At 69.8% G+C, this 54,306-nt stretch overlaps 2 protein-coding genes across 2 annotated transcripts; one reads left to right on the top strand and one right to left on the bottom strand.

Moving 5' to 3' along the window:
- Positions 1-19,198: 19,198 nt before the first annotated feature.
- Positions 19,199-50,246, top strand: MYBPC2 (myosin binding protein C2). The gene is given in 31 exon segments (XM_062600936.1): positions 19,199-19,280; positions 21,540-21,630; positions 22,451-22,471; positions 22,569-22,646; positions 24,484-24,632; positions 26,215-26,332; positions 26,473-26,521; positions 26,662-26,721; positions 28,313-28,506; positions 29,128-29,260; positions 29,584-29,708; positions 29,801-29,906; positions 31,265-31,431; positions 32,406-32,571; positions 33,283-33,389; positions 34,446-34,475; positions 34,596-34,735; positions 37,043-37,202; positions 37,871-37,975; positions 38,234-38,422; positions 40,363-40,382; positions 40,384-40,498; positions 41,748-41,915; positions 41,998-42,086; positions 43,878-44,070; positions 47,051-47,193; positions 48,065-48,224; positions 49,416-49,555; positions 49,672-49,887; positions 50,016-50,092; positions 50,171-50,246. Coding segments are annotated over 30 exon segments (3,558 nt in total). The 5' UTR covers positions 19,199-19,280; positions 21,540-21,566.
- Positions 50,247-50,389: 143 nt separating this feature from the next.
- LOC134154218 (Golgi-associated RAB2 interactor protein 5A-like) lies at positions 50,390-51,969 on the bottom strand. Its single transcript, XM_062600934.1, is given in 6 exon segments — positions 50,390-50,491; positions 50,639-50,829; positions 50,945-50,963; positions 51,005-51,116; positions 51,884-51,913; positions 51,916-51,969. Coding segments are annotated over 6 exon segments (489 nt in total). The 3' UTR covers positions 50,390-50,408.
- Positions 51,970-54,306: the final 2,337 nt, after the last annotated feature.

Here is a 54,306-nt window from a genome sequence, read left to right as displayed (position 1 = left end):
GCGAGGCCGAGAGCTGCAGCTGCAGCTCGGAGCTGCGCAGCGACGACGCTCCCTGCGCCCGGCTCAGCTCGTGCAGCAGCCGCAGCGCCACGGGCACCACCTGGGGGGGGGGGGGCACCGGCGGCGTCACCCCCCCCCCCCCGTCCTGATACCCCCCCCCCCCACCTCGGGACCCCCCCCCCCATCCTGCCCCAGGACCCCCCCAATCCATCCCCCCCCCCCCTCCCTGCGCCCGGCTCAGCTCGTGCAGCAGCCGCAGCGCCACGGGCACCACCTGGGGGGGGGGGGGGGCACCGTGGCGTCACCCCCCCCCCCCGTCCTGAGACCCCCCCCCCCCACCACCTCGGGACCCCCCCCCCAATCCGTCCTGCCCCGGGACCCCCCAATCCATCCCCCCCCCTCCCTGCGCCCGGCTCAGCTCGTGCAGCAGCCGCAGCGCCACGGGCACCACCTGGGGGGGGGGGGGCACCGGCGGCGTCACCCCCCACCCACCCTGAGACCCCCCCCCCACCTCGGGACCCCCCCGGCACCCCCCCAATCCACCTGCCCACCCTGGGACCCCCCCCCCCGGTAACCCCCTCCCCCCGAACCCCCTCCCCTGTCTCCCTTTGGGACCCCTTTGGTGTCCGCCCCCCCAACCCCCCCCCCATTCTCTCTGACCTCTGCCCCTTGGGGGGGGGGGGTCCCTGTTTCCCCCCAGTGGGTCCTCATTCTCCCCCCGGGGGGGGGGGGTCCCCATCTCCCCCAGTGGGTCCCCGTTTCCCCCCCCCCGGTGGGTCCCCGTCTCTCCCCCCCCCCCGGGGGGGGTCCCCGTTTTCCCCCCCCTGGTGGGTCCCCGTCTCTCCCCCCCCGGGGGGGGTCCCCGTGTCCCCCCCCCCCCCCCGCACCTGCACCATGACGAGCTTGCGGGTCCAGTGGTGCCCGGGCTCCGGCCAGGACTCGCCCAGGCAGAGCCAGAGCTCGTACTGGGGTGACCCCCCCGGCCCTCCATGAAGGCGATGAGCTCTGGGGGGGGGGGCAGACACGGGGTGGGGGGGGGCACGGGGGGGGGCAGAGCCAGAGCTCGTACTGGGGCGACCCCCCAACCGGCCCTCCATGAAGGCGATGAGCTCTGGGGGGGGGGGGCAGACACGGGGTGGGGGGGGGCACGGGGGGGGGGCAGAGCCAGAGCTCGTACTGGGGCGACCCCCCCCCCCGGCCCTCCATGAAGGCGATGAGCTCTGGGGGGGGGGGGCAGACACGGGGTGGGGGGGGGCACGGGGGGGGGGCAGAGCCAGAGCTCGTACTGGGGCGACCCCCCCCCCCGGCCCTCCATGAAGGCGATGAGCTCTGGGGGGGGGGCAGACACGGCGTGGGGGGGGGCCCACGGACACGGGGGGGGGGCAGACACGGCGTGGGGAGGCCACGGACACGGGGTGGGCACGGGGGCGGGGGCGGGGGGGCAGAGCCAGAGCTCGTACTGGGGCGACCCCCCCCCCGGCCCTCCATGAAGGCGATGAGCTCGGGGGGGGGGGCAGACACGGGGTGGGGGGGGGCACGGGGGGGGGGCAGAGCCAGAGCTCGTACTGGGGCGACCCCCCCCCCCGGCCCTCCATGAAGGCGATGAGCTCTGGGGGGGGGCAGACATGGCGTGGGGGGGGGCACAGGGGGGGCACGGGGGGGGGGGGGGCAGAGCCAGAGCTCGTACTGGGGCGACCCCCCCCGGCCCTCCATGAAGGCGATGAGCTCGGGGGGGGGGGCAGACACGGGGTGGGGGGGGGGCACGGGGGGGGGGCAGAGCCAGAGCTCGTACTGGGGCGACCCCCCCCCCCCGGCCCTCCATGAAGGCGATGAGCTCGGGGGGGGGGGGGCAGACACGGGGTGGGGGGGGGCACGGGGGGGGGGCAGAGCCAGAGCTCGTACTGGGGCGACCCCCCCCCCGGCCCTCCATGAAGGCGATGAGCTCTGGGGGGGGGGGCAGACACGGGGTGGGGGGGGGGCACAGGGGGGGCACGGGGGGGGGGGGCAGAGCCAGAGCTCGTACTGGGGCGACCCCCCCCCCCCCCCGGCCCTCCATGAAGGCGATGAGCTCTGGGGGGGGGGCAGACACGGCGTGGGGGGGGCCCACGGACACGGGGGGGGGGCAGACACGGCGTGGGGAGGCCACGGACACGGGGTGGGCACGGGGGCGGGGGCGGGGGGGGGCAGAGCCAGAGCTCGTACTGGGGCGACCCCCCCCCCCGGCCCTCCATGAAGGCGATGAGCTCGGGGGGGGGGGGGGGCAGACACGGGGTGGGGGGGGGGCACGGGGGGGGGGCAGAGCCAGAGCTCGTACTGGGGCGACCCCCCCCCCGGCCCTCCATGAAGGCGATGAGCTCGGGGGGGGGGGGCAGACACGGCGTGGGGGGGGGGCCACGGACACGGGGGGGGGGGGCACGGACATGGCGGTGGGGGACACAGACACGGGTCCCTTCCCCGGTCCCATAGATCCTCTCCTCGGTCCCATAGGTCCCCTCCTCGGTCCCATACGTCCCTCCAATCCCTTCCATGGTCCCATAGGTCCCCTCCTCGGTCCCATACGTCCCCTCCACAGTCCCACAGGTCCCATAGGTCCCTTCCCCCGTGCCATAGGTCCCCTCTGTGGTCCCATAGGTCCCTTCCCCAGTCCCACAGGTCCCCTTCTCAGTCCCATAGGTCCACCCCAATCCCGTTCCATGGTCCCATAGGTCCTCTCCGCGATCCCATAGGTCCCTTCCCCGGTCCCATAGGTCCCCCCAATCCATTCCATGGTCCCATAGGTCCCTTCCCCGGTCCCATAGGGCCCCTCCATGGTCCCATAGGTCCCTTCCCCAGTCCCCATAGGTCCCCCCAATCCGTTCCATGGTCCCATAGCTCCCCCTCCATGGTCCCATAGGTCCCTTCCCTGGTCCCATAAGTCCCCTCCACGGTCCCATAGGTCCCCCCCAATCCGTTCCATGGTCCCATAGGTCCCCTCCCTGGTCCCACAGGTCCCTTCCCTGGTCCCATAAGTCCCCTCCACGGTCCCATAGGTCCCCCCCAATCCGTTCCATGGTCCCATAGGTCCCCTCCCTGGTCCCACAGGTCCCTTCCTCAGTCCCATACGTCCCCCTAATCCCTTCCCCGGTCCCACAGGTCCCCTCCGCGGTCCCATAGGTCCCTTCCCCGGTCCCATAGGTCCCCCCAGTCCCTTCCATGGTCCCACAGGTCCCCTCCCTGGTCCCATAGGTCCCCTCCGCGGTCCCATAGGTCCCTTCCCCGGTCCCATAGGTCCCCCCAGTCCCTTCCCCGGTCCCACAGGTCCCTTCCTCGGTCCCGTAGGTCCCCCTAATCCCTTCCCCGGTCCCATAGGTCCCCTCCTCGATCCCATAGGTCCCCTCCCTGGTCCCATAGGTCCCTTCCTCAGTCCCATACGTCCCCCCAATCCTTTCCCCGGTCCCATAGGTCCCCTCCCTGGTCCCATAGGTCCCCTCTGTGGTCCCATAGGTCCCTTCCTCGGTCCCATACGTCCCCCCATCCTTTCCCCGGTCCCATAGGTCCCCTCCGCGGTCCCATAGGTCCCTTTCTCGGTCCCATACGTCCCCCCAATCCCTTCCCCGGTCCCATAGGTCCCCTCCTCGATCCCATAGGTCCCTTCCCTGGTCCCATAGCTCCCCTCCGTGGTCCCATAGGTGCCCCCCGCCCCCCCCAAACCCCAGCGATACCTCGCACGAAGTCCCGCAGGCCGTAGAGGGGCCCGTAGGTGCCTTTGGGCAGGGCTCCGCCGGGGGCGCCGGGCCCCGGGTTACCGCCGCCGCCGCGACCCCAAAACACGCGGCAGCGGCCCAGGCGGGCGCCCTCGAGCTCGGGCCCTCGAGCCCGGAGCGCCACGCCGGCGCCCAAGCCCTGCAGCACCCGGCGCGTGTACCGCGCCTGGCGCCCGTCGGGCACCTCCGGCTCCGGCAGCGGCACCGCGGCGCCGACCCCGGCGCTCGCCGCCGGCCCCGGCGCCGCCAGCCGCAGCCCCTCCGGCGCCGCCGCCACCGTCGCCTGCAGCACCGGCCGGCCCCGGTAGTACACCCGCACCTCCAGGTCCGTCCCTGGGGGGGGGGGGCGGGGGGGGGTCAGCTGGGGGCCCTATGGGACCTATAGGCACCCGCTCCCCTCCATGGGGCACCCCGACACACCCCCGGGGGCTGCCCAAGGCTATAGGGACCCCCCGCGGCACCCCGCATCCCCCCGTAGTACACCCGCACCTCCAGGTCCGTCCCTGGGGGGGGGGGGGCGGGGGGGGTCAGCTGGGGGCCCTATGGGACCTATAGGCACCCGCTCCCCTCCATGGGGCACCCCGACACACCCCCGGGGGCTGCCCAAGGCTATAGGGACCCCCACGGCACCCCGCATCCCCCCGTAGTACACCCGCACCTCCAGGTCCGTCCCTGCGGGGGGGCGGGGGGGGGGTCAGCTGGGGGCCCTATGGGACCTATAGGCACCCCTGACCCCCACCCATGGGGCACCCCGATACCCCTCCAGGGGGGCTGCCCAAGGCCATAGGGACCCCCACGGCACCCCGCATCCCCCCGTAGTACACCCGCACCTCCAGGTCCGTCCCTGGGGGGGGGCAGGGGGGGGGGTCAGCTGGGGGCCCTATGGGACCTATAGGCACCCGCTCCCCTCCATGGGGCACCCCGACACACCCCCGGGGGCTGCCCAAGGCTATAGGGACCCCCACGGCACCCCGCATCCCCCCGGTAGTACACCCGCACCTCCAGGTCCGTCCCTGGGGGGGGGGGGGTCAGCTGGGGGCCCTATGGGACCTATAGGCACCCGCTCCCCTCCATGGGGCACCCCGACACACCCCCGGGGGCTGCCCAAGGCTATAGGGACCCCCCGCGGCACCCCGCATCCCCCCGTAGTACACCCGCACCTCCAGGTCCGTCCCTGCGGGGGGGGCGGGGGGGGGTCAGCTGGGGGCCCTATGGGACCTATAGGCACCCGCTCCCCTCCATGGGGCACCCCGACACACCCCCGGGGGCTGCCCAAGGCTATAGGGACCCCCACGGCACCCCGCATCCCCCCGGTAGTACACCCGCACCTCCAGGTCCGTCCCTGCGGGGGGGGCGGGGGGGGGTCAGCTGGGGGCCCTATGGGACCTATAGGCACCCGCTCCCCTCCATGGGGGGCACCCCGATATACCCCCGGGGGCTGCCCAAAGCTATAGGGACCCCCACGGCACCCTGCATCCCCCCCGTAGTGCACCCGCACCTCCAGGTCCGTCCCTGGGGGGTTGGGGGGGGTCAGCTGGGGGCCCTATGGGACCTATAGGCACCCGCTCCCCTCCATGGGGCACCCCGACACACCCCCGGGGGCTGCCCAAGGCTATAGGGACCCCCCACGGCACCCCGCATCCCCCCGTAGTACACCCGCACCTCCAGGTCCGTCCCTGCGGGGGGGCGGGGGGGGGTCAGCTGGGGGCCCTATGGGACCTATAGGCACCCCTGACCCCCACCCATGGGGCACCCCGATACCCCTCCAGGGGGGCTGCCCAAGGCCATAGGGACCCCCACGGCACCCCGCATCCCCCCGTAGTACACCCGCACCTCCAGGTCCGTCCCTGCGGGGGGGGCGGGGGGGGGTCAGCTGGGGGCCCTATGGGACATATAGGCACCCGCTCCCCTCCATGGGCACCCCGATACCCCTCGGGGGGGCTCCCCAAGGCTATAGGGACGCCCACGGCACCCCACATCCCCCCGTAGTACACCCGCACCTCCAGGTCCATCCTGGGGGGGGGCGGTCAGCTGGGGGCCCTATGGGACCTATAGGCACCCCTGACCCCTCCATGGGGCACCCCGATACCCCTCCGGGGGGGGCTGCCCAAGGCTATAGGGACCCCCCCACGGCACCCCGCATCCCCCCGGTAGTACACCCGCACCTCCAGGTCCGTCCCTGGGGGGTTGGGGGGGGTCAGCTGGGGGCCCTATGGGACCTATAGGCACCCGCTCCCCTCCATGGGGCACCCCGACACACCCCCGGGGGCTGCCCAAGGCTATAGGGACCCCCACGGCACCCCGCATCCCCCCGGTAGTACACCCGCACCTCCAGGTCCGTCCCTGCGGGGGGGGCGGGGGGGGTCAGCTGGGGGCCCTATGGGACCTATAGGCACCCGCTCCCCTCCATGGGGCACCCCGATATCCCCCCGGGGGCTGCCCAAGGCTATAGGGACCCCCACGGCACCCTGCATCCCCCCGTAGTACACCCGCAGCTCCAGGTCCGTCCCTGCGGGGGGGGGGGGGGGGGGGGGTCAGCTGGGGGCCCTATGGGACCTATAGGCACCCGCTCCCCTCCATGGGGCACCCCGACACACCCCCGGGGGCTGCCCAAGGCTATAGGGACCCCCACGGCACCCCGCATCCCCCGGTAGTACACCCGCACCTCCAGGTCCATCCCTGCGGGGGGGGCGGGGGGGGGTCAGCTGGGGGCCCTATGGGACCTATAGGCACCCGCTCCCCTCCATGGGGCACCCCGATATACCCCCGGGGGCTGCCCAAAGCTATAGGGACCCCCACGGCACCCCGCATCCCCCCCGTAGTGCACCCGCACCTCCAGGTCCGTCCCTGGGGGGTTGGGGGGGGTCAGCTGGGGGCCCTATGGGACCTATAGGCACCCGCTCCCCTCCATGGGGCACCCCGACACACCCCCGGGGGCTGCCCAAGGCTATAGGGACCCCCACGGCACCCCGCATCCCCCCGTAGTACACCCGCACCTCCAGGTCCGTCCCTGGGGGGGGGGCGGGGGGGGGTCAGCTGGGGGCCCTATGGGACCTATAGGCACCCGCTCCCCTCCATGGGGCACCCCGATATCCCCCCGGGGGCTGCCCAAGGCTATAGGGACCCCCACGGCACCCCGCATCCCCCCGTAGTGCACCCGCACCTCCAGGTCCGTCCCTGGGGGGTTGGGGGGGGTCAGCTGGGGGCCCTATGGGACCTATAGGCACCCGCTCCCCTCCATGGGGCACCCCGACACACCCCCGGGGGCTGCCCAAGGCTATAGGGACCCCCCACGGCACCCCGCATCCCCCCGTAGTACACCCGCACCTCCAGGTCCGTCCCTGGGGGGGGGGGGGCGGGGGGGGGTCAGCTGGGGGCCCTATGGGACCTATAGGCACCCGCTCCCCTCCATGGGGCACCCCGATATCCCCCCGGGGGCTGCCCAAGGCTATAGGGACCCCCACGGCACCCCGCATCCCCCCGTAGTACACCCGCACCTCCAGGTCCGTCCCTGGGGGTTGGGGGGGGGTCAGCTGGGGGCCCTATGGGACCTATAGGCACCCCTGACCCCTCCATGGGGCACCCCGATATCCCTCCCCCCTCCAGGGGGGCTCCCCAAGGCTATAGGGACCCCTGCAGCACCCTACATCCCCCCATAGTACACCCGCACCTCCAGGTCCATCCCCGGGGGGTTGGGGGGGGGTCAACTGGGGGTCCTATAGGCACCTCTGACCCCCCCCATGGGGCACCCCGACACCCCCCCCTCCGGGGGGACTCCCCAAGGCTATAGGGAGCCCCAAACCTGATGTGGGTTCCCCCCCCCCAGCCTATAGGGACTCCGAGGTGTTGCCTGCTCCCCCTTGAATTCCCCACGGTTTCGCCAACCCTATAGGATCTTCGCCCATCCCCTAAAGGCTATAGGGGCTCCCTCAAGCTGCTCCCCCCCCCCAACTTCCCAGGGGCCTCCCCAAAGCCTATAAGGATCCTTCAGCCCTATAGCGGCCCCCCCACAGCCTCCAAATACCCTCTATCTCCCCAGAGACCCCCTACAGCCTATACGTATCCCCCTCCCCAGCCCCATATATAGCATTGGCTCAATGTCCCCCCCCCAGTGCTATAGGGCACCCCAGAACCCCTGTGCCACCCTCTAACTCCCCACGGATCCCTCAAAGCCTATAGGTGCCTCCCCGCCCTATAGAGACCCCCCCAAACATCTCCAGCACCCTCCAACTTCCCAGGGATCCCCCAACCCTATACGTCACCCTGAGCCCTATAGCGGCTCCTAAAGGCCCCCCAACCCCTAGATGCCATAGGGGCCCCTTAATTTCCCCCCCCCACACACACTCACCCAGCCCTATAGGGCTTAAGTCTTGCTGCCACTCCCTAATTCCTCAGCCCTCCCCCCCCAACACCTTATAGGGACCCCCCAAACCCTATAGGAACCCTAAAGCCTCTCCCCAGGGACCCCTATAGCTCCCCCCGCACCCCAGCTCTATAGGACCCCTAGGACCCCCCCCAGCTGGGGGGGGAAATGGGACTTACTCAGTTCATCCGCCCCGATGAGCAGCTCGGGAGGGGGGAGCTGGGCTGCAGGGCGGGGGGCGGCCCCACGGCCTCCTCTGGGGGGCAATAGGGGGGGTCCGGCAGCAATGCGGGGGGGCCTAGGGGGCAATAACGGGGGTTGGGGGGCAGTTGGGGGGGGGCCGGCAGCAACGCGGGGGGGCCTAGGGGGCAATAACGGGGTTTGGGGGGCAGTCGGGGGGGGCCGGCAGCAACGCGGGGGGGCCTAGGGGGCAATAATGAGGGTTGGGGGGCAGTCGGGGGGGGGCCGGCAGCAACGCGGGGGGGCCTAGGGGGCAATAACGGGGTTTGGGGGGAAGTCGGGGGGGGGGCCGGCAGCAATGCGGGGGGGCCTAGGGGGCAATAACGGGGGTTGGGGGGCAGTCGGGGGGGGGCCGGCAGCAACGCGGGGGGGCCTAGGGGGCAATAATGAGGGTTGGGGGGCAGTCGGGGGGGCTGGCAGCAACACGGGGGGGCCTAGGGGGCAATAATGAGGGTTGGGGGGCAGTCGGGGGGGGCTGGCAGCAACACGGGGGTGCCTAGGGGGCAATAACGAGGGTTGGGGGGCAGTCGGGGGGGTTCGGCAGCAACGCGGGGGGGCCTAGGGGCAATAACGAGGGTTGGGGGGCAGTCGGGGGGGTTCGGCAGCAACGCGGGGGGGCCTAGGGGGCAATAACGAGGGTTGGGGGGCAGTCGGGGGGGGCCGGCAGCAACGCGGGGGGGCCTAGGGGGCAATAACGGGGGTTGGGGGGCAGTCGGGGGGGTCCGGCAGCAACGCGGGGGGGCCTAGGGGGCAATAACGGGGGTTGGGGGGCAGTCGGGGGGGGCCGGCAGCAATGCGGGGGGGTCTAGGGGGCAATAACGGGGGTTGGGGGGCAATAAGGGGGGGTCTAGAGGCAATAATGGGGGTTGGGGGCAATAAGGGGGGGTCCGGCAGCAATGGGGGGGGTCTAGGGGGCAATAACGGGGGTTGGGGGCAATAAGGGGGGGGTCTGGCAGCAATGCGGGGGGGTCTAGGGGCAATAACGGGGGTTGGGGGGGCAATAAGGGGGGGTCTAGAGGCAATAACGGGGGTTGGGGGCAATAAGGGGGGGTCCGGCAGCAATGCGAGGGGGCCTAGGGGGCAATAACGGGGGTTGGGGGGCAGTCGGGGGGGGCTGGCAGCAACACGGGGGGGTCTAGGGGGCAATAACGGAGGTTGGGGGCTAGTCAGGGGGGGCCGGCAGCAACGCGGGGGGGTCTAGAGGGCAATAACGGGGGTTGGGGGCAATAGGGGAGGGGGCCGGCAGCAACGTGGGGGGGTCTAAGGGTAATAACAGGGGTCGGGGGGGCAGTAAGCGGGGGGGTTCGGCAGCAACGCGGGGGGGGTCTAGGGGCAGTAACAGGGGTTGGGGGGCAACAAGGGGGGGGCTGGCAGCAATGTGGGGAGGAGCTAGGGGCAATAACAGGGGTTGCGGGGCAATGAGGGTGGGTCCGGCAGCAATGGGGGGGGGTCTAGGGGCAATAACGGGGGTTGGGGGGCAATAAGGAGGGGGTCTGGCAGCAATGTGGGGGGGGTCTAGGGGCAATAACGGGGGTTGGGGGGGCAATAAGGGGGGGTCTAGAGGCAATAATGGGGGTTGGGGGCAATAAGGGGGGGTCCGGCAGCAATGGGGAGGGGTCTAGGGGCAATAACGGGGGTTGGGGGGCAATAAGGAGGGGGTCTGGCAGCAATGCGGGGGGGTCTAGGGGCAATAACGGGGGTTGGGGGGGCAATAAGGGGGGGTCTAGAGGCAATAGCGGGGGTTGGGGACAATAAGGGGGGGTCCGGCAGCAATGGGGGGGGTCTAGGGGGCAATAACGGGGGTTGGGGGGCAATAAGGAGGGGGTCTGGCAGCAATGTGGGGGGGTCTAGGGGCAATAACGGGGGTTGGGGGGGCAATAAGGGGGGGTCTAGAGGCAATAATGGGGGTTGGGGGCAATAAGGGGGGGGTCTGGCAGCAATAGGGGGGGTCTAGGGGCAATAACGGGTTGGGGGGCAATAAGGGGGGGGGTCAAGGGGGCAATGGGGGGGGGCAATACCCACCTGGGGCAGCAGGGGGGGCCGGGCCGAGCAGTGAGATGGCGGCGTCTGTGGGGGGGGGGGGGGGGAGGTTTGGGGGTGGTGGTTTTGGGGTGTGTTGGGGGGGGCCCGGACGCCTGGGCCCCCTGGGGTGGGAGGGGGGGTGGAGGGGGGGCCCGGACGCCTGGGCCCCTTCTCACTTTCGTCAGGGCTGGAGAGCACCAGCATGTTCATGACCTCGTCCAGATCCCAGTCCTGGAAGGGAGTAATTAAGGGGGGGGGGGGGGGGTTAATTAGTGGAGGAGTAATTAGTGGGGGGGCTGTGGGGAGCAAGCCCCGCCCCTCCCCAGCCAGACCCCGCCCCCCTGCCCCCCCCCGCCCCCCCCCAACCTGGCCGCAGTCCAGCTCCGGCTCCAGCAGCTCCAGGTCTTCCAGGTCCCCCCCGGGCACCTCGGGGGGCATCTCTGGGCCTGGGGGGGGGGGAAAGAGGGTTGGGACCCCCAACCCCATCCCCTGCCCCCCAGCACCCCTTAACCTGCCCCATAACCGCCATTCTGCCCCCCAGCATCCCCCCGAACTGCCCCATATACCCGTGCTCTGCCCCCCAGCACCCCCCAACCTGCCCCATATACCCCCATTCTGCCCCCCAGCACCCCTAACCAGCCCCATATACCCCTGCTCTGCCCCCCAGCACCCCCCAACCTGCCCCATATACCCCTACTCTGCCCCCCAGCACCCCTAACCTGCCCCATATACCCCTGCTCTGCCCCCCAGCACCCCCAACCTGCCCCGTATACCCCCATTCTGCCCCCAGAACCCCTCAACCTGCCCCCTAGCACCCCTTAACCTGCCCCATATACCCCTACTCTGCCCCCCCAGCACCCTCCAACCTGCTCCCCAGCACCCCTCAGCCTGCCCCATATACCCCCACTCTGCCCCCCAGCACGCCCAACATCCCCCCAGCACCCCCAACCTCCTCCTTATACCCGTTCTGCCCCCCAGCACCCTCCAACCTGCCCCACATACCCCCAACCTGCCCCCAACACCCCCATTCTGGCTTCCAGCACCCTCTAACCTGCCCCATATACCCCCCACTCTACCCCCCAGCACCCGCCAACCTGCCCCAAATAACCCCATTCTACCCCCCTGCACCCCTCCAACCTGCCCCATATATGCCCAACCTGCTCCCAGCACCCCCACTCTGGCCCCCAGCACCCCCTAACCTGCCCCAAATACCCCCCATTCTACCCCCCAATCACCCCCAACCTGCCCCAAATACCCCCAATCTACCACCCAGAACCCCCCAACCTGCCCCATATACCCCCAACCTGCCCCATATCCCCTTATTCTGCCCCCAGCACCCCCGTTCTGGCCCCCAGCACCCTCTAACCTGCCCCAAATACCCCCATTCTACCCCCCAGCACCCTACAACCTGCCTCATATCCCCCTATTCTGCCCCCAACACCCCGACACTGGCTTTCAGCAGCCTCTCAGCCTGCCCCATATACCGCCCATTCTACCCCCCAGCACCCCCTGACCCGCCCCGTATACCCCTATTCTGCCCCCCAGTACTCTGCAATCTGCCCTATATACCCCCAACCTGCCCCATATCCCCCTATTCTGCCTCCAGCACCCCCATTCTGGCCCCCAGCACCCTCTAACCTGCCCCAAATACCCCCCATTCTGCCCTCCAGCACCCTGCAACCTGCTCCATATACCCCCAACCTGCCCCATATCCCCCTATTCTGCCCCCAGCACCCCCATTTTGGCCCCCAGCACCCCCTAACCTGCCCCAAATACCCCCCATTCTACCCCTCATCACCCCCTAGCCTACCCCAAACACCACCCCCTCCCTGTTTCCACCCTCCCCAGCCCCCCGGAGCCCCCTCACCGGCGCCGCCCGCCCCGGGGGGCTGCCCGGGCGCCTCCGGCAGGAACTCGTAGACCTTGTGGGGGTCCCCGGCGTCGCCGCTGCGGTCCTCGACCACCCGCAGCTCCGGCTTGCGGTTCAGCGCCGCGCGGAAGTTGCGTTTCCAGACGGCCGGCGCCGGCGGGTCCACGCCGGGCCGGTAGCACCCGCTGGCGATGGCCCAGTCCTGGGGGGGGGGGGGGGGAGTGGGGGGGGGGACACACACACGTGGGGTCCCCTCCACCCCCCCCCCAAACCCGCCGCTTCCCCCCCCCCCGCAACACCCATGATGGACCTGCTAACTGGGGGCGGGGGGGGGGGGAGATGGGGTTGGGGTGCTGGGGGGGGGACATGTTGGGGGGGGGATATTGGGGTGCTGGAAGGGTAATGTGGGGTGCTGGGGGGAACTGGGGGGGGTGCTGTGGGCACGTGAGATGGGGATTGAGGGTGCTGGGGGGGATTAGGAGTGTCCTGGGGGGTGCTGGGGAAGGGTTGTGGGGGTGCTGGGGGGCAATGGGGGTGCTGGGGAGCGGACTGGAGGTGCTGGGGGGGGGTCTGTGGGGGTGGGGGATGGACCGGGGGCGCAGAAGGGTGCTGGGGGGTTTGGGGGGTGCTGGGGAGGGAAGTGGGGTGCAGGGGGTTTTGGGGTGCTGGGGGGGTCTGTAGGGATGCAGGAAGGTGCTGGGGGGTTTTGGGGGTGCTGAAAAGGGGAGTGGGGTGCGGGGGGGATGCGGGGGGCTGCAAGGGAGGTCTGTAGGGGTGCTGGGGGGGCTGGGGTGCAGCAGGGTGCTGGGGGGGTTGTGGGGGTTCTGAGGAGGGGAGTGGGGTGCAGCAGGATGTGGGGTGCTGTGGGGGGGTCTGTAGGGGTGTGGGTGGGGGGCCTGGGGTGCAGGAGGGTGCTGGGGGGTTCTGGGGGTTCCAGGGAGGGGAGTGGGGTGCAGGGGGGTTGTGGGGGGGGTCTGTAGGGGTGGGGGGGGTGCCTAGGGGGCAAGAGGGTGCTGGGGGGTTTGGGGGGTGCAGGGGAGGGGAGTGGGGTGCAGGGGGGCTGTGGGGGGCTGTGGGGGGGGGCCTGGGGTACAGGAGGGTGCTGGGGGGTTTGGGGGGTTCCGGGGAGGGGAGTGGGGTGCAGGGGGGATGTGAGGGGCTGTGGGGGGGGCCTGGGGTGCAGGAATGTGCTGGGGGGTTTGGGGGGTTCTAGGGAGGGGACTGGGGTGCGGGGGGGGGATGCAGGGTGCTGCAGGGAGACTGTAGGGGTACGTAGGGAGGAACTGGGGGTGCAGGAAGGTGCTGGGGGGTTCTGGGGGTTCCAGGGAGGGGATTGGGGTGCAGGGGGGCTGTGGGGGGGGGGGCTGGGGTACAGGAGGGTGCCGGGGTGTTTGGGGGGTTCCGGGGAGGGGACTGGAGTGCGGGGGGGGGATGCAGGGTGCCGCAGGGAGACTGTAGGGGTACGTAGGGAGGAACTGGGGGTGCAGGAAGGTGCTGGGAGGTTTGGGGGGTTCCGGGGAGGGGAATGGGGTGCGGGGGGGCCCGGGGGGGTACCTGGAAGAGCTGGAAGTCCTCGGGGGCGACGTCGTGGCGCAGCCCGTGCTTCCAGGGCACGCGGAAGCGGGTGCCCCCCAGCCAGCGCACCCCGGGGTAGGTGCCCCGGTCGAGCTGCGCCCGCAGCCAGGGCAGGATCAGGGGCTTCGGGTTGCCCATGGCCGCTGGGGGGGGGCGGCGGAGGGGGGGTCACCGTGGGGTGAGACCGTCCCGGGAAGGGGGGCAGATTGGGGGCTCTGGGGGGTGGATTGGGGGGCTGTGGGGGGCAGACTGGGGATTCAGGGGGGCGCACTGGGGGCCCGGGGGGGGGCAGATGGGGGCTCTGGGGGCAGATAAGGGCCCTGGGGGCAAATGGGGGCGCTGGGGGGGCAGAGTGGGGTCCTGGGGGGCAGATTGGGGAAATGGGGGGGTTGATGGGGACCCACAGGGGGTGACTGGGGGCCTGAGGGGGCAGATGGGGACCCAGGGGGGCACATTGGGGGCCCAAGGGGGGCAGATAAGGGCCCTGGGGGCAGATGGGGGCCCTGGGGGCAGATGGGGGAAATGGGGGAGCAGATGGGGACACACAGGGGGTGACTGGGCGGCCTGAGGGGGCAGATGGGGGCCCAGGGGGGCGCATTGGGGGCCCAAGGGGGGCAGATAAGGGCCCTGGGGGCAGATGGGGGCGCTGGGGGGGCAGATGGGGGAAATGGGGGGGCAGATGGGGACCCACAGGGGGTGACTGGGGGCCTGAGGGGGCAGATGGGGGCCCAGGGGGGCGCATTGGGGGCCCAAGGGGGGCAGATAAGGGCCCTGGGGGCAGATGGGGGAAATGGGGGGGCAGATGGGGACGCACAGGGGGTGACTGGGGGCCTGAGGGGGCAGATGGGGACCCAGGAGGGCACATTGGGGGCCCAAGGGGGGGCAGATGGGAGCCGGGGGGGCAGATTGGGGGGGGAGGGTCCAGGGGCAGCATATCTGGGCCTTGGGGGTCAGATCAGGACCCAGGGGGGTGGGTTTGGGTGGAGGGGGCAGATGGGGGGGCACTGGGGGGGCAGATCAGGGCCGGGGGGGGCACAGATACAGGCACCAGGGAGGCAGATGAGGGCTTGGGAGGGCAGTTGGGGCACTGGGGGGGCAGATGAGGGCCTGGAGGGGCAGTTGGGGGCACTGGGGGGGCAGATCAGGGCCGGGAGGGGCAGATCAGGACCTGAGAAGGCAGATGGGGGTCCGGGGGGGGGCAGATAGGAGCACTGGGGGGTCAGATGGGGGCACCGGGGGGGGGAGGGGCAGGGCAGGGCCCGGGGGGCAGATACATGAACTAGAGGAGCAGATAAGGGCCCGGGGGGGGGCAGTTGGGGGCACTGGGGGGGCAGATCAGGGCCTGGGTGGGGGGGGCAATTGGCACCAGGGGAGGAGGGGCAGGGCCTGGGGCGGGGGGCAGATGGGGGCACTGGAGGGTCAGGTCAGGGCGGGGGGGGGCAGATGGTGGCCCGGGGGGGCAGTTGGGGACACCGGGGGGGGCAGATGGTGGCCTGGGGGCGGCAGTCAGGGCCTCGGGGTGGGGCAGTTGGGGACACCGGGGGGGGGGCAGATGGTGGCCCAGGGGAGGCAGTCAGGGCCTCGGGGGGGGGCAGGTGGGGGCACTGGGGGGGCAGATCAGACCCGCTTGCAGGGGGTAAATCGGGCCTGGGGGGCACAGTTGGGGGCACCGGGGGGGCAGATCGGACCCCCTTGGGGGGTACATCGGGCCCGGGGGGGGCAGTTGGGGGCACCGGGGGGGGCAGATCGGACCCCCTTGGGGGGTACATCGGGCCCGGGGGGGGCAGTTGGGGGCGCGGGGGGGGCAGATCGGACCCCCTTGGGGGGTACATCGGGCCCGGGGGGGCAGTTGGGGGCGCGAGGGGGGCAGATCGGACCCCCTTGGGGGGTACATCGGGCCCGGGGGGCAGTTGGGGGCACCGGGGGGGCAGATCGGACCCCCTTGGGGGGTACATCGGGCCCGGGGGGGGCAGTTGGGGGCACCGGGGGGGCAGATCGGACCCCCTTGGGGGGTACATCGGGCCCGGGGGGGCAGTTCGGGGCACCGGGGGGGGGCAGATCGGACCCCCTTGGGGGGGTACATCGGGCCCGGGGGGGGCAGTTGGGGGCACCGGGGGGGCAGATCGGACCCCCTTGGGGGGTACATCGGGCCCGGGGGGGGCAGTTGGGGGCACCGGGGGGCAGATCGGACCCCCTTGGGGGGTACATCGGGCCCGGGGGGCAGTTCGGGGGCACCGGGGGGGGCAGATCGGACCCCCTTGGGGGGGTACATCGGGCCCGGGGGGGGCAGTGGGGGCACCCGGGGGGCGGCAGATCGGACCCCCTTGGGGGGTACATCGGGCCCGGGGGGCAGTTGGGGGCGGCGAGGGGGGCAGATCGGACCCCCTTGGGGGGTACATCGGGCCCGGGGGGGCAATTCGGGGCACCGGGGGGGGCAGACCGGACCCCCTTGGGGGGTACATCGGGCCCGGGGGGCAGTTGGGGGCACCGGGGGGGCAGATCTGACCCCCTTGGGGGGTACATCGGGCCCGGGGGGGCAGTTGGGGGCACCGGGGGGGGCAGATCGGACCCCCTTGGGGGGTACATCGGGCCCGGGGGGGGCAGTTGGGGGCACCGGGGGGGGCAGATCGGACCCCCTTGGGGGGGTACATCGGGCCCGGGGGGGCAGTTGGGGGCACCGGGGGGGCAGATCGGACCCCCCTTGGGGGGTACATCGGGCCCGGGGGGGCAGTTGGGGGCACCGGGGGGGGCAGATCGGACCCCCTTGGGGGGTACATCGGGCCCGGGGGGGCAGTTGGGGGCGCGGGGGGGGCAGATCGGACCCCTTGGGGGGTACATCAGGCCCGGGGGGGCAGTTGGGGGCGCGAGGGGGGCAGATCGGACCCCCTTGGGGGGTACATCGGGCCCGGGGGGGCAGTGTGGGGGCACCGGGGGGGCAGATCGGACCCCCTTGGGGGTACATCGGGCCCGGGGGGGGCAGTTGGGGGCACCGGGGGGGCAGATCGGACCCCCTTGGGGGTACATCGGGCCGGGGGGGCAGTTCGGGGCACCGGGGGGGGCAGATCGGACCCCCTTGGGGGGGTACATCGGGGCCCGGGGGGGGCAGTTGGGGGCACCGGGGGGGCAGATCGGACCCCCTTGGGGGGTACATCGGGCCCGGGGGGGGCAGTTGGGGCACCGGGGGGGCAGATCGGACCCCCTTGGGGGGGTACATCGGGCCCGGGGGGGGCAGTTGGGGGCGCGGGGGGGGCAGATCGGACCCCCTTGGGGGGTACATCAGGCCCGGGGGGGCAGTTGGGGGCGCGAGGGGGGCAGATCGGACCCCCTTGGGGGTACATCGGGCCCGGGGGGGGCAGTTGGGGGCACCGGGGGGGCAGATCGGACCCCCTTGGGGGGTACATCGGGCCCGGGGGGGGCAGTTGGGGGCACCGGGGGGGCAGATCGGACCCCTTGGGGGTACATCGGGCCCGGGGGGGCAGTTCGGGGCACCGGGGGGGGCAGATCGGACCCCCTTGGGGGGGGTACATCGGGCCCGGGGGGGGCAGTTGGGGGCACCGGGGGGCAGATCGGACCCCCTTGGGGGGTACATCGGGCCCGGGGGGGCAGTTCGGGGCACCGGGGGGGGCAGATCGGACCCCCTTGGGGGTACATCGGGCCCGGGGGGGCAGTTGGGGGCGCGAGGGGGGCAGATCGGACCCCCTTGGGGGGTACATCGGGCCCGGGGAGGGCAGTTGGGGCACCGGGGGGGGCAGATCGGGACCCCTTGGGGGGTACATCGGGCCCGGGGGGGCAGTTGGGGGCACCGGGGGGGGCAGATCGGACCCCCTTGGGGGTACATCGGGCCCGGGGGGGCAGTTGGGGCACCGGGGGGGGGCAGATCGGACCCCTTGGGGGGTACATCGGGCCCGGGGGGGGCAGTTGGGGGCACCGGGGGGGCAGATCGGACCCCCTTGGGGGGGTACATCGGGCCCGGGGGGGCAGTTGGGGGCACCGGGGGGGCAGATCGGACCCCCTTGGGGGGTACATCGGGCCCGGGGGGCAGTTGGGGCACCGGGGGGGGGCAGATCGGACCCCCTTGGGGGGTACATCGGGCCCGGGGGGCAGTTGGGGGCACCGGGGGGGGGCAGATCGGACCCCCTTGGGGGGTACATCGGGCCCGGGGGGGCAGTTGGGGGCACCGGGGGGGGCAGATCGGACCCCCTTGGGGGGTACATCGGGCCCGGGGGGGGGGAGCCGCGGCACCGCCCCCCCCCCCCCCCGGCTCGCGCCGGCGCGGCCCACGTGACGCCGTGACCCCCCGTGACCCCCGACCCCCTCGTACCTGCCCGCGCGCCGCGCTCCGGGCGGAAGTGCGGCGGCTCAGTCACGTGACGGCGCGGCCTCGCCACGTGACGGGGGCGGGCGGGGCGCCAACATGCGGAGCGGGGGGGCGGGGCGGGGAGGTCCCTGTGGGGGGGGGGACACAGGCCCATAGGGGTCCCTGTGGGGGGGGGACAGGGGTCCGTGGAGGTCCCTGTGGGGGGGGGGACACAGGCCTATAGGGGTCCCTGTGGGGGGGGGACACAGGCCCATAGGGGTCCCTGTGGGGGGGGGGACAGGGGTCCGTGGGGTCCCTGTGGGGGGGGGGGACACAGGCCCATAGGGGTCCCTGTGGGGGGGGGGACAGGGGTCCGTGGGTCCCTGTGGGGGGGGGGACACAGGCCCATAAGGGTCCCTGTGGGGGGGGGGGACAGGGGTCCGTGGAGGTCCCTGTGGGGGGGACACAGGCCCATAGGGGTCCCTGTGGGGGGGGACAGGGGTCCGTGGAGGTCCCTGTGGGGGGGGGGACACAGGCCCATAGGGGTCCCTGTGGGGGGGGACAGGGGTCCGTGGGGTCCCTGTTGGGGGGGGGGGACACAGGCCCATAGGGGTCCCTGTGGGGGGGGGGACAGGGGTCCGTGGAGGTCCCTGTGGGGGGGGGGACACAGGCCCATAGGGTCCCTGTGGGGGGGGGACAGGGTCTGTGGAGCTCCCAGTGGTGACACGTGTCCATGTCCCCCCCCCCCTGTTCCCCCCCCCCCCCCGAGGCGATGCCGCCCCACTCAGGTTACACCGCGGCGGAGGGGGGGGGGGAATTCCCAAGGGGCAATTCCTGGAGGAAGGAGGGCGCAATTCCCTCCCTTGGGGGGGGGGCAAATCCTTCCCCCCCCGCGGGATCAACCCCCCCTTAAAGGGGCAAATCCCCCCTTGGGGGGGGCAAATCCCCTTTTTAGAGGCGCAAATCCCCCCCTCCTAAATCCTTCTCTCTCCCCCCCCCCCCCTTGCAGCCCAGCCAGGGGTTTCCGGGGGGGGGGGGATATTTTTGGCTGGCGGGGGGGGGGAAGGGGGGGGACACCGGGGGGTTTATAGGATCGGGCCGGAGAAGCCGGAGCCGAGCCGGAGCCGGAGCCGGAGCCGAGCGCAGCCATGCCTGAGCCCCCCAAGGCCGGTAGGGCACGGCGGGGCGGGGGGGGGTCCACGGTGTGGGAGGGGGCTCAAATATCCCCTGGCTGGGCAAAAGCACTTTGTGGGGGGGGGGGGCAATTGCCCCTGATTTGGGCAGGAGGATTTTGGGGGGGGGGGCAGAGACAGTTGCCCTGGCAGGGGAAAGGGGGGGGCAATTGCTGCTGGTTGGTGGGGGGAAGGATTGTGGGGGGGGCAATTGCCTCCCTGTTTGGAGTGTGTGTGGGGAGAAGCGCTGGGTGGGGGCGATAACCTCTGGTTGGGGGGGGGGAAGTAATTGCCCCTGGTGGAGGTGGGGGGAAGTTTTATGAGGGGGGGGTTAATTGCCCCCCACTACAGTCCCATGCCCCCCCCCCTCGGAGTACTTGCCCCCCTGTTTGGGGGGGGGAAAGAAGCGCTGGGGGGGGCGATAACCCCTGGTTGGGGGGAGGGAGGAGCCCCCCCCCCGGGCAGTAGGACTTGGTGTGTGGGGGGGGGGCGGTTGGATTTGGGGCCATTTGGGTGTGGGGGGATTTGCACACGCGTGGGCGAGCGGCGCCCACGCGTGGGCGTGTCACGGGGGGGGAAGCACGTGGGGGGGGGGGCGAGGGGGGCGCGTGAGCCGTGGCGCTGCCGGCCGGGCCCACGCGTGTTCCCGGCGTGGGCGACGCAGGCAGAGACGTGCACACGCGTGTGTGTGGGGGGGGCGGCACACGCGTGTGCGAGGAGCCGGGCTCGGGTTACCCCTTGGGGGGGGGGTTGGGGGGGGTCGGATTTCGGGTGCCCACGTGAGCCGCCCCGAACGGGCACCCGCAGGTGGCGGCCGCTAAATCAGCCGGGTCCCACGGGGACACTGGGGGGGGGGGTGACACCGGGGGGGGCGGGTGACACCCAGCGGGGGGGTGACACCAGGGTGGGGGTGACATCGAGGTGGGGGTGACACCGAGAGCTGGGGGGTGACACCGAGAGCAGAGGGGTGATACCGGGGGGTGACACCAAGGAGGGGGGTGACATCAAGGTGGGGGTGACACCGGGAGGGGGTGACACCGAGGAGGAGAGTGACACCAAGAGCAGGGGGGTGACACCAAGGAGAGGGGTGACATTGAGAGCAGGGGGGTGACACTGGGAGGGGGGTGACATCGAGGGCAGTGACACCAAGGAGGGGTGTGACACCGGGCTGGGGGTGACACCGGGAGGGGGTGACACTGAGGGGGGTGACACCGGGAGGGGGTGACACCGAGGGGGTGACACCGAGGAGGGGGGTGACACCGGGAGGGGGGTGACACCGAGGTGGGGGGTGACATCAAGAGCAGGGGGGTGACACCGAGGTGGGGGGTGACACCGGGGGGGGACACACACGATGGGACGTGGGGTGGCTCCTGCCCGAGGGGGGGGTGTCAGGGGTCCCCGTCGTGTCCCCCCCCCCCCTCACCTTGGTGACATGAGCCCGATGACAGCTGACCCCGGGCTATTTTGGGGTGGGGGGGGTCTGAGACCGATCCCGGCCTTATATAGGGCTCCCCGGGGTGCCAAGCGGCGTGGGGGGGGGGGACACAGATGGACAGACGGACAGGGCAGCCCCTCCCCCTCTCCTCCTTTCCCCCCCCCCCCCCGTGGCCTGGCAGCCCCCCAGGGGTGTCATTGCTGCCCCCCAGGGTGCTGCTCTCCCCCCCCCCCCCGAGGTGTCATTTCTCCTCCTGCAGTGTCACTTTTCTCCCCCCCCCCCCCCCCCCGGGCGCGTTATTTGCCCCCCCCGGGTGTTATTTACTGCTCTGAGCTGTCATTCACCCCCCCCCGGGTGTCATTCACCCCCCCCCCCCAGGGTGTCATTTCCCTCCCCCCCCCCGGGTGTCACTTGTTCCCCTGAGGTGCCATTTGCCCCCCCCCCCCCAGGGTGCCATTTGCCCCCCTCAAGGGTGTCATTTGCCCCCCCCATTCCCCCCCCTTCAAGTTGTCCTTTGCCCCCAGGGCAGGTTGTGCCCTGGGAGGGGGTGGGAAATATCCCTGGGGGGGGCAATTGCCCCTGGTGGGGCAGAAGGACCTTGGGGGGGGGGGCAGAAGGATCATGGTGGGAGGCAATTACCCCGGGGGGGCATAATTGCTCCTGGGGGGGGTAAAAAGCTCCTGGGGGGGCCATTGCTCTGGTGGAGTGGGAGAAGCGTTGGGGGGTGTTTGCCCCATTTGGGGAGTATTTGCCCCCGCGGGGGGGCGGATATGCCCGGGGGGGGGCAGTAGGATCTCACTCCCCCCCCCCCCACCCACCCAGCCACCAAGAAGGAGGCGAAAAGGACGAATGAAGGAAAAAAAGGAAGAGAAAAAAGAGAAGAAAGAGAAGGAGACGCCCGAGCCCGCGAAAGGTCGAGGGGTCAGGGTGCTATGGGGGGTCAGGGTGCCATTGGGGTGTCAGGTTTGGGGTCAGGGTGCTATGGGAGTGTCATGTTTGGGGTCGGGCTGGGGGGGCTCAGGGTGCCATTGGGGTGTCATGTTTGGGGTCAGGGTGCTATTGGGGTATCAGGTTTGGGGTCAGGGTGCTGGGGGGGCTGAGGGTGCCATTGGGGTGTCATGTTTGGGGTCAGGGTGCTATGGAGGGGTGGTCAGGGTGCCATTGGGTGTCAGGTTTGGGGTCAGGGTGCTATGGGGGGCTCAGGGTGCCATTGGGGTGTCATGTTTGGGGTCAGGGTGCTGGGGGGGCTCAGGGTGCCATTCAGGGTGTCATGTTTGGAGTCAGGGTGCTGGGGGGGCTCAGGGTGCCATTGGGGTGTCATATGGGGGTCAGGGTGCTATAGGGGTGTCAGGTTTGGGGTCAGGGTGCTGGGGAGGCTCAGGGTGCCATTGGGGTGTCATGTTTGGGGTCAGTGTGTTGGAGGGGGCTCAGGTGCCATTGGGGTGTCATGTTTGGGTCAGGGTGCTATTGGGGTGTCAGGTTTGGGGTCAGGGTGCTGGGGGGGCTCAGGGTGCCATTGGGGTATCATGTTTGGGTCAGGGTGCTGGGGGGGCTGAGGGTGCTATGGGGGTGTCAGGTTTGGGGTCAGGGTGCTGGGGGGGGCTGAGGGTGCCATTGGGGTGTCATGTTTGGGGTCAGGGTGCTTTGGGGGTGTCAGGTTTGGGGTCAGGGTGCTGGGGGGGCTGAGGGTGCCTGAGGGGGGGCCTCTAACCCCCTCCCCCAATTCATTGCAGAGAGCAAGGATGAGTCCCTGGGTGAGGAGCTGGCCGTGTCCCCCCCGCCCCCCACCGCTGCTGGGTCCCCCCCGGGTCCCCCCCCCACCGGGGCCCCCCCTGACCCGCTCTCGCGCAGACGACATCCACCCCCCCGAGGTGTGCGACCCCGACGGGTTCTTCATCAGCAAGCCCAAGAGCGTCTTCGTGGAGAGCGGTAGGTGGGGGGGAAGCTTGGGGTGGGGGGTCCTGAGGGGTCCCTGTGGGGCTGGGAGGGTCCTGAGGGGCTGGAGAAGGGTCCTGATGGGTCTGCATGGGGCTGGGGAGGGTCCTGAGGGGCTGGAGAAGGGTCCTGATGGGTCCCCGTGGGGCTGGGAGGGTTCTGGGGGGTGGAGAAGGGTCCTGGGGGGCTGGAGAAGGGTCCTGATGGGTCTGCATGGGGCTGGGAAGGGTTCTGGGGGGGTGGAGAAGGGTCCTGGGGGCTGGAGAAGGGTCCTGAGGGGTCCCCATGGGGCTGAGGATGGTCCTGAGAAGCTGGAGAAGGGTCCTGAGGGGTCCCCATGGGGCTGGGGAGGGTTCTGGGGGGCTGGAGAAGGGTCCTGATGGGTCCCCGTGGGGCTGGGGAGGGTTCTGGGGGGTGGAAAAGGGTCCTGAGAGATCTCCATGGGTCTGGGATGGTCCTGATGGACATCATGAGGGTCCTCACGTGGCCACGGGATGGCTGTGCGTCCCCATGGGTGGCCGCGGGTGACCCCATGGGTGTCCCCAAGGAAGGACGTCACAGTGGTGGCCCAGGTGGACAAGCTCTGAGGGTCCTCACGTGGCCACGGGATGGCCATGCGTCCCCATGGGCGGCTGTGTGTCCCCGTGGGTGGCCGTGCGTCCCTGTGGGCAGCCGCGGGGTGGCCGCGTGACCCCGTGGGGTGACCCCATGGGTGTCCCCAAGGAAGGACGTCACGGTGGTGGCCCAGGTGGACAAGCTCTGAGGGTCCTCACGTGGCCACGGGATGGCCGTGTGTCCCCGTGGACGGCCATGAGATGACCGTGTGTCCCCGTGGGTGGGCGTGTGTCCCCATGGGTGGCCGTGGGTGACCCCATGGGTGTCCCCAAGGAAGGATGTCACGGTGGTGACCCAGGTGGACAAGCTCTGAGGGTCCTCACGTGGCCACGGGATGGCTGTGTGTCCCCGTGGGCGGCCGTGTGTCCCTGTGGGCGGCCGCGGGGTGGCCGCGTGACCCCGTGGGGTGACCCCATGGGTGTCCCCAAGGAAGGACGTCACGGTGGTGGCCCAGGTGGACAAGCTCTGAGGGTCCTCACGTGGCCACGGGATGGCCATGCGTCCCCATGGGCGGCTGTGTGTCCCCGTGGGCGGCCGTGCGTCCCTGTGGGCAGCCGCGGGGTGGCCGCGTGACCCCGTGGGGTGACCCCATGGGTGTCCCCAAGGAAGGACGTCACAGTGGTGGCCCAGGTGGACAAGCTCTGAGGGTCCTCACGTGGCCACGGGATGGCCGTGTGTCCCCGTGGACGGCCATGAGATGACCGTGTGTCCCCGTGGGTGGGCGTGTGTCCCCATGGGTGGCCGTGGGTGACCCCATGGGTGTCCCCAAGGAAGGATGTCACAGTGGTGACCCAGGTGGACAAGCTCTGAGGGTCCTCACGTGGCCACGGGATGGCCGTGCGTCCCCATGGGTGGCCGCGGGTGACCCCATGGGTGTCCCCAAGGAAGGACGTCACGGTGGTGGCCCAGGTGGACAAGCTCTGAGGGTCCTCACGTGGCCACGGGATGGCTGTGTGTCCCCGTGGGTGGCCGTGTGTCCCCGTGGGCGGCCGCGGGGTGGCCGCGTGACCCCGTGGGGTGACCCCATGGGTGTCCCCAAGGAAGGACGTCACAGTGGTGGCCCAGGTGGACAAGCTCTGAGGGTCCTCACGTGGCCACGGGATGGCCATGCGTCCCCATGGGCGGCTGTGTGTCCCCGTGGGTGGCCGTGTGTCCCCGTGGGCGGCCGCGGGGTGGCCGCGTGACCCCGTGCGGTGACCCCCGGCGTGTCCCCCAGGGAAGGACGTCACGGTGGTGGCCCGCGTGGACGGGACGCGCCTGGCCACCAAGCCGGTGGTGAAGTGGTTCAAGGGGAAGTGGCTGGAGCTGGGCAGCAAGAGCGGCGCCCGCTTCCAGTTCAAGGAGGCCTTCGACAAGGAGAGCAAGGTGGCGGCACTGGGAGGGACTGGGCGGCGCTGGGAGGCGCTGGGCGAGCACTGGGAGGGACTGGGGCAGCACTGGGGAGCACTGGGAGAGGCTGGGGCAGCACTGGGAGAAGCTGGGGTAGCACTGGGGAACACTGGGAGAGACTGGGGCAGCACTAGGAGAGACTGGGGCAGCACTGGGAGAGGCTGGGGTAGCACTGGGAAAAGGTGAGGGCTCTGGGAGAGCCTGGGCTAATACTGGGGAGCACTGGGAGAGGCTGGGGCAGCTCTGGGAGGGACTGGGGCAGCACTGGAGAGGTTGGGGTAGCACTGGGAGAAGCTAGGGTGGCACTGGGGAGCACTGGGAGAGCCTGGGGTAGCACTGGGAGAGCCTGGGGTAGTACTGGGGAGCACTGTGAGAGCCTGGGGCAGCACTGGGAGAAGCTGGGGCAGCACTGGGGAGTACTGGTAGAAGCTAGGGCAGCACTGGGGAGCACTGGGAGAGGCTGGGACAGCACTGGGAGAAGCTGGGGTAGCACTGGGGAGCACTGGGAGAGGCTGGGGCAGCAGTGGGAGAGACTGGGGTAGCACTGGGAGAAGGTGAGGGCTCTGGGAGAGCCTGGGGTAATACTGGGGAGCACTGGGAGAGACTGGGAGATACTGGGAGGCGTTGGCAGGCCCTGAGTGCTGCTCGCGCCGTGTCCCTAACTGTGTCCGTGGCGTGTCCCTTCCGTGTCCGTGGTGTGTCCGTGGCGTGCTGTGTCCTCGCCGTGTCCATGCCGTGTCTGTGGCGTGGCGTGCTGTGTCCGTGCCGTGTCCTTGCCATGCCGTGGCGTGTCCGTGCCATGTCCTGCTGTGTCCGTGCCGTGCCTGTGGCGTGTCCGTGGCGTGTCCCCACCGTGCCGTGCCGTGTCCCCGCTGTGCTGTGCCCATGCTGTGTCCGTGCCGTGTCCTGCCATGTCCGTGCCGTGTCCGTGCCGTGTCTGTGCCTCGTCCTCGCCATGACGTGCCGTATCCTGATGTGTCCGTGCCGTGTCCCTGCCACACCGTTCTGTGCGTGTGCCGTGTCCGTGCCGTGTCCATGCCGTGTCCCCGACACACCGTGCCGTGTCTGTGCCGTGTGCGTGCCGTGTCCCTGCCACACCGTTCCATGCGTGTGCCGTGTCCGTGCCGTGTCCATGCCGTGTCCCTGCCACACCGTGCCGTGTCCGTGCCGTATCTGTGCCGTGTCCCCGACACACCGTGCCGTGTCCCCACCATGCCGTGTCTGTGCTGTGTGCGTGCCGTGTCCCTGACACACCGTGCCGTGTGCGTGCCGTGTCCCCACGGTGCCGTGTCCGTGCCACATCCGTGACCTGTCTTCGCCATGTCCGTGCCGTGTCCGTGCCGTGTCCGTGCCGTGTCCGTGTCCGTGCCGTGCTGTGTCCGTGCCTCGTTCGTGCCCTGTCCCCGCCACGCCGTTCCGTGCCCGTGGCGTGTCCGTGGTCGTGGCCGTGGCGTGTCCGTGCCGTGCCATGCTGTGTCCATGCCTCATCCGTGTCCTGTCCCCGCCACGCCGTGCCGTTCCGTGTCCGTGGCGTGTCCGTGGCCGTGGCGTGTCCCAGGTGTACACCTTCGAGCTGCACATCGGCAAAGTGGCCGTCAGCGACCGGGGCGACTACCGCTGCGAGGTGGCCGACAAGGACAAGAAGGACAGCTGCTCCTTCAACATCGACGTGGAGGGTGAGCGGGACCCCCCCGGGGGACCCCCCCGGACCCCCCCCACCCCGTGCCTGCACCCTGGCTCGGCCCCCCGAGCCGGTAATGGTGGGGTTTTTTTTTGGGGGGGGGTCTCTCACGTCCCCTCGTCTCTCCTCCGGCAGCCCCCCGCCCCGACAGCCAGGACAACGTGCTGCAGGCCTTCAAACGGACGTGAGTGCTGGGACCCCCCCCCCCGCCCCCCCGGGACCCCCCCGTCCCCCGACCCACCCCGAAGCCTGGGGTGCCACTGCAGGGCCCCCCAAAACCCACCGGGCTTCTTCTCTCCCCCCCACCCCCGTCTCTCCTGCCAGGGGTGAAGCCAAGAGCGACTTGGCCGGGGAGCTCGACTTCAGCGGGCTGCTCAAGAAGCGGTGGGTGCTCGTGCGAGGGCGTGCGAGGGTGCACGAGCGCGTGCAAGAGCGTATGAGGGTGCAGGAGGGCGTGTGAGAGTGAACTAGGGTGCACAAGGGTGTGCAAGAGCATATGAGGGCGCAGGAGGGCATGCGAGGGTGCACGAGGGTGCACGAGGGCGTGCAAGAGCGTATGAGGGCACAGGAGGGCGTGCGAGGGTGCACGAGGGTGCACGAGGGCGTGCAAGAGCGTATGAGGGCGCAGGAGGGCGTGCGAGGGCGCACAAGGGCGTGCAAAAGTGTATGAGGGTGCAGGAGTGTGTGCAAGGACGCACAAGGGTGTGCAAGAGCATATGAGAGTGCGTGAGGGTGTGCGTGGCAGTGTGAGGGTGTGTGAGGATGCACAAGGGTGCACGAGGGTGCACGAGGGTGCACGAGAGTGTATGAGGGCACAGGAGGGCGTGCGAGGGTGCACGAGGGTGCAGGAGGGCGTGCAAGAGCGTATGAGGGTGCAGGAGGGTGTGCGAGGGTGCACGAGGGCACACAAGGGCATGCAAAAGTGTATGAGGGTGCAGGAGTGTGTGCAAGGATGCACAAGGGTGTGCGAGAGCATATGAGAGTGCGTGAGGGTGTGCGTGGCAGTGTGAGGGTGTGTGAGGGTGCACGAGGGTGCGCGAGGGTGTGCGAGGGTGTGCGAGAGCATATGAGGGTGTGCGAGGCCAGGCGAGGTGCGTGCACGAGGCCGTGCAAGGTGCACGCACGAGCCTGTGTGAGAGCCTGTGCACGCGCGAGGTGCACGCACGAGGCCGTGCGAGGTGCACGCGCAGAGCAGCGCGAGGGGCCGTGCTCGTGCGTGGGGCCGTGTCCGCGCGTGGGGCCGTGCCCGCGCCCGCATGTGGGGCCGTGCCCATGCGTGGGGCTGTGCCCGTGCCCGTGCCAGGTGCCGTGCCCATGCGAGGGGCCATGCCCGCACGTGGGGCCGTGCCAGCGCGTGGGGCCATGCCCGCACGTGGGGCCGTGCCCGTGCCCGTGCGTGGGGCCGTGCCTGCGCGTGGGGCCGTGCCTGCGCGTGGGGCCATGTCCGCGCGTGGGGCCGTGCCTGCGCCCGTGCGTGGGGCCGTGCCCATGCGTGGGGCCGTGCCTGTGCCCGCGCGTGGGGCCCTGTCCGCGCGTGGGGCCCTGTCCGCGCGTGGGGCCGTGCCCACGCGTGGGGCCGTGCCCACATGTGGGGCCGTGCCCGTGTCCGCGCATGGGGCCATGTCCACGCATGGGGCCGTGCCCGCGCGAGGTGCCGTGCCCACGCGTGGGGCCGTGCCAGCGCGTGGGGCTGTGCCCGCACGTGGGGCCGTGCCCGTGCCCGTGCGTGGGGCTGTGCCCGCGCGTGGGGCCGTGCCTGCGCGTGGGGCCATGTCCGCGCGTGGGGCCGTGCCCGTGCCCGCGCGTGGGGCCGTGTCCGCGTGTGGGGCCATGCCCGTGCCCACGCATGGGGCCGTGCCCGTGCCTGTGCGAGGTGCCATGCCTGCGCGTGGGGCCATGCCCATGCGTGGGGCCGTGCCTGTGCCCGTGCGTGGGGCTGTGCCCGCGCGAGCTGTCACCGCTGCCGCCGCCGCAGGGAGGTGCAGGTGGAGGAGAAGAAGAAGAAGAAGGACGAGGACGACCAGTTCCCACCCGAGATCTGGGAGCTGCTCAAGGGCGTGACGAAGAAGAGCGAGTACGAGCGCATCGCCTTCCAGTACGGCATCACGGACCTGCGCGGCATGCTCAAGCGCCTCAAGAAGATCAAGGTGGAGCCCAAGAAGAGCGAAGGTGCCCCCGGGGCGCGTGGGGATGGGGGCCGTGGGGGCGGGAGGAGGTGGGAGTGGGGCTGTGGGACCGGGGAAGGGGCGCCGTGGGGACAGGAGGACGTGGGGTTGGCAACGTGGGACCACGGGGGGGGTGGGGAAGGGGTGCCATGGGACAGGAGGACGTGGGCGTGGGGGCCGTGGTACCACGGAGGGGTGGGGAAGGGGCACAGTGGGGGCAGGAGAACGTGGGGGTGGAGGACATGGGACCCCGGAGGGGTGGGGAAGGGGTGCCGTGAGGGCAGGAGAACATGGGGGTGGAGGACATGGGACCACGGAGGGATGGTGAAGGGGCGCCGTGGGGACAGGAGGACGTGGGCGTGGGGGCCGTGGGAGCGCGGAGGGGTGGGCAAGGGGCGCTGTGGGCACCTGAGGACGTGGGTGTGGGGGCTGTGGTACCACGGAGGGGTGGGGAAGGGGCGCCATGAGGGCAGGAGAACATGAGCGTGGAGGACGTGGTACCACGGAGGGGTGGGGAAGGGGCGCCGTGGGGGCAGGAGGACGTGGGCGTGGGGGCCGTGGGAGCGCGGAGGGGTGGGCAAGGGGCGCTGTGGGCACCTGAGGACGTGGGCGTGGGGCGCCGCAGCCTTCGTCCGCAAGCTGGACCCGGCGTACCAGGTGGACAAGGGCAACAAGATCAAGCTGGTGGTGGAGCTCAGCGACCCCGACCTGCCCCTCAAGTGGTACAAGAACGGGCAGCTCATCAAGCCCAGCACCAAGTACGGGGACGCCGGGGGGCAGGAGGGGGGTGGGGGTGGGGGTGGGGGGAGGTTGGGGGGCAGGAGGAGAGCTGGGGTGAAGCTGGGGGGGGGTCTCTGAGGAGCCTTGGGGGGCTCCTGCCTTGGCTCTGACTCTGTCCCACCTCGCGTCTCTGCGTCCCCCCTCCAACATCCCCATGTCTCCCCCCCGCCTCCGTGTCCCCCCACCGTCCCACGTCTCGCCGTCGGGCTCCCCGACGTGCGTCCTGCCGTGTCCACGTCCGTCCGTCCGTCCGTCCGTCCCCCCCGCCGGTTCCTCCTCCCCCCACCCCAACCCCCTCCAGATACGTCTTCGAGAACGTGGGCCTCAAGCGCATCCTCACCATCCACAAGTGCTCGCTGGCCGATGACGCCGCCTACGAGTGTCGCGTCAACGACGAGAAGAGCTTCACCGAGGTCTTCGTCAAGGGTGAGCACGGCCCCACGGGCCCCGCGGCCCCCCACGGGCCCCCGCGGTCCGGGGTCCCCGGCCCTGACACCCTGCCGGCGTCCCCCTTCTAGAGCCACCCGTCACCATCGAGAAGGGCCTGGATGACCAGCAGGTCTTTGTGGGCGACCGCGTGGTGCTGGAGGCCGAGGTGTCCGAGGAGGGGGCCCAAGTGATGTGGTAACGTGTCCCCGGCGTGCATCCGTTCCTCGTGTCCGTGTGCCCGTCCCTCTCCGTGTCCGTCCCTCTTATCTGTGTTGTTTGTGTGCACGTCCTCTGTCCGGGTGCCCGTGCCCTCCATCCCGTGTCCACCTCAGCCATCTGCGTGTCCATCCCCACCATCCCGTGTCCATCCTTGCTGCCTGTATGTCCATCCCCGCCATCCCGTGTCCACCTCAGCCATCTGCGTGTCCATCCCCACCATCCCGTGTCCATCCTTGCTGCCTGTATGTCCATCCCCGCCATCCCGTGTCCACCTCAGCCATCTGCGTGTCCATCCCCACCATCCCGTGTCCATCCTTGCTGCCTGTATGTCCATCCCCGCCATCCCGTGTCCACCTCAGCCATCTGCGTGTCCATCCCCACCATCCCGTGTCCATCCTTGCTGCCTGTATGTCCATCCCCGCCATCCCATGTCCACCTCAGCCATCTGCGTGTCCATCCCCACCATCCCGTGTCCATCCCAGCTGCCTGTATGTCCATCCCCACCATCCCATGTCTACCTCAGCCATCTGTGTGTCCATCCCCACCATCCCGTGTCCATCTCAGCCATCTGCGTGTCCATCCCAGCTGCCTGTATGTCCATCTCCACCATCCTGTGTCCACCTCAGCCATCTGCGTGTCCATCCCCACCATCCCGTGTCCATCCTTGCTGCTTGTATGTCCATGTCGTCCATCCCATGTCCCCGTCAGCCATCTGCAGGTCTATCCCCACCATCCCATGTCCACCTCAGTCATCTGCATGTCCATCCCCACCATCCAGTGTCCATCCTTGCTGCTTGTATGTCCATCCCCACCATCCTGTGTCCATCCCTGCCATCTGCATGTCCACCCCCATCATCCCGTGTGCACCCCTGCCATCTGTGTGTCCATCCCCACCATCCAATATCCATCCCTGCCATCTGTGTGTCCATCCCCACCATCCTGTGTCCATCCCTGCCACCTGCATGTCCGTGTCTGCCATCGCATGTCTATCCCTGCCATGTGTGTCCATCCTCACCATCTCATGTCCATCCCTGCTGTCTGTATGTCCATGCTCACCATCCCGTGTCCATCCTTCCTATGTCGACGTCCATCATGCCGTGTCCATCTTTGTCATCTGCATGTCCGTCTTGACTATCGCATGTCCATCCCCACCATCACGAGTCCGTCCCCACCGCTACGTGTCCAGACGGTCAATACCTGCCGTTGGGTGTCCACGCCCGCTCCGTGTGTGTCCGTGTGTCTGTCCTTGCCATCCCGTGCCCATCCCTGCCGTCCGCGTGCCACACCTGCCGTCGCGTGTCCGCGCGCCCACGCGTCGCGGGTCCACCCGGCAGGATGAAGGACGGAGTGGAGCTCACGCGGGAGGAGACCTTCAAGTACCGCTTCAAGAAGGACGGGAAGAAGCACTACCTCATCATCAACGAGGCCACCAAGGAGGACACGGGGCGCTACAAGCTTATGACCAACGGGGGCGAGAGCGAGGCTGACATCGTTGTGGAAGGTGGGGAGTCCCAGAGAGGGCCTAGGGGGGGATCCTTGGGGGGAGGAGGGGTTGTCCAGGGGGTCCCAGAGGCATCCTGGAGGGTCTCTGGGGGAGTCGCGGTGTGCAGGGGGTGGATGTCCATGAAGTCCTTGGGGTGTCCAGTGGGTCACAGGGGCACCTGGAGACAACCCTGGGGATTCCCAGGGGTGCAGGGGGGATGTCCAGGAGCTCCTTGGGGTATCTGGAGGTGTTCCTGGGGGAGATGGAGGTGCCTAGGGATCCGCAGGAGGGTCCCGGGGGTGCAGGGGGGTTATCCAGGAACTCCTTGGGGTATCTGGAGGTGTTCCTGGGGGTGATGGGGGTGCCCATGGATCCACAGGAGGGTCCTGGGGGTGCAGGGGGGATGTCCAGGAGCTCCTTGGGGTATCTGGAGGTGTTCCTGGGGGTGATGGAGGTGCCCATGGATCCACAGGAGGGTCCCGGGGGTGCAGGGGGGATGTCCAGGAGCTCCTTGGGGTATCTGGAGGTGTTCCTGGGGGTGATGGAGGTGCCCATGGATCCACAGGAGGGTCCCGGGGGTGCAGGGGGGATGTCCAGGAGCTCCTTGGGGTATCTGGAGGTGTTCCTGGGGGTGATGGAGGTGCCCATGGATCCACAGGAGGGTCCCGGGGGTGCAGGGGGGATGTCCAGGAGCTCCTTGGGGTATCTGGAGGTGTTCCTGGGGGTGATGGAGGTGCCCATGGATCCACAGGAGGGTCCTACGGTGCAGGGGGGATGTCCAGGAGCTCCTTGGGGTATCTGGAGGAATTCCCAGGAGTGATGGAGGTGCCCAGGGGTCCCCAGGGCATCCCAGGGGTGCAGGGGGGATGTCCAGGAGCTCCTTGGGGTATCTGGAGGGGTTCCCAGGAGTGATGGAGGTGCCCAGGGGTCTGCAGGAGGGTCCCAGGGGTGCAGGGGGGATGACCCCAACGGCCGTCTTCTCCTCCCCACAGAGAAGAAGCTGGAGGTGCTGCAGGACATCGCGGACCTGACGGTGAAGGCGTCGGAGCAGGCGGTTTTCCAGTGCGAGGTCTCCGACGAGAAGGTCACCGGCAAGTGGTACAAGAACGGCGTCGAGGTCCGGCCCAGCAAGCGCATCCACATCACCCACAACGGCAGGTGGGGCCGGCGGCACCGCGGGGGGAAGCTCGCAGCCCCCAGGGCACCACGGGGGGAAGCTCGCAGCACCCAGGGCACCACAGGGGGAAGCTCGCAGCACCCAGGGCACCGTGGGGGGAAGCTCGCAGCCCCTAGGGCACCACAGGGGGAAGCTTGCAGCCCCCCAGGGCACCGCGGGGGGAAGCTCGCAGCACCCCGGGGCACCGCAGGGGGAAGCTCGCAGCCCTTAGGGCACCGCGGGGGGAAGCTCGCAGCCCCTAGGGCACTGCAGGGGGAAGCTTGCAGCCCCCCAGGGCACCGCGGGGGGAAGCTCGCAGCACCCCGGGGCACTGCGGGGGGAAGCTCGCAGCCCTTAGGGCACCACGGGGGGAAGCTCGCAGCTCCCAGGGCACCGCGGGGGGAAGCTTGCAGCCCCCCAGGGCACCGCGGGGGGAAGCTCGCAGGCCCCCAGGGCACCGCGGGGGGAAGCTCGCAGCTCCCAGGGCACCGTGGGGGAAGCTCGCAGCCCTTAGGGCACCCCGGGGGGAAGCTCGCAGCCCCCCAAGGCACTGTGGGGGGAAGCTCGCAGCACCCAGGGCACCACAGGGGGAAGCTCGCAGCCCCCCAGGACACCACGGGGGGAAGCTCACAGCACCCAGGGCACTGTGGGGGAAGCTCGCAGCCCCTGGGGCACTGCGAGGGGAAGCTCGCAGCACCCCTGGGTGCCCCCAGGTTCCACAAGCTGGTGATCGACGACGTGCGCCCCGAGGACGAGGGCGACTACACCTTCATCCCCGACGGCTACGCGCTCTCCCTCTCCGCCAAGCTCAACTTCCTCGGTGCGGCACCGTGCGGGGAAGCTCGCAGCGCTGGGGGGGGGGCGGTGTCCCGGGACACCGTGCGGGGAAGCTCACAGCGCTGGGGGGGGGGCGGTGTCCCGGGGCACCGTGCGGGGAAGCTCGCAGCGCTGGGGGGGGGGGTGGTGTCTCGGGGCACCGTGCGGGGAAGCTCGCAGCGCTGGGGGGGGGCGGTGTCCCGGGACACCGTGCGGGGAAGCTCACAGCGCTGGGGGGGGGGGGCGGTGTCCCGGGGCACCGTGCGGGGAAGCTCGCAGCGCTGGGGGGGGGGCGGTGTCCCGGGACACCGTGCGGGGAAGCTCACAGCGCTGGGGGGGGGGCGGTGTCCCGGGGCACCGTGCGGGGAAGCTCGCAGCGCTGGGGGGGGGGGGGCGGTGTCCCGGGGCACCGTGTGGGGAAGCTCGCAGCGCTGGGGGGGGGGGCGGTGTCCCGGGGCACTGTGCGGGGAAGCTCGCAGCGCTGGGGGGGGGGCGGTGTCCCGGGACACCGTGCGGGGAAGATCGCAGCGCTGGGGGGGGGGGGGGTGTCCCAGGGCACCGTGCGGGGAAGCTCGCAGCGCTGGGGGGGGGGGGGCGGTGTCCCGGGGCACCGTGCGGGGAAGCTCGCAGCGCTGGGGGGGGGGCGGTGTCCCGGGACACCGTGCAGGGAAGATCGCAGCGCTGGGGGGGGGGGCGGTGTCCCGGGACACCGTGCAGGGAAGCTCGCAGCGCTGGGGGGGTGGTTTGGGGAGGGGGTCCCTGACACCCTTTGGGGACCCCATTGATGGGGGGGGTCCCAGGTGCCCTTTGGGGACCCCGGTGACATTGGGGGGGTCCTGGGTGCCCTTTAGGGACCGCAGTGGCACTGGGCGGGGGGTACTGGGTGCCCTTTGACGACCCCAGTGACATTGGGGGGGAGTCCCTGACACCCTTTGGGGACCCCATTGACATGGGGGGGGGTGTCCTGGGTGCCCTTTGGGGACCCCAGTGGCACTGGGGGGGTCCCGGGGGCCCTTTTTTGGGGTGGGGGCGCCCCATTAACCCTTTCCTCCCTGTGCAGAGATCAAGGTCGAGTACGTCCCGAAGCAAGGTGAGCTGGGGGGGGGGGTGGTGACAAAAAGGGTGGGGGGCTGGTGGGAGGGGACAGGGTGACAGAGGTGGTGGGGGGGGCTCACGGCACCGTGTCCCCCCCCCCCCCCTCCCCCCGCAGAGCCCCCCAAAATCCACCTGGACTGCTCGGGGAAGACGGCCGAAAACACCATCGTGGTGGTGGCGGGCAACAAGCTGCGGCTCGACGTGCCCATCTCGGGCGAGCCGGCGCCCACCGTCACCTGGACGAAGGGGGACGAGGTGAGCGCGTCCCCTCCCGTCCCCTGTCCCCTCCTGTCCCCCTCTGTCCCCCCCCCCAAACCGGGGGTCACCACCCCGCGGCCCCACCCGTGTCGCCGCCCCGCTGCGTGTCCCCCGCTGTGTCCCTGTGTCCCCGCGCTGTGTCCCCTGCGCCCCGCCGCGTGTCCCCCCCGCTGCGTCCCCGCGTCCCCGCACCGTGTCCCCTGCGCCCCGCCGCGTGTCCCCCCTGCTGCGTCCCTGTGTCCCCACGCCGTGTCCCCTGCGCCCCGCCGCGTGTCCCCCAGTGCGTCCCCGTGTCCCCGCACCGTGTCCCCTGCGCCCCGCCGCGTGTCCCCCCCGCTGCGTCCCCGCGTCCCCGCACCGTGCCCCCTGCGCCCCGCCGCATGTCCCCCCTGCTGCGTCCCTGTGTCCCCGCGCCGCGTCCCCTGCGCCCCGCTGCGTGTCCCCCCCGCTGCGTCCCTGTGTCCCCGCGCCGTGTCCCCTGTGCCCTGCCCCGTGTCCCCCCCGTGCGTCCCCACGTCCCCGCGCCGTGCCCCCTGCGCCCCGCCGCGTGTCCCCCCCGTGCGTCCCCACGTCCCCGCGCCGTGCCCCCTGCGCCCCGCTGCGTGTCCCCCCCGCTGCGTCCCCACGTCCCCGCACCGTGTCCCCTGCGCCCTGCCGCGTGTCCCCCCCGCTGCGTCCCCACGTCCCCGCACCGTGTCCCCTGTGCCCCGCCCCGTGTCCCCCCCGGTGCGTCCCCACGTCCCCGCGCCGCGTCCCCTGTGCCCTGCCCCGTGTCCCCCCCGCTGCGTCCCCACGTCCCCGCGCCGTGTCCCCTGCGCCCCGCCCCGTGTCCCCCCAGTGCGTCCCTGTGTCCCCGCGCCGTGTCCCCTGTGCCCCGCCGCGTGTCCCCCCTGCTGCGTCCCCGTGTCCCCGCGCCGTGTCCCCTGCGCCCAGCCGCGTGTCCCCCAGTGCGTCCCCGCGTCCCCGCGCCGTGTCCCCTGCGCCCAGCCGCGTGTCCCCCAGTGCGTCCCCGCGTCCCCGCGCCGTGTCCCCTGCGCCCAGCCGCGTGTCCCCCAGTGCGTCCCCGCGTCCCCGCCCCGCGTCCCCTGCGCCCAGCCGCGTGTCCCCCAGTGCGTCCCCGCGTCCCCACGCCGCGTCCCCTGCGCCCCGCCGCGTGTCCCCCAGTGCGTCCCCGCGTCCCCACGCCGCGTCCCCTGCGCCCCGCCGCGTGTCCCCCGGTGCGTCCCTGTGTCCCCACGCCGTGTCCCCTGCGCCCAGCCGCGTGTCCCCCGGTGCGTCCCCGCATCCCCACGCCGTGTCCCCTGCGCCCCGCCGCGTCCCCCCCGCTGCGTCCCCATCTCCCCGCGCCGTGTCCCCTGCGCCCAGCCGCGTGTCCCCCAGTGCGTCCCCGCGTCCCCACGCCGTGTCCCCTGCGCCCCGCCGCGTGTCCCCCGGTGCGTCCCCATCTCCCCGCGTCGTGTCCCCTGCGCCCCGCCGCGTCCCCCCCGCTGCGTCCCCGTCTCCCCGCGCCGCGTCCCCTGCGCCCTGCCGCGTGTCCCCCCCGCTGCGTCCCTGTGTCCCCCGCGCCGTGTCCCCTGCGCCCAGCCGCGTGTCCCCCAGTGCGTCCCCGCGTCCCCACGCCGTGTCCCCTGCGCCCCGCCGTGTGTCCCCCGGTGCGTCCCCATCTCCCCGCGTCGTGTCCCCTGCGCCCCGCCGCGTCCCCCCCGCTGCATCCCTGTGTCCCCGCGCCGTGTCCCCTGCGCCCCGCCGCGTGTCCCCCCCAGTGCGTCCCCGCGTCCCCGCACCGTGTCCCCTGCGCCCCGCCACGTGTCCCCCGGTGCGTCCCCGTCTCCCCGCATCGTGTCCCCTGCGCCCCGCACGTGTCCCCCGGTGCGTCCCTGCGTCCCCGTGCCGCGTCCCCTGCGCCCCGCCGCGTGTCCCCCCCGCTGCGTCCCCACTTTCCACATGTCCCCGCGTCCCCCGAGGTGTCCCCGTGCCCCCGCATGCCACATGTCCCCCGAGGTGTCCCCACATCCCCGCGTGCCCACGTCCCCCGAGGCGTCCCCGTGCCCCACGTCCCCACGTGCCATGTGTCCCCCGAGGTGTCCCTGCATCCCCCGCGTGCCCACGTCCCCCGAGGCGTCCCTGTGCCCCACGTCCCCGCGTGCCACGTGTCCTGCGCCCCCACGTGCCATGTGTCCCCCGAGGTGTCCCCGCATCCCCGCGTGCCCCGCGTGCCCACGTCCCCCGAGGCGTCCCTGTGCCCCATGTCCCCACGTGCCACGTGTCCCGCGCCCCCACGTGCCACGTGTCCCCGCGCCCCAGGTGTTCACGCAGAAGGAGGGCCGGGCCCACATCGAGGAGCACAAGGAGCTGAGCAGCTTCGTCATCGAGAGCGCCGAGCGGAGCGACGAGGCTCGTTACACCATCAAGGTGACAAACCCCGTCGGCGAGGACTCGGCCGTCCTCTTCGTCAAGGTGGTCGGTACGGAGGGGACGGGGCTCCGGCGCTGGCGAGGGGCGGGGACGGGCACAGGGCCGTGGGGACGGGGGCTGCGTGGGGACAGGGCCGTGGGGTGGCTGGGGACAGTGCCGTGGGGCACAGGGGCTGCTTGGGGACAGGGCTGTGGGGTGGCTGGGGACAGTGCTGTGGGGCACAGGGGCTGCTTGGGGACAGGGCTGTGGGGTGGCTGGGGACTGGGCCATGGGGCACAGGGGCTGCTTGGGGACAGGGCCGTGGGGTGGCTGGGGACAGGGCTGTGGGGACGGGGCCATTTGGGGACAGGGCCGTGGGGCGCAGGGGCTGTGTGGGGACAGGGACATGTGGTGGCTGGGGACAGGGATGTGGGGCCGGGGCTATTTGGGGACAGGGCCGTGGGGCGCAGGGGCTGTGTGGGGCGCAGGGACTGCGTGGGGCCGGGGCCGTGGGGCGCAGGGGCTGCATGGGGACAGGGACACGTGGTGGCTGGGGACAGGGCCGTGGGGACGGGGTGGATGGGGACAGGGACACGTGGTGGCTGGGGACACGGATGTGGGGCCAGGGCTCTTTGGGGCCGGGGCCGTGGGGCGCAGGGGCCGTGTGGGGCCGGGGCAGCGCGGTGGCCGGGGGCCGCGTCCCCGCGTGCCACCGGCCGTCCCCGCGTGTCCCCGCAGACGTCCCCGACCCCCCTGAGGCGGTGCGCATCACCTCCGTGGGGGAGGACTGGGCCGTGCTGGTCTGGGAGCCCCCCAAGTACGACGGGGGACAACCCGTGACCGGTGAGCACGCGTGTAAGGAGGCGGCGCCGGGCGGGGTGGGGGGGGGTGGGGGAGGCGTCACACGCGTGTGCGAGCGTGACGCCCGCTCCCGCAGGGCCCACGTCTCCCCGCCCCACCCAGCTCTCCCCACCCCCCAACCCCACCCCGTGCAGCTCCCCACGGGTCCCTCGCGTGCCGTGCTCCAGCTCCTACCTGCCCCGCACACGCGTGTGTCCCCCCCCCCCCCCGCCCCGCACACGCGTGTGCCCGGCCCTCCAGGTTACCTCATCGAGCGCAAGAAGAAGGGCTCCATGCGCTGGATGAAGCTCAACTTCGAGGTCTACACGGACACCACCTACGAGTCCACCAAGATGATCGAGGGCATCCTCTACGAGATGCGGGTCTTCGCCGTCAACGCCATCGGCATCTCCCAGCCCAGCCACAACACGCAGCCCTTCATGCCCATCGGTGGGGGCCGCGGTGGGGCGAGGGGAGGCCTGCTCGGGGCGGGGGGGAGGGGGAGGAGTCTGGGAGTCTGGGGAACCTGCTGGGTGTCCAAGGGGAGCTGCTGTGGAGCAGACAGGGTTTTGGAGGGGTCTAGGAGGACGTTTGGTGCTCCAGGAGAAGGTGTGGAGGGTTCTCCTGGGGGGGCTGAGGGACCTGCTGTGGAGCAGACAGGGTTTTGGGGGCTCCAGGAGGAGGTTTGGTGGTTCAGGAGAAGGTCTAGGGGGTTCTCCTGGGGGGTCTGAGGGACCTGCTGGGTGTCCAAGGGGACCTGCTGTGGAGCAGAGGGGGCTTTGGGGCTCCAGGAGGAGGTTTGGTGGTTCAGGAGAAGGTCTAGGGGGTTCTCCTGGGGGGTCTGAGGGACCTGCTGGGTGTCCAAGGGGACCTGCTGTGGAGCAGAGGGGGCTTTGGGGCTCCAGGAGGAGGTTTGGTGGTTCAGGAGAAGGTCTAGGGGGTTCTCCTGGGGGGTCTGAGGGACCTGCTGGGTGTCCAAGCGGACCTGCTGTGGAGCAGAGGGGGCTTTGGGGCTCCAGGAGGAGGTTTGGTGGTCCAGGAGAAGGTCTGAGGGGTTCTCCTGGGGGGTCTGAGGGATCTTCTGGGTGTCCAAGGGGACCTGCTGTGGGGTTGGAGGTCCTGTGGAGAGGGAGAGTCCAGGAGGGCATTTGGGGTGTTCTCCTGGGGGGGGGGGGTTGGGGTCCCTGGGAAGGGTTCGGGGTTCCCTGGAGGCTTTTAGGGGGCCCATGGGGGCTGAGGGGGGCCATGCTGGGGGGGGGTTGTCAGGGTCCCTTGGGAGTTCTGGGGGAGTCTGGGGTCACCCATGGAGGTGGGGGACCCCCATGTGGGTCTGGGGCACCCACCAGAATTCTGCAGCAACCCTGGGGGCTTGGGGGCACCCACAGGGTTTCCATAAGGGTTGGGGACTCCCATAGGCGTCTGGGGCACCCATGGAGGTTTAAGGGCCCCCATGGAGGGTTTGAGGGCCACCATGGGGGTTAGAGGACCCCATGGGGGTCTGGGGTTCCCATGGAGGTTTAGGGGCCCCCATGGAGGGTTTGAGGGCCACCATGGGGGTTAGAGGACCCCATGGGGGTCTGGGGTTTCCATGGAGGTTTAGGGGCACCCATAGAGGTTCAAGGCCCCCATGGAGGTTTAGGGGCACCCATGGAGGTCTGGGGCATCCATGGGGATTTAGGTGCTTCCATGGAGGTTTAGGGACACCCATTGAGGATTTGGGGCACCCATGGGGGTTGAGGGCCTCCACAGAGGTTTAGGGGCACCCATAGAGGTTGGAGGCCCCCATGGAGGTTTAGGGGCACCCATGAGGGTTGAGGGCCTCCACAGAGGTTTAGGGGCACCCATAGAGGTTGGAGGCCCCCATGGAGGTTTAGGGGCACCCATGGGGGTTGAGGGCCTCCACGGAGGTTTAGGGGCACCCGTAGAGGTTGGAGGCCCCCATGGAGGTTTAGGGGCACCCATGGGGGTTGAGGGCCTCCACAGAGGTTTAGGGGCACCCATAGAGGTTGGAGGCCCCCATGGAGGTTTAGGGGTACCCATGGGGGTTGAGGGCCTCCACGGAGGTTTAGGGGCACCCGTAGAGGTTGGAGGCCCCCATGGAGGTTTAGGGGCACCCATGGGGGTTGAGGGCCTCCACAGAGGTTTAGGGGCACCCATGGAGGTTGGAGGCCCCCATGGAGGTTTAGGGGCACCCATGGGGGTTGAGGGCCTCCAGGGAGGCTTAGGGGCACCCATGGAGGCTTTGAGGACACCTATGAAGGTTTAGGGGCACCCCAGGGATTTTGGGGACTCCCGTAGGGGGTCCTCCCCCCCCCTCCCTGCCCCGTGAAGGGTGAGGGGTTCTGGGTGTGTGGGGGGGTCCCAGCACTGCCCCCCACCCACCCCTCCAGCCCCGACGAGCGAGCCCACCCCACCTGACGCTGGAGGACGTCACCGACACCACGGCCACCCTCAAGTGGCGCCCGCCCGTGCGGGTGGGCGCGGGGGGCATCGACGGCTACCTGGTGGAGTACTGCCGCGAGGGCTGTGAGTGGGGCGCCCCACGGCGCCGCGCCCCGAGCCCGTGGGCGTGGCCCCGCTCGCCTGCCCCACGGTCCTGCCTCCCTCCCCCCCCTCCCATCCGCCCAGGGCCCCCTAATCCCAGAGGGCACCTGTGCTGTGCCCCTAATCCCGTACCCCCCCAATCCCATACCCCCCCAATCCTATATCCCCCTAATCCTATATTCCCCAATCCCATTGCCCCAATCCCATATCCCCTAATCCCATATCCCCCATCCCATACCCCCCTAATCCCATACCCCTTAATCCCATACCCCCTAATCCCATGACCCCCAATCCCATACCCCCAATGCCATAGCCCCCGATCCCATATCCACCTAATTCCATACCCCCCTAATCCATTGCCCCTAATCCCATATCCCCCCTCTCATAGCCCCTTAATCCCATGACCCCCTAATCCCAAAAACCCCTAATCCCATACCCCCGGTCCCATATCCCCCTAATCCCTATCCAATCCCAAGACCCTTAATCCCATACGTCCAACCCTGTACACCCCTAATCTCATACTCCCAATCCCACACATCCCTAATCCCACACTCCTCTAATTCCATACTCCCCTAATCCTTTACCCCCAACCTCATCGCCCCCTAATACTATATCCCCCTAATCCCATGTCCCCAATCCCGTATTCCCCAAATCCTGTGCCCCCAATCCGTTAACCCTAACCTTATACCCCCCTAATCCCATGACCCCCAACCCCATACCCCAAATTTATACGCCCCTAATCCCATATCCCCCTAATCCCATACCCCCAACCTTGTAACTCCCTAATCCCGTATCCCCCCAATCCCATACCCCCTAATCCTATGTCCCCAATACCATATCCCCCTAATCCCGTGTCCCCCAACCCCACACCCCCAGCCCCACAGCCCACTAATCCCCGTGTCCCCCAAACCCCTACCCCCCTAATCCTGTGTCCCCCAACCCCATACCCCCAGCCCCCCAGCCCCCTAATCCCATGCCCCCCAACCCCCTACCCCCCTAATCCCATGCCCCCAAACCCCATACCCCCGGCCCCCCAGCCCCCTAATCCCATGCCCCCCAACCCCCTACCCCCCTAATCCCACACCCCCAAACCCCACACCCCCGGCCCTCCAGCCCCCTAATCCCATGCCCCCCAACCCCCTACCCCCCTAATCCCATGCCCCCAAACCCCACACCCCCGGCCCCGCAGCCCCCTAACCCCGTGCCCCTCACCGCGCGCCGCTTGCCGCAGCGGACGAGTGGATCCCGGCCAACACGGAGCTGGTGGAGCGCTGCGGCTTCACGGTCAAGGGGCTGCCCACGGGCGAGAAGCTGCTTTTCCGCGTCATCGGCGTCAACATCGCCGGCAAGAGCCCCCCGGCCACCCTGGTGCAGCCCATCACCATCCGGGAGATCGTGGGTGGGTGGCGGGGCGGGTGGTGGCTGGTGGGTGGTGGTCCCGGTCCCGGTCCCGGCTCACGCTGCGGCTCCTCTGCCCGCAGAGCGCCCCAAGATCCGCCTGCCCCGGCAGCTCCGGCAAACCTACGTGAGGAAGGTGGGGGAGCAGGTGAACCTCGTCATCCCCTTCCAGGTGAGCGCCCAGGGGCACCGCGGGGGGTGGGGTGGGGGGGAAGCTCGCAGCCCCCCGGGGCACCTTTGGGGATACTGACAGCCCATTTGGATACCTTTTGGGGACGCCAGCAGCCCTTGAGGCACCTTTGGGGACACTCATGGCCCTTGGGACACCTTTGGGGACAATCATGGCCTTGGGGACACCTTTGGGGGACACATGGCCCTTGGGACACCTTTGTGGGACACCAGCAGCCCTTGAGGCATCTTTGGGGGCACCAGCAGCCCTTGGGACACCTTTGGAGACACTCACAGCCCTTGGGACACCTTTGTGGGACACTTAGGGCCCTTGGGACACCTTACAGGACACTCATAGCCTTTGGGACCCCTTTGTGGGACAATCATGGCCTTGGGGACACCTTTGGGAGACACTTATGGCCCTTGGGACACCTTTGTGGGACACCAGCAGCCCTTGAGGCATCTTTGGGGGCACCAGCAGCCCTTGGGACACCTTTGGAGACACTCACAGCCCTTGGGACACCTTTGTGGGACACTTAGGGCCCTTGGGACACCTTACAGGACACTCATAGCCTTTGGGACCCCTTTGTGGGACAATCATGGCCTTGGGGACACCTTTGGGAGACACTTATGGCCCTTGGGACACCTTTGTGGGACACCAGCAGCCCTTGAGGCATCTTTGGGGGCACCAGCAGCCCTTGGGACACCTTTGGAGACACTCACAGCCCTTGGGACACCTTGATGGACACTTAGGGCCCTTGGGACACCTTACGGGACACTCATAGCCTTTGGGACCCCTTTGTGGACAATCATGGCCTTGGGGACACCTTTGGAGACACTTATGGCCCTTGGGACACCTTTGTGGGACACCAGCAGCCCTTGAGGCATCTTTGGGGGCACCAGCAGCCCTTGGGACACCTTTGGAGACACTCACAGCCCTTGGGACACCTTTGATGGACACTTAGGGCCCTTGGACACCTTACGGGACACTCATAGCCTTTGGGACCCCTTTGTGGGACAATCATGGCCTTGGGGACACCTTTGGGAGACACTTATGGCCCTTGGGACACCTTTGTGGGACACCAGCAGCCCTTGAGGCATCTTTGGGGGCACCAGCAGCCTTTGGGACACCTTTAGGGACACTCACAGCCCTTGGGATGCCTTTGATGGACACTTAGGGCCCTTGGGACACCTTTGGGAGATACTTAGGGCCCGTGGGACACCTTCATGGGACACCAGCAGCCCTTGAGGCATCTTTTGGAGACACTCATGGCCCTTGGGACCCCTTTGTGGGACACCAGCAGCCATTGAGGCATCTTTGGTGGACACTCATGGCCCTTGGGATACCTTTGGGGGACACTTACAGCCGTTGGGGCACCTTTGGGGGACACCAGCAGCAGTTGAGGCATCTTTGGGGACACCAGCAGCCCTTGGGACACGTTTGTGGAAGGCTGGCAGCCCTTGGGACACCTTTGAAGATGCTCACAGCCCTTGGGACACCTTATGGGACACTCATAGCCTTTGGGACACCTTTGGGTGTACTTAGGGCCCTTGGGACCCCTTTGTGGGACACTCATGGCCCTTGGAACACCTTTGTGAGATACTTAGGGCCCTTGGGACCCCTCTGGGGGACACTCATGACCCTTGGGACACCTTTGGGAGATACTTAGGGCCCTTGGGACCCCTTTGTGGGACACTCATGGCCTTTGGGGCACCTTTGTGGGACACTCATGGCCCTTGGGACATCTTTGGGGCCACCAGGCAGTGGGAGGTGACGCTGCCAGCGTGTCCCCAGGGGAAGCCGCGGCCGCAGGTGACCTGGAGCAAGGAGGGGCAGGCGCTGGACAAGGACATCAACATCCGCACGTCCGACTTCGACACCATCTTCTTCATCCGGGCGGCCGAACGCCACCACTCGGGCCAGTACGAGCTGAGCGTGCGCATCGAGAACATGGAGGACACGGCCAGCCTGCGCCTCCGCATCGTCGGTGCGGGCGCCTCCCGGGCGCGCCGGGAGCACTGGGAGCGCTGGGAGCACTGGGAGCACTGGGAGCGGGAGTGCTGGGACAGCTAGGAGCACTGGGAAGGCTGGGAGTGGGAGCGCTGGAAGCGGGAGTGCTGGGACAGCTGGGAGTACTGGGAGCACTGAGAGATGGGAGTGAGAGTGCTGGGACAGCTGGGAGCACTGGGAGCAGGAGTGCTGGAGCACTGGGAGCACTGGGAGCGGGAGCACTGGGACAGCTGGGAGCACTGGGAGTGGGAGCGCTGGGACAGTTGGGAGTGCTGGGACAGCTGGGAGTGGGAGTGCTGGGAGCGGGAGTGCTGGGACAGCTGGGAGTACTGGGAGCACTGAGAGAGCTGGGAGAGTGCTGGGACAGCTGGGAGCACTGGGAGCGCTGGGAGTGGGAGCACTGGGACAGCTGGGAGCACTGGGAGCGAGAGTGCTGGGACAGCTGGGAGCAGAAGTGCTGGGAGCACTGGGAGCAATAGGAGCAGGAGTGCTGGGACAGCTGGGAGCAGAAATGCTGGGAACACTGGGAGCAATAGGAGCAGGAGTGCTGGGACAGCTGGGCGCAGAAATGCTGGGAACACTGGGAGCAATAGGAGCAGGAGTGCTGGGACAGCTGGGAGCAGAAGTGCTGGGAGCACTGGGAGCAATAGGAGCAGGAGTGCTGGGACAGCTGGGAGCAGAAATGCTGGGAACACTGGGAGCAATAGGAGCAGGAGTGCTGGGACAGCTGGGAGCAGAAATGCTGGGAACACTGGGAGCAATGGGAGCAGGAGTGCTGGGACAGCTGGGAGTGCTGGGACAGCTGGGAGCGGGAGTGCTGGGAGTACTGGGAGCGCTGGGAGCGAGAGTGCTGGACTGCTGGGAGCGAGAGTGCTGGGACAGCTGGGAGCACTGGGAGCAATGGGAGCAAGAGTGCTGGGACAGCTGGGAGCAAAAGTGCTGGGTGCACTGGGAGCGGGAGTGCTGGGACAGCTGGGAGCACTGGAAAGGCTAGGAGTGGGAGTGCTGGGAGAGCTGGGAGCACTGGGAGCGCTGGGAGTGGGCCTGCTAGGAGCACTGGGAGTGGGCATGCTGGGGCAGCTGGGAGCACTGGGAGTGCTGGGAGCAGGCCTGCTGGGAATACTGGGAATGTTGGGAGCACTGGGAATGCTGGGAATGGCCTGCTGGGAACACTGGGAGAGAGAGAACTGGGACTATTGGGAGCATTGGGAGTGCTGGGAACACCAGGATCACTGGGAGAAGGGCTGCTAGAGCACTGGGGAGTGCTGGGAATACTAGGAGTGGGCCTGCTGGGTGCACTGGGAGTACTGGGAACACCAGGATCACTGAGAGAGGGAGAGCTGGGACTGCCAGGAGCACTGGGAATGCTGGGAGCACTGGGAACGCCAGGATCGCTGGAGTGCTGGGAGAGTATGAACTGGTACCACCAGGAACACTGGGAGAGCAGGGCATGCTGGGAACACCAGGAGCACTGGGAGAGGCAGAGCTGGGAGCACTGGGAGTGTTGGAAGCACAGTGAGAGGAGCTGCTGGGAGCACCAGGAGTGCTGGGAATGGGCCTACTGGGAGCACTGGGAACAGGGCTACTGGGAGAGCTGGCAAGGTTGGAAGCACTGGGGCCACTGGGAGTAGGCCTGCTGGAGAACTGGGAGCACTGGGATGGGGAACTGGGAGCACTGCGATGGCATGTCCTAGGAGCACTGAGAGAGCTGGACTGGGAGTGCTGGGCTGGGGGACTGGAAGCTTGAAGTAGGGGGTACTGGGAACACTGGGCTGGGGGCACTGGGATAGCAGCACTGCGGTATTGGGGGGCAGTTAGGGGTATTTGGGGCCCGGGGGGTATTTAGAAGGGGTATCTGGGGGCTGGGGGAGCACTGGGAGGGGATTTGGGGGCACTGGGGTGTTGGGGGGGACAGTAAGGGGGTATTGGGGGCCCGGGGGGTATTTAGAAGGGGTATTTGGGGGCTGAGGGGTATTGGGGGGGCAGTAAGGGATATTTGGGGGCCTGGGGGGGTATTTAGAAGGGGCATTTTGGGGCCGAGGGGTATTGGGGGGGGCTGTAAGGGATATTTGGGGCTCCGGGGGGGTATTTAGAAGGGGTATTTTGGGGGCAAGGGGTATTGGGGGGGGCAGTAAGGGATATTTGGGGGCCCGGGGGGTATTTAGAAGGGGTATTTTGGGGCCGAGGGGTATTGGGGGGGCAGTAAGGGATATTTGGGGATGGGGTATTTAGAAGGGGTATTTTGGGGGCAAGGGGTATTGGGGGGCAGTAAGGGATATTTGGGGGCCTGGGGGGTATTTAGAAGGGGTATTTGGGGGCCGAGGGGTATTGGGGGGGCAGTAAGGGATATTTGGGGGCCCGGGGGGGTATTTAGAAGGGGTATTTTGGGGCCGAGGGGTATTGGGGGGGCAGTAAGGGATATTTGGGGGCCCGGGGGGGTATTTAGAAGGGGTATTTTTGGGCCAAGGGGTATTGGGGGGGCAGTAAGGGATATTTGGGGGCCCGGGGGGGTATTTAGAAGGGGTATTTTGGGGGCAAGGGGTATTGGGGGGCAGTAAGGGATATTTGGGGCCCGGGGGGTATTTAGAAGGGGTATTTTGGGGGCAAGGGGTATTGGGGGGGCAGTAAGGGATATTTGGGGATGGGGGGGTATTTAGAAGGGGTATTGGGGGGGCAGTAAGGGATATTTGGGGGCCTGGGGGGGTATTTAGAAGGGGTATTTGGGGGCTGAGGGTATTGGGGGGGCAGTAAGGGATATTTTGGGGCTGGGGGGGGCTATTTAGAAGGGGTATTTGGGGGCCGGGGGGGGGGATTTGAGGGTACTGGAGTGTTGGAAGCAGTAAAGGGATATTTGGGGGCGAGGAGGTATGGGGGGATATTTGGGGGCAGGGGGAGGTATTTGGGGAGGTATTTGGGGGCTGACCCCCCCCCCGACCCCCTGACCCCCCCCCCCCCAGAGAGGCCCGGGGCCCCCCCCCACGCCGTGAAGGTGAAGGAAGTTTGGGGCTTCAACGCGCTGCTCGAGTGGGAGCCACCCAAGGACGACGGCAACTCCGACATCACCGGCTACTGCGTCCAGAAGGCCGACAAGAAAACCATGGTGGGGGGGCCAGGGGGGGCCCAACTGCCCCCCCCCCGGGCGCTAACTGCCCCCCCCCGGGCCCCAACTGCTCCCCCCAGGGCCCCAATTGCCCCCCCCCCGGGCGCTAACTGCCCCCAAACTGCTCCTCCCGCTCCCTGCAACAGGCCCCTGCTGCCCTTCGTGCGCCCCACCGTTCCCCTTTTATTCTTTGCCCCCCCCAATTCTCTCCTTGGCCCCCCTGAGCCCCTAACTACCCCCCCAGCTCCTTCCCTGCCCCTCCGAGCCCCTACCTGCCCCCCCAGCTCCCCCAGAACCCCTAACTGCCCCCCCGAGCCCCTATGTGCCCTCCAGCTCCCTCCCTGCCCCCCAAAAGCCCCTAACTGCCCCCCAGAGCCCCTACCTGCCCCCCCAGCTCCCTCCCTGCCCCCCAAGAGCCCCTACCTGCCCCCCAGCTCCTTCCCTGCCCTCCCAGAGCCCCTAACTGCCCCCCTAGAGCCCCTAACTGCTCCCCCCCAGGTCTCTCCCTGCCCCCCAGCTCCCTTCCTGCTCCCCCAGAGCCCCTAACTGCCCCCCTTAGTTCCCTCCCTGCCCCCCTAGTGTCCCTACCTGCCCCCCAGAGCCCCTAACTGCCCCCCCAGCTCCCTCCCTGCCCCCCTAGAGCCTCTGCCTGCCCCTCCAGAGCCCCTCCCTGCCCCCCTGAGCCCCTAACTGCCCCCCAGTTCCCTCCCTGCCCCCCCAAGCCCCCTTCTAACCAACTCTCCCCAACCCTCCCTCCCAAACTGCCCCGCGCACCCACTAACCACCCCGCTGGGAACCCCCTAACTGCCCCCCTCCCCACCCAAACACCCCGCACTCTCCCCCCCCCACCACCAAAAAAAAAAAAATCCAGGAGTGGTTCACGGTGTACGAGCACAACCGCCTGACGCGCTGCACCGTGCCGGACCTGGTGATGGGCAACGAGTACCTGTTCCGGGTGTACAGCGAGAACGTGTGCGGGCTGAGCGAGACGCCCGCGCTCTCCCAAAACAGCGCCCGCATCCAGAAAGAAGGTCCCCGGACGCCTGGGCCCCCGCACAGCCACCTGGCTGGGGGGGGGGGTTGGGGGGGCGGGAGGGGGGGGGGATGTGGGGGGCTGCGGTGTCTCCCCCCCCCCCCCCGGCTTTGGGAGGACTGCGGAGGGCGGCTCGGACGTTGTCCGCGTTAGGGGGGGTGTGTGTGTGTGTGTGTGTGCGTGCACGTGTGTGTGCGCGCACATGTGTGCACGTGTGTGTGTGTGTGTGTGTGTGTGTGTTGGGGGGGGGCGGATGCCTGGGTCCTTCCAGTTTTGGGGGACACCTGGGCCCCCCCCCCAAGTTGTGGGGGACAGCCCGGACACCTGGGTCCCTCCAGTTTTGGGGGAAACCTGAGTGTCCCCCCCCCAAGTTGTGGGGGACAACCCAGACACCTGGGTCCCTCTAGCTTTGGGGGACACCTCAGCCCCCCCCAGTTGTGGCGGACACCTGGGGTCCCCCCCCCCAAATTGTGGGGGACAGCCCGGACACCTGGGTCCCTCCAGTTTTGGGGGACACCTGAGTCTCCCCCCCACCAAGTTGTGGCGGGACAGCCTGGATTCCCCCCCCGTTTTGGGGGACACCTGGGTCCCTCCCGGCTTTGAGGGGGGACACTTGGGTTCCCCCCCCCCAGTTGTGGGGGACAGCCCGGATGCCTGGGTCCCCTCCTGGTTTTGGCGGACACTCAGGTCCCCCCTGGCTGTGATGGGGACACCGAGTCCCCCCCCCCAGTTGTGGGGGGACAGCCTGGATCCCCCCTCTGGTTTCGGGGACCACCTGGATCCCCCCTGGCTTTGAGGGGGACACTTGGGTTCCCCCCGACTTGTGGGGGCCACCTGGGTCCCCCCCCCCAGCTGTGAGGGAGAAAGCTAGCTTCCCCCCTCCCCAGTTGTGGAGGACAGCCTGGATCCCCCCCCCAGTTTTGAGGGTCACCTGGGTCCCCCCCCCCCAGCTGTCAGGGAGAAAGCTAGGTCCTCCCCCCCAAGTTGTGGGGGACAGCCTGGATCCCCCCTCATTTTGGGGGGGGCCACCCGTGTCCTCCCCCGGCAAAGCCTGCATTGGTGTGTGCGTGTGTGGGGGGGGGGGGGGCAGAGCAGAGTATGTGTCCCCCCACCCCACCCCACTGCTCCCCCTCTCTCGGGTCCCCCCCCAACGCCGCACCAATGTCTCCGTTCCCCCCCCCCCCCCCAGGCCTCATCCTGAAACCGATGGACTACCGGGAGCATGACTTCCGCACGGCCCCGAAATTCCTCACGCCGCTGGTGGACCGCACCGTGGTGGCCGGCTACAGCACGGCCCTCAACTGCGCCGTGCGGGGGCCACCCCAAGGTGCGGGCCGGCGGGGAGGGGAGAAGAGGGCGGGGCGGGGGGGGGGGGGGGGGGGGGGAGGGAAACCACGCCACACCAAGCCCCCCCACCCCCCCCCATTTTTCCCCTGCACTTACAGCCCAAAGTGGTGTGGATGAAGAACAAGGTGGAGATCGGCGAGGACCCCAAGTTCCTCATGAAGCACGGCGAGGGCGTGCTCACGCTGCACATCCGCAAGCCGAGCCCCTTCGACGGCGGCACCTACAGCTGCCGCGCCGTCAACGAGCTGGGCGAAGCGCTCACCGAGTGCAAGCTGGAGATCCGCGGTGCGAAATTTAGGGGACGGGCGGATGGGGTTGTTTTGTGGGTTTTTTTTTCCCCTTTTTTCCCTTTTTTTTTTTTTTTTTTTGGGGGGGGGGGGGCGAGGTGGATGGGCGACTGGTTTTTCTCCCCGCTGAGGCGGTTTTTCCTCTCCCCGCGCAGTGCCCCAGTGAAGCGGCGGCCTGCAGGAGCGGTGAGTCGGACGAGCGGCGGACGGCGGCTGATGGAGAAGCCCTTTGGTGGGGGGGGGATTATTTTTTTTTTTTAGGGGGTGTCCCCCCCCCCATCACCCCGTGCTGTCTGTCCTGCCTCCGCAGGAGCCCGGACGGAACGATGCAGGAGAAGGGGGGGAAAAAGCCGCCGCACGTCCCTCTTCGCGCCGCCGGAGAATAAACGGAGCCTCCTGGCTACATCCTGCTGCGTCCGTGTGTCCTTCCTGGGGTGGTTACGGGGTGGGGGGAGAAAAGGAAGCCCCCCTGCCGGGGGGGTGGGGGGGTGACAACACCTCTGTTAGACCTTTATCGGGGGGCGGGGGAAGCTCCTTGTGCCCAGAGCTCAGCTCGGAGGCGGGGGAAGCGGCTGCGGGTGGCGACCGGGGCTCGGGGGTCCCGGATGCTCCCCGTGGGGTGGGGAGGTGCCTGCGGAGACAGAAAGAGCGAGGTTGGGCTTGGTTGGGGGGGGACGGGGACCGGGCCTCGGCCAGACCAAGGTTGGCAGAGGGGAAGGCCGTGGGGCTGGCAGAGATGTGTGTGTGTTGGGGGGGGGGGGACACGCGCCGCGCTCACCGTGGGGCCGAGGCGGGCGCGGGTAGCGGAGCAGGTAGAGCAGCCGGAGCCAGCGGCCGAAGAGGCGCTCGAGGCGCCGGCGCGGCGCCAGGAGCTGCAGGTAGAAGGTGCGGCCCGAGGCCAAGCTCACCTTGAGCTGGTGCCGCTTCTCGCTGTGCAGGGAGAGGCGCACGAACTGCAGTGGCAGCAGCCTGCCGGAGGGGGTGGTGGTGGGGGGGGGAAAAAATTAACAGGGGGGAGGCTCAGGACATCCAGGAGGGACGGGGGAGGGATGTGGGGAAGGGGCAGGGGGAGCGGGGGACTCACCCGAAGAGTTCGAGCTCTCGGGCGCGGCGGGCAGCCCCCGGGCGCAGCGGCAGGGCCCCGCCAGCGCCTGCACCGGCCGCGCCAGCAGCATGAGGTCGGGGAGCGCCAGGCGGGGGCTGGTGGCCGCGATGCCCACGGTCACACGGGAGGCCGCATCCCCACTCTTGGTCACCTGTGGGGGGGCGGGAGCGGGGGGGGGAGTGAGGGATAGAGCGGGGGGGGGGGGCATAGCGTGGTGATGGTGGTGGTGGGGAAATGTGTCCTGCAGGGGCTCTGTGAGGCTGGAGGTGGGGGGAGCGCAGGGCTGGGGGGTGGTAACAGGGCAGCGGAGCGCGGTCTCGGTGGGGAGGGGGTGGTGGCTCGAGCGGGAGCGGAGGGGGAGGCTTGGAGCTACAGCAGAGGGGACCAAGGGGGCTGGAGGAGAAAAGGGGCTGCAGATGGGGGGGGTCCTATGGCAGACGGGATCAAGGGGGTAGTGGATGGGGGGGGCTATGGCGCAGGGGATCATGGGGGCCAGAGGGGAAAGGGGGCTGCAGATGGGGGGGCTATGGCAGAGGGGATCAAGGGGGCAGCGGATGAGGGGGGTTATGGCAGAAGGGAGCAAGGGGACAGCAGACGGGGGTTATGGCAGAGGGGATCAAGGAGGTAGCGGATGGGGGGGTTATGGCAGAGGGGATCAAGGGGGCAGCGGATGGGGGGGCTATGGCAGAAGGGATCAAGGGGGCAGCAGACGGGGGGTTATGGCAGAAGGGATCAAGGGGGCAGCGGATGGGGGGGCTATGGCAGAGGGGATCAAGGGAGCAGCGGATGGGGGGCTACGGCAGAGGGGATCAGGGGGGCCGGGGGGGGGGAAAGGGCGCTGGGGAAGAGGAGGATGAAGATCGAGGGGGCGGCAGCAGCGGGGGTGGCCGAAGCCCGGCCGAGAACGGGACCCCTCACCTGCAGGAAGTCGCTCTCGAAGAGCGGGCAGGCCCCCGCAGCTGCCCGTACTCACCGCGCTCCAGGCAGCGCCACAGCCCGCCCATGCCGGCACATGGGGGCCGAGGGAGCCGGCGCCCCGCATGGGGGAGGGGGCGGGGGGGGGGGGGGGCGAACCGCCCCGTCGGCCGCCCAAGATGGCGCCGCGCCGCCCAAGATGGCGCCGAGCGGCCGTTTGGGCGGGAACGGCGCGCGCCGCCCGCCGCCGTCCCGGCGTGCACCGCGCGGGCCAACATGGCGGCGCCGTGGCGGCGGCGGCGGCCGCTGCTGGGGTTGCGGCTGGCGCTGCCGCCGCTGCTGCTCGTGTTGCCGGTGCTGCGGGCGGCGCCGGCGGCGCCGGGATCTGCCGGGGAGGCCTCGGGCTCCGGGTGAGCCGGGGGGGGGGGGGTCGCGGCGGCGGCGGCTCGGGAACGGGCCCGGGTTTGGGGGGGGGGGGAGCAGCGAGCAGGACTCTGAGGCGACTCGTTAATATTCATGAGGGGGCGGGGCCGGTCTGTTAAGATTAATGAAGGGGGCGGGCCCGACCGGTGGCAGCTCGTCAATATTCATGAGGGAAGGGGGAAATCGTCACAAGGGGAGCTCGTTAATGTTAATGAGGGGCCGAAGCCTCGTCGCGCCTCATGAATATTCATGAGGGCGGGCAGGGCGCCCGCGGGAAGGGGCGGGGCCATGGTCCGGCTCATGAATATGCATGAAGGGCAGGGAGCAGGTGCCTCTGGCTTGTTACTATGGGGCGCTTAATGCATATGCATGAGGGGGTGGTGCTTTGGCTTATTAATATGCATCGGGGTGTCCCTAGATGGCCGGGGTGTCCCAGACGCCTGGGTCCCCCGGCTCGGGAGCACCCTGGAGCCTGGACACCCAGGTCCCCCGGCTCGGGAGCACCCCGGGCGCCTGGACACCCAGGTGCCCCGGCTCGGGAGCACCCCGGACGCCTGGACGCCCGGGTCCCCCGGCTCGGGAGCACCCTGGAGCCTGGACACCCAGGTCCCCCGGCTCGGGAGCACCCCGGACGCCTGGACACCCAGGTCCCCCGGCTCGGGAGCACCCCGGAGCCTGGACGCCCGGGTCCCCTGGCTCGGGAGCACCCCGGAGCCTGGACACCCAGGTGCCCCGGCTCGGGAGCACCCCGGACGCCTGGACGCCCGGGTCCCCCGGCTCGGGAGCACCCCGGAGCCTGGACGCCCGGGTCCCCCGGCTCGGGAGCACCCCGGACGCCTGGACACCCAGGTCCCCCGGCTCGGGAGCACCCCGGAGCCTGGACGCCCGGGTCCCCTGGCTCGGGAGCACCCCGGACGCCTGGACACCCAGGTCCCCCGGCTCGGGAGCACCCCGGAGCCTGGGTCCCCCGGCTCGGGAGCACCCCGGAGCCTGGACGCCCCGGGTCCCCTGGCTCGGGAGCACCCCGGACGCCTGGGTCCCCCGGCTTGGGAGCACCCCGGAGCCTGGACGCCCAGGTGCCCCGGCTCAGGGTCACCCCGGACGCCTGGGTCCCCTGGATTGGGAGCACCTGGAGCCTGAATGCCCGGATGCCCCGGCTCAGGGTCACCCCGGATGCCTGGGTCCCCTGGCTCAGGAGCACCCCGGAGCCTGGACGCCCGGGTCCCCTGGCTCGGGAGCACCCCGGACGCCTGGGTCCCCCGGCTTGGGAGCATCGCGGAGCCTGGACGCCCGGGTGCCTCGGCTCAGGGTCACCCCGGACGCCTGGGTCCCCAGGCTCAGGAGCACCCCGGAGCCTGAATACCTGGGTGCCCCGGCTCAGGGTCACCCCGGATGCCTGGGTCCCCCTGGCTCGGGAGCACCCTGGAGCCTGGACGCCCAGGTGCCCTGGCTCAGGAGCACCCCGGATGCCTGGGTCCACTGGCTCAGGAGCACCTGGAGCCTGAATGCCCGGATGCCCCGGCTCAGGGTCACCCCGGACGCCTGGGTCCCCTGGCTTGGGAGCACCCCGGAGCCTGGACACCCAGGTCCCCTGGCTCGGGAGCACCCCGGACGCCTGGGTCCCCCGGCTTGGGAGCATCGCGGAGCCTGGACGCCCGGGTGCCTCGGCTCAGGGTCACCCCGGACGCCTGGGTCCCCAGGCTCAGGAGCACCCCGGAGCCTGAATACCTGGGTGCCCCGGCTCAGGGTCACCCCGGATGCCTGGGTCCCCTGGCTTGGGAGCATCGCGGAGCCTGGACGCCCAGGTGCCCCGGCTCAGGGTCATCCCGGATGCCTGGGTCCCCTGGCTCAGGGTCACCCCGGAGCCTGGGTCCCCCGGCTCAGGAGCACCCCAGAGCCTGGATGCCCGGGTGTCCCCAGCTTAGGGGTGCCCCAGAGCCCAGACACCTGAGGCTCGGGGTGGGGGTTGGGGGGGGGCTCCCTGGTGCTTGGATACCTGGGTG

The sequence above is a fragment of the Rhea pennata genome, unplaced genomic scaffold (assembly GCF_028389875.1).
Source record: "Rhea pennata isolate bPtePen1 unplaced genomic scaffold, bPtePen1.pri scaffold_161, whole genome shotgun sequence".
NCBI classification, from domain to species: Eukaryota; Metazoa; Chordata; class Aves; order Rheiformes; family Rheidae; genus Rhea; species Rhea pennata.
The sequence above is the reverse complement of the archived record's forward strand: the minus strand, read 5'-3'. Positions and strand labels throughout refer to the sequence as shown.